We start from the raw sequence: 70925 nt of genomic DNA, 5'->3' as shown, positions 1-70925 counted from the left end.
TGCCATCTTATGGTGTTAAATCTTTTTCCTTCTTTGTGCTCGTGAATTCTAAAATGGATGCCTCAAAATGTGGGCTTTATTATAGGTGCTACTACTGAGACCAAATATATTGAAGTGTGTTGCTTTGAGCTTGAACTTTATCTCTTTGGATTGAATAATTAATCATATTCTAGATCGAAAACTTTGGATTGAACAAGTAATCATATTCTAGATCGAAAAAAGCGTTCTTCTTTAGTTTTCACATTCTTGTGTCTTAAGTGAGTTCTTTCATTGTGCGAGTATTTTGTAGCTCTTTATGATATTTACCTGTTTGTCTGATAGTATCTGCTTTGCCTTTAGGTCATCCGATGTACAATTCAGCTTAGAAATTTGCCAGCTTTACTCAAACTTTAAAACCAACTCTGCATTTCACAATAATTTCTATAATTCTTTATAGGTGATATTTTCCTTGTATGTAACTAAGCATGCTTTAACTGCATGTGCTTGTTTTTTTCTGACTGTTTATTATTGTCATACTGCACTGGAATGGAAGTCACTTCCAAATTAAAACAAATTTCAGAAATCACAAAAAATTGTGTTGCAAAACTAAATCAGGAAAGCAGCATACTTGTGAATGACTTGAGCTTAGTGTAAAATGCAGAGATTTCTCATTTTACATATTTCATGGTGTGCTACATTTTTGATGATTTGGTTGAGGGACATTGATTTTTCCTAAAGAAAAATTTGAACATTATCAAAATGCTTTTAAGCCCCATTTTTACCTCAGCATTAAGGCTCAGCCATGATATAATTTTTAATTTTTCAATAAATTTTAAAAATCACTTCTAACCGCCAATACTTGAGCGGTTTCATTTTCAATTTAAAGTTCCCAGATTTATTTTTCAATGTTCTTTTTCATAAAGTTGGTAACGCCAAAATTTCTGTGGTGTTCATGGTTTGAACATGCTTTAACCTTTTTATCATTCATCTCTTATTTCCTTTATTGCCTGAAAATAGAAATTGATATGTTATATGAAATTTGTGCAGAAGAATGGGCACTTGGGCATTCACAGTAGCGGGGAGTTTGATAGCCATTCCAATGGCGAGAAAATGGAAATCTTTTGGACCCCTTTACTTCTCTGCCACACCTGGTTCCATGCTCGATAGTATTACGGCCATTAATGCCGAAGAACGCCTACAGAAGATATTAGAATCTCAAAATTCTGCAGTCAACGCTTCGTTAACCGAAACTGGAGCAGAGTACTAATCTCAAGCACACGATGACATAATTCTCAAGCTCAGAAACTTAAATCCTCAATCTTGAAAAGCCCTTCTTTTGATTCTGTGTTCACTTTCTAGGCACAATCTTTCACACTAAATGATAACTAAAATGTTATATGTGTTATGCCCCAAAACTATTTCTTGTTGATTTTCTTCCCTTTGTTTGCCCTCTGGGAAGGGTCAATCCTGTTTGTTCAAGATGTATTTACTCAGGGTATTTATTATATTGGTTAGTCAAGGAACGGAGAGAAAAAGTATAGAATGTGGTAGCCTCTTCATTACAATGCCTCTCAGTATTTTTTTTATTTATTTTGTTATTATTATTATTATTTTAACTGGGGTTGTTAAACCTTGGAAGCGAATAGTAAACATGGGCGAAAAATGTGTTCAATATAATAAGGCAACTGATAGACTAAGAAATAATCTTTAATATATATTTCAACAGGAATTTCATGGCATCAGTTTTATGGAGCATAGCGACATTCACACAGAAACCATTGTTTAATTAACCTCCCATTTTAACTATCCAAGCTGGGATTTACTACTATAAAATTTCAGAGGATTGTTCTTTTCTTGTTTCAGCAAAATTTTAAAAGAATTAACCGGATATAAAAAGTTGATATCATTTACATTTTCCTTGAATTCTAAGCTCGTATTAGCATCTGATAAACAAGACATTAAACACAGCTTTTTCTCTTTTTTTTTTTTTTTTTTCTTTTTTTTTTTTTTTTTTTGACAACCCGATAGCTTGTAATTGATTTGAACTTCTTGAATTATGATATGATTTTCCTAGTGAACATTAATTCGGTATGGGTTTTGGTTATTTTGTGATGAAGTGAACATATGTAGTATATTTTTCAACAAAAATAATGTCAGATAATTTTTTTTAAAAAAATTGAACCAGTACTAATAATGGGCAAACCTTGTCCATTACCAACTACAAGCTTTTCTGATCCTCCATAATCTGGTATAAGGATTGGTTAAAATATCAGGAGAGGAATACGTGCAGAATTATTATTATTATTATTAGGTTGAAAATCTCTATCAAACCTATACCAACACTTGGCAGCTACATGTCCCCGCAGGCCACACAATTGACAGACGACACAACTTCCACCTATGTGGCCTCGACCTCTACCTCCATGATCAATGGTGCTTTGTCGAATTTTGATTTCTTGACTTACAAGCATTGCTAGGACCTCTTCTATTTCAACAGGTTGTCAGTTTGAATTTATGTTTGCTATCACAGCATCATATTCACTCGGTAATCCTCCAAGTAAATAAATTACAAAATCATCACCACTAACCGCGAATCCTGCCAAGGCTAGATTGTCAGAGATTCCTTTCATCTTATCAAAGTAAGCATTCATGGTGAGTGCTGCTTTCTTCGTAGATTGCAACTGAAGCTTTAGCTGCATCAACTTTTTCCTACATGTTTGGAGTTTTTGGTGGCTCTGAATGAAGTGGATAATAATTAAAAAAAAATGCATATTAATATATTTTCCCTAAGACATCAATGCACTCTATTTATACAAGTGATAATAGCTACAGGATGAAGTTGCAAAGCTAAATAACAAAGTTTATGTGAGTATTTTTATTTTATCTACATATAATTATTAGGATATAACAAATCTTATCAACATAAACTTTATCATAACAATTATGTCTGTTATGTATGCCATCATTTTTTCCAAATGAAGTTCTAGTGGACGAACATATCTGAATTTGGTTCAACCGACGTCGTTTAGCCCTCCTACAATTAGGCTTGGGCTTTTAGACAATGATAATAGGCAGATGATCCAGCCCAAAAGAATTAAGAGATTACACTCCAAGCAAGCAATAGGATCGGACCCAGTAAAAGAACAAAGACAAAAGTTCCAAGCGAAGCACCGCCGATCTAAGCGAACAGTGGTGCTCTGGTCTTCGCGGCTCGGTTACTCATTCAGGTTAGCTTCAAATCTTGCTTTGCCTCTCTGGATATCAAAGTTTTTGATAAAGCAATCGCTTTTTTTTTTTAATTTAATTTTTGTCTTCAATTTTAAAGCTTTAATTTTCGCGGTATAAAAAACAGCCAAGTTTCTCAAAGACAAAAGTGCTTCAGATAATTAAAATAATTTTTTCCTTAAAAAAAAAAAAAATTTCATAATAGAGATTGGTTTTCAACAATAAGAACCCACATAGAATTTCACTTTTTACAATACATTTTCGTAGTTGCTTACTATCTACATTAATATTGTTGACTGAAACGGGGCTGGCGTTTGCTTTTCAGGAACAGGTAGAAGCAGCTAAATAAACGAGTAATGGGAAGCAAAGAGAATGTTAAGCAGCTCGAGGACTGTTCAGTTTCCAAGTGAGTTTTTTTTTTCCCCCCTTCACATTGCTTTTGTGTGTATTTGCTTCCTTTTTAGCTGATGTTAGACTTTGCTATGCTATGCTATGGTGTTAAGCCTTTTCGTTTTTTGTGCTTTGTGACTTCTAAGATGGTGTGCCTCAAAATGTTTTCGGGTTAAAAGGCCAGTGAATATAGAAGGCACTTTAATTATTGACATGAATATAATCCAAGGAGCTTAGAAACCTTATGGCTCTTCCTCGTTTCTCTGTACATAAAGAGGAGCAAATTATGGCGAATAAAGATATTTGAGTGTTGTTTTGAACTTAACCTTACCGCTTTGGATTGAATAAGTAATCGTTTTCTAGATCGAAAACAGTAGATTGTTCTTCTTTAGTTTTCACATTCTTGTGTCTTAAATTTTATTGCTTTTTTTTTTAAGTGTGGGACTACTCTGTAGCTCTATATAATATTTGCCACTTTGTCATCTGGTTGCAATTCAGCTTAGAAATTCGACAGCATTTCTTTTCGAACTTCAATACCAAGTTTGCATTTCTCAAAAATTTGAATTTATTTTCGTATTGATGTTTTTGTTGCATGTTATTAAGATTGTTTTATCTGTGCTTATGTTTTAACGGTTCAATTATTACACTGCATTGGTATGGAACTCGCTTCCAATTTAAAACAAATTTAAAATATCACCCAAAAATAAAAAATTTGAAAGTGCAAACTAAATCAGGAAACTTATGAACAACTTAAGCTTATTGTAAAACGCAGAGATATGATGAAATTTACTTGCTGAGAAGGTTAACGAAACATAAAGCTGTAATATTGGTCCAGCCTAAGTCCAAGTTAGGACCTTTTTTGTTCCCAGTTTTATTTTCATCCTGTAATGCATTTCAATAATTTGGTTGAGGGACATTGATGCTTACTAGATAAAAGTTTGAACTTTATCAGAATGCTTTTAAACCTCACTTTACCCAAGTATTAAGCCTCAGTATTGAGCAGTTTCATTCTCAATTCAAAGTTGCTAGATTATCTATCATATGCCGTTCTTTTTTCATCAAGTTGCATCTCCAAATTTTTGTGGTGTTAAGGTTAACTTCTTTGCTTTTATATTTATCTCTAGTTTCCTTTATTGCCTGCAAAGAAAAGTTGATGTGTTACATGGAATTTGTGCAGTGCATTGGGCACTTGGGTATTCTCAGTAGCAGGGGCTTTGATAGCCATTCCAGTGGGTATAAAAAGGAAATCTTTCGGACCCCTTGTGTTCTTTGGCACAACTGGTACCATGCTCGACATTATTATGGGAATTAATGCCTGTGAAAAAGAACATGCAGAACGCCAAATGAAGCTATTAGAAGCTCAGAATTCTGCGGTTGATGCATCCTTAACCGAGACTAGAGCTGAGTCCTAATTTCAAGCACATAAAGACATAATTCTCATGTCTGGATCTCCTTTGCTCGACTTTTAAAAGCTTGAATAATCACTTTTTGAAAAGCTCTTTGTTTTGATTGTGTGTATACGTTCACGGCAAAATCTGTTGCTCCAGGATATAACTTCATGTGTTATGCCCCAAAACTCTTACCAGTTAAAAAAGAGCTTGTATCCAATCTTCTTCTCTTTGCTTGCCTCTGGGAAGGTCATCTTGTTTGTTCAATTCTATTTATTTCAGGTATTTATTATAGGTTAGTCAAGGATAGCCTCTCCGTTACTTTGCCTGTGTATTTATTTTCCCATTTGCTAAAATTCAAAATAGGCTCTTTTTGGGTTGCATTTAACCTTGGAACAGGATTTAAATTTTTCTTAGTGATGGTGCACAAAGAAAATAGTATATTGGCAAAAAACTTAACTACGGAAACTATTGGTCGTTTAATTTTGTTAAATGGACTGTCACATTATGTTTAACACAACAAGGCAACTGAGAGGCTAAGAAATAAATAATCTTCAATATTATGTTTCAAAAGGAATTTTCATGCATGAGTTCTATTTGAGTGAAGCTATATTTCAAATTGCGACATCAGTTTTATGATACAATCTTTTTGGTTCTGGAACATGGCATCCATACAGAAACCATTTCAAACCTCCCATTTTCACAATCCAGGCCGGGATTTACAATGATTTCAAATTTCAGTGGACTGTTCTTTCCTTGTTGCAGCAAGGATTTTAAAAGAATTAACCAGATAAGATAAAAGTTGATATCATTTACATTTGCCTTGAATCCCAAGCTCTTTTTAGCATCCAATGCACAAGAAACAACAGGTTCCGATACCCCAACAGCTTGTATTTGATTGGGACCTCTTGAATTGTGATGATTGTCCTTGTGATCATCTATTGGATCTGGGTTTTGGTCATTCTGTTGCTCTCTAAAGCATGAATATACTCTTTCAGCACTCAAGTTTCCAAACAATAGCTCTGCAGCCTTGTTTTTGACAAGGAGGGGTACATAGTCTGATTCATCCCATACATATAACTGCAGTACAATTTCAACATGCTCTTCCAGAATGTTAAAGGGAATAAAGGAGGTATGCATGAAGAAAACAAAACAATGTTCAACAATGGGTCCATACCATGAAGGGCCTGTATATGGAGCTTATTTTGTGAAGGCGATTTGAGGTCTTTGAGCAATAAAATGGTCCTGCATTCTGCTCAACCATGTTGTACCTGCTGCAATGGAGAAAAACAAAACACCTTTCAGTTTTCATATTGAGTGCTGTTATGGAAGTAAAGCATGACATTATATTAATACCTGTTCTCCATATCGAAAGGGGTACCACAAAACAGGCAGCCAGTACAAATGAGATCAGTTGCCAAAGGAGAGTCTTCTATTCCATACACTCTCCTACTGACAAACATCTTTTCCTTATCAGATTCATCGCCAAGAAGTCCGCTGATAAATGGAAGAAAAATCTCGCCAACAGACGCATAAAAGACCGCCTTACAAGAGCCAGTTAAACGTAATACTTCTGTGAGCGAAAAATAGTCCTTTGATTTTCTTTTTTCCTCAAGTTTCCAGTTTTTAGAGAAATGGGTGTTCTGCCATGCAAGTTTGTCTCCATAAGTATTAGTTCAAAAGCATCCAGGATAAGCCAGTCCAAGCAGCAGATGGAGACATGAGCTAAAAAGTACTGACAATGAATAGGTTCACATAAATAAAGTAATAATGTATGTTAGAGACGAGGAGAGAAGGAATACAAACAGGAAGGGCGTGGCGGTAGGGCTGAAAGTCGGAAAAGGTGGAAGCAGAAGCAGATCGGAGCAGCCATTCCATGAGCTTGGTAAGCTTTTCTTTAGCCGTTAACCCAATAACACGACACTCAGCTACTAAATCACCTACACCTACAAGGTTAACACCAAAAAAATTGGAAATAGGGCTCTGCTTACAATTGGGTTTTCTTGAGGTTTGCCTACCAAAGAAAGATTTACGAGGTGTATCCAATCTGAATTTTTTTTTTTAAAAAAAAATTATGGAATATGAAAAATAAAAAATCTGAATGTATTCCATCCATATTAGACTTTTTAAAACTATAAAATGCAGTGCTTATAAATAAGCATGGTGTATTTGAGTTGATTATTGACATGATTGATTTGATACATACCTTTGGAGATAAGTGATTGAAAAGGTTGGTGGATGAGAGAAAGCAAGGAAGAACAGTGGGTGGCTCTGCCTTCCACAATATCTCCGAATTTCGTAATCTTCACATCTGAACCAACCAACATTTAAAAAAAAAAAAAAAAAAAAAGAAAGGATACAAGAGAGTGGTTTGGTTAGTAAATTGAGAAGGAGGGAGAGATGAGAATAGAATACAGGAGGGGTAAGAACGAATGAATTACTTTGTAACAAAACGACGTCGCCGGCAACGACCATGGAAGCCAAATGTTTTTGCCAAATGGAAATGGAGAAGAAAGGCCTTGTATCGTCTCCTACCTGGATGTCCTTCCTCACTACCTCTCCTCCTTTCCATGATTTATACTGCAATCTCCTCCCCCAATTCAATTTCAATCCCACTATTTGTTTATTATTATTATAACTTTAAATAATATCTTTATAAAAAAAAAAAAAAAAAAAAAAAAAAAAAAAAAACACACACACACACAGAGATAGAGAGATAGAGAGACCTGAACGGGAGTGCATCGGTGGACGAAGACCAGGAGCTGAACAAAATGGCCGACGTGAAGAGCCGCTCTTGAGAGATCGATCAGCGGTCCATACCATCCCACCACTGACGTCATTGTCCCACTCTTCTCAATTTCTCTGCTTTTTTGGCGCGTAAATTCTCAGTTTAGGGCTTTTTTTTATTTTTTAAGTCGTATTGTATTCCCCCCGTAGCCCTGGCCTTGACATTACGTTGCCTAGAATCCCATTTTCTTTTTTATTTTTATTTTTTTAAATAATATATATTTTACCCATCATTTTTTTGCTTAAAAAAAAAAAAAATTTGCCTAATGTAATAGACATCGGTCATTTTAATTTTATAATATATTTTGAAACCCATTATACCTATTAATGATTTACAAATTTGGTCATGATTTGTTAAATATAGATGTAGTTTCACTCCCCACACATCCATCAGCCTGGAACATAACATATTATAAAAGCTATAAAACTCAATTTGATGACGATACATGCTAAATTTACATAACATTTGACTCCCTCACGTCTACCTGGTGCATTTATTTAGCCACAAATATCCTAGAAAGTACTCCCCACAAGATTATGAAAATCCAAAAAGAATTTGGTCAATTACTTCTCTGTCAAATACTTCTGCGTGCCTCACTGTTAGAGTTAAAGTAAATTTCTTTTTTATCTAAAAAAAAAAAAGGAAAAAAAAGAAAAAAGAAGCAGCGACAAAAATTGAACCAGGTAGTAGCCTCAGTAACATGTTATTACACTTTCAAATCACCCACTTTGAACAACAAAACAATAACATAAGCAAATGTCAAAAGGGAACATTACTACTTCATTGACGCTTTAAACAGAAAATGAAAAACTACGCCACCCAAAATCAAAAACTTTATTGGGCTGCTGCGGCCTAAGAGAAACAACGCCAAGAAACAAAAGAAAAAACCTACCTAAGAAACATGGTGTTAAAAAGTGCCAAGATGGGGGGCTCACACTAAAACAAAGTAACATTGGAAGGAATTGACATACAAAAACTAGGGCCAATTCCTGGGAAGCAGCTTTTGTTAAAAACCAACCGCCATAGCCATAGCCAATGCCACATGTAAACCAAACTCCCCCAGCCTTTTTCTTTATCTACACCTCCCACCACATGTTTCCCATGAAACAAGTTCGTTTTAGAAAAGCAACACCAGAAATCTAAACCATTATTTATTTCTGTTATCCTACTAATCTACTTTCAACTATACACCGACTTAGTGTATCTACAACAGAGCTTTTCCTCCTTAAAAAAAAAAAACAAACAAAGCGCTCTGCTCTCCACTCCCAAGTTCCACTCAGTTGCAATACATCAGATCCTTCCGTCCGATTTCAAACCCCCCCTACCAGCAGCTCAATAGAAATATGAGCTCGTGTACAGCCTCGCTCCAATATCAACTGGTCCATCATCCCCACCAACCGCATGAAGTGCTACAGGAATTGTTGAAAGGACATGCACCGTGAGGGGGAAAACCACAGGATCTATTTCTATTTCTGAAGAGCCAGAATTGGAGAGCTCTGAATTATAGGCAGCTGCACCATGCTCATCATTACTACTTCCAGACACATCCTGTTCAGATTTCAGGTCACATGGACTAACAATCAATGCAACATCTTCTAGCGCCCTCCATCTACCAGGGCTACCTCTTCTTAGACAGCGTCTGTTAGGACTCAAACTAAGCACCAATGTAGATGTAGCATCTAGCCATTCTACCATTAATCCTTCAACTTCATCATAATATATTCGCCGCTCAATCTGCAAGCAAGTTGGGGAATATGCATGAGCATGGACTAAAAAACAAAACGACGAAAAGAATAATAGAGTACACACATAGGTATAAAGCACTTACAGCTAGCTTGTGAATATATATGGACATGAATCTAGGTCCCAGGCCCAATACTCTTGCTTCTGATAGCAAAATCTGTGGGAGAAATCAGGGCAGGTTAAACATGAAACACGGACCATATATCCACGGAATGAATACACTAGATAAGAGCGCAACCTGAACTTCATCTAACTACCACAACTACATATCATTTTGTCTTAAAAAATCAGAAGTGATGTCAACAATGACTTTTCTTTTTATGTTCATAAACAATATAAAATATATATATATATATATATATATCATCGAAACAAGAAGTGTAAAATTTAAGAGTAAAACAGGAGAACTAAGACTAATTTGTACCTCTTTTTTCTTCAACAAAGCCCACATATAGAGCCTATCACAGGCATCCTTAACACGCCTACTGGCCAGCTTTCTGTCATTACAATAAATGGCAACATAAGCAAGTGATTCAATGCCAGGAACTCCATGCTTTAGTGCTGCAGCCAATAATGCTTCCTTGCCTTCCTTGGATTCAGCAGCGGGTTTTTCAAAATAAATACCAGTGAAACATCTTCTTATCAATTCTTCTCGCCTTTGAACTTTATTTCCCAACCTCTGATGTTTCAAATACAACTCTTCAGCCTCTAAAACTGCAGCCAGTGTCCTATGTACTAAAATATCAGGATACCGACGTAGAGGCGAAGTGAAATGAGTGTAGAGAGGAACAGCCAGAGAATAATGTCCCCAGTCTTTTAACTCCCCACTACAAAAATAAGTTGCCAATTGCATTGGCTTTGAAGCATTGTTCATAAGAATATCAAGGAAGATGGAATCATCCTTAAGCTTTGTCCTGATTCTCTCCAATGATTGATGGATCTGACCAGAAGAAGAAGTATCCAACTGAAAACCATGTTTCTTGCAAAATGCTTCAAACTCTCTGAGTTTCCGCATATTGGGTTCAGGGTGCCTCCGCAGTAAAGCACTATCAGGAAAAGCCCTGGATATGACTTCAGCAGCTGTCTTATTTGCCAAAAGCATGAACTCCTCAACAAGAAAGTTTGATTCACTCCGTTCACTAAGCTTAATGTCACATATTTCTCCATATCCATCAAATACAAAAGCAACCTTGGAACTTTCAAGGCGTAGAGCCCCATCCCTTAACCTCTTTTCCTTTAAAATTTTGGAAACTTCATGAAGGTTCTTAACAGAGCTAATAACATCATGCCATTCAAAATGGCCATGTATCTGGGGGCTACCATTGCCTACAATGTCAATATTTTCAACATCAATTAACCCATCAATAATGTCCTGAGCAAGTTCATACGAAAGCTTGCAACATGATCGTATCACAGTACGGCCAATCCATTGGTCAGTAATGTCCCCAGCTGGGTTAATATCCAAGAAAATAGAAAATGCAAGTCTATCAACTCCAGGGTTAAGTGAACCTATATTCTCTGAAAGCAATGGAGGAAGCATTGGTAATTTCTTTTGCAACATATGGACACTTGTAGAACGGATTTGAGCTTCCTTATCTAATTCTGTGTCAGGTAATACGAAATATGAGACATCCGCAATGTGGACACCTACCCTAAAAATACCATTGGATACTACTTCAATTGAAAGAGCATCATCCAAGTCAGTAGCAGTAGAAGGATCAATGGAAAATATGCACAATTTTCTAAGGTCCATTCTACTTCGGAATTCCTCTTGTGGCACCTCCCAAGGTAGAGAGGGAAGACAGGTGAGTGACTCAGAAGAAAAGTCAGATGTACAAATTGCATTTTCAAATAAAATAGCATCGAGTTGTGTCTCTAATTTCCCACCCTGTCCAAAAGTATGCAAAATGCAGGCTTGTGGAACAGCACTTGCTTCATCCCAACTGTCAATCCGAGCAGCAACCAACTCCATATCAAGAGTCGCATCACTATTCTCCAATCTTTTCTTTAAGCAATCAGGTAAGCCACTCACAAGGATCATCATTTTTGGAAATCTTGGGTCAATTGGTGTCAGCTGAATGTACCCATGCTCAGCAAATGAAAATCTAGTTTTACTCTTCTTTGCATCTTTTCTGCACAATTCCCTGTAATTTAACCATTGCTTAACATTGAGAAAACCGACAACAGCATCCCGACGAGGAGACCTTTCAATGACAGCTAAAACCCTGCCAGTTGGTTGCTTATTAGGGAATGAATTAAGCATGGCACACATCCTTCCAACTGCATTTTTGACATCATTTAGTCCACTAGAAGAACCTACATTTGAATAATCAGAAGTAGACTGCCTTCCATCAACATGACCATAATCTGAAGGTAAAACCAAGTCTGGTCGAGAAGTTTCACCTAGGGAAGCACTTTCCTCACAATGCAATTCCTTATCAGGGAATGAATAGCCAGTATGGTTGGCATCATCATGATCCAAACCTACCTTACCTTTACCTTTGTAATTATCACCAGTCACTTCTGTATCTTCTGGAAGTAAGCTAAGATCCTCCACCAACGCAGAATTGCTACACATTCCAGTTGACCCTTTCATCCTCGTCCAGAATGCCACAGAATCAACCTTAACTGCTACAATGTCTCCTTCTACCTACACAGAATATAATAAATTCAAATAATACTAATTTCCAGTTGAGAATTAATTTAAATTTAAACCATGTACATACAATGAAAAAGGGTTTGGGAGCAAAAACCAACAGAGCCATTAAATGGTTAGAACTAAGTGAAGGTATGGGAGCAAAAACCAACAGAGCCATTAAATGCTTAGAACTAAGTGAAGGTATGCACACCCAGAGAAAAGCATGCAGAATATTAGCTATGTGCATTATCATGACATTTACAGATGTGTCCAAATAAAGATGTATATGCATGCAATCATTGATGATGTGTGCCAATATATTCCAAAATGATTTTTTCATCAAGCTGAAATAAATCATGACTATAGAATTGAGGCAGACAGCAGGAATTAAATATAGAAAACAAATAAGACACATATGTTCTTTGGAAAAATACTAAATATGGACAAGGTATCTAAAAAAATTTACTCAATTGCTAACTTACAGCTCTATTCTGGGAAGCGATTCCACTAATGAAAACGTCAATTGGTACTCCATCAATTTTGCAATATGCCTACAACCAAATAAAAGGTAAGTTTTTTTTTTTTTTTTTTTTTCTTTGTATCTACCTGAGATAATGAATGAAAATTGAGAAACTGTTAACCCAAATTCCAACAAAGCATACATAACATAAAATATATTAGTCAAACTAAAGAAGCTCACCAACCTCAAGTCTATTATATGCATTCACATGGAATAAAGCTTTAAAAGCCTCGCCCCTCTGCAAAAGGATGAGAGAAATTAAAAAACATATCCGGCTTCCACTCTCCAGAAATCACATCCATAATTTTCGTACAGATTCAGGTAAAAGTTATAAGTAATTACATCATACATCAAAGGACTTGCGTCAGACTGACCTCGATAGCATCATTAACAGCATTTAAAGACCAGTGCGGAGCAAAATACTTCTTCTGGGCACAACTCTCCATCTGATGGGTAGAAAAATCCTTGTTCATGAATGACTCTGACGATTCTTCACAAGAAATTGGCTCAGGACAGGATTTTGAAAGGATTCTCCCACCAGGTTCAGATGATTGAGGATTCCGATTTTGTAAGATCTGCACATCCTCAGGACTGGCTTGTTCATTTATATGCATTGTTGGCAGAGATTTGAAAGCAACATTTGATGCGTTCATCAATATATTATCGTTTTGAGGATGTGCCTCTAATTTCTGTTGCTTCAGAGACGTGGTTGCATTATTGGTTGTTTTAGCACTTCCCACAGACTCCGCTGCTTCACCACGTATTTCATTTACTGCACTATATGATGCTACTAGACGAGGGAAAAATAAAATATCAGCATCAACAATTGACAGAAAACTGGTAGAAAATATAAGTAAAAAATTGAAGAAATAAACCAACTTGTTACATAGAAAATTTCGGACCAGAATCCAGGTAATATTCATTATGAGCTTTATATTCTGCTGAGGAAATATCCTCCAAACTCATAGCTACAATATCAAAGTGAAATCCTCCAATGAAATCTCTTTTCATTAGGATGTCTTCTGAATACATCATGTTTGTATCCCATAATTACGGAACAAGTCAAACAACTGAAAAGCTAAATGCTTATGAACATAATGAAATTGTCTGTCTGCGAAACTTGTAATAATCATAATAACATAACTAATCATGATAATACTTTTATATGTCCATTTTGCGCTGTATTTAAGAAACCAAGCTGAAAGCACTCTACACTGGAAAGCTATCTCCTTCCTAACTTTTGTCCCTCATTGGCTTCCTTCAATCTCTAAATCCATCTACCAGAATCATTTCTAAAGCATCCAGATCAAAATCAAAATGAAAATCCACAGCCCATGCCATTCACTGCCAAAACTGCTCCTGAAAGAGCTTAATAGGCTCATAATAATCTCATGCATAAATTAGAATATAAATTTTCCAGCACCCAAGCAGACCCAATAGGTTACTGACAAAAGTATATCCAGAAAAAGACAAGATTTTTAACTTCCAACTCCGGAAAAGACAGATTGTACTTCTTTTTCAAAACCAAAACTTTCCAAGCTAGATGCTCAATAAGAAAATTACTAACCAGAAGAACTAAGAGAACCACGACTGAAAACCCCAATTGTCAGTAGAAAAACCAATTGAAATATGCATACATACAGTGAATCTCTGTTTCATACTATGTGTAAACTCCTAATCTATGTTATAATCTCACCAAAATGCTTTTTATCTACACCCAAAAAAATTAAATTAAATTAAAAAACAAAAAACATTAAATTAAATAAACAAAACAAAAAACTGAAAAAAAAAAAAAAAACCAACAATAGAGCACCTGAAATGGAAGGGGGGTTCTGCTTTGATCGACGATTAGGTCTACGCTTTTTCTTCTTCTCCTTCTCGCCATCTTCAACCCTCTCAACCACGGCTGATTCAATAACAGTCCTCATGATAATTGTAAAGCTCTGAAACACAAATCCACAAAGAAATAACCCCCCAAAAAAAAAAAAAACAAAAAACAAAAAACAAAAACCAAGAAATTCCAACAACCCAAGAAAAAAAAAATAGAAAACAACAGGGATCGACGAAATATAAAATCCGGGTAATCTTCCGATTGATAAAAAAATAGACGGAAGAACCGTAAGGAGTAGAAAAAAAAAAATTAAAATAAAAACGAATGTAAAAAGAAAAAAAATAAATAAAAAAGGTGGGATATGAATAACGAACAGTATAAAGAAGAAAGAAGAAGAAGAAGAAGAAGAAAAAAAAAACAAAAAACAAAAAACAAAGAAAAGGCGACGAGATGGTTTGGGTTTTTATAAATTGAAGGGGGGGGAAAAAAAAAAAAAAGAAGAAGAAGAAAAGGGTTAGGAAGTGGTGGTGGTGTTGTTGGCGAAAGAAAGAAGACAAGGAGGGCGATTGGTCGGCCAAGACAAAGAGACGCCGACTCTCTATGATTCCTTTGTCTTTGCCTTGTAAATCTCTTCTCTTCCTCTCTCAATCCCAAACCCAATCCCCTCCCACTTTGCTTTTCTTTTTCCTTTTCCTTTTCTTTTCGTTTTCTTTTTTTTCTCTTTTTTTTTATTTAATATATATTTTTTACAGCTTTTTTCTTTTGTTTTTCAATTTCGTTGAGTGCGAGAGTGAGAGTGAGGATGGTAAAGTTGCTGGATCTTTGGACACGTGTTCTTTCTTCTTTGGAGTTTTGCAGTGGGTGGGCTAAAATGCCTATCAATCTAGATTTTTTTTTTTTCTATATGCATTATTTAAAATTATTTTAACAAACAAATATAATAGATTATTATATGATGTATTTAGTTATGATTCTTAACCAACTGTTTTTAAGTTTAATATCTGAAATTAATTTTTTTAACAAATTGTTAATTAGTTAAAAATAATTAAGTGATTATTTAAATAAGTTAAATCCAATTATTGTTTTTCATTTGTTTGGTAAAATGTAACAAAATAGAATTCAAAATAATAATATCTATAATTAACTAAAATTCAATTTATTTATAGAGAAAAAAAAAATGATTCCTTCTATTTATCTTGTAAAGTTAATATTATTAGTTACAGGTCAAAAGTAATGATGATAAGTCTTCAATAGACTTTCTTGCTTTTTTTTTTTTTTCTTTTTTTTTTTCGGTTGGCTCATCACAGTCGGTCCGCTTTTGGGAATGCTAGTAGCTTCCAACTAAGTATAGCATGCCTTTTTGATTTCAAGCATCAATTTGGTATCCAACCAACAAAAAAAAAGCATAGAGATAGCGTGATACATTAGTATTATAATTGTTTTTAAAACTTATTTTGTTAAAACTTTATGCCATCCAATAAATTTGAAGGAAACAAAACGTATTATGAATGAAACGTCTTTAAAAAGTGGCATCTACAAAAAATTTTAATTTATAAATTAAAAATATATAAGAAAAACATATAATAAATAAAGAAAATGGAGATCAAACTTTTAATGACCTAAAAAGCATTTAAAAAGGATAAGAAAATACTCCGTTTACAATCGAAGTAATATGTTATTCAATTCAACGCCCCAAAACAAGTTGAATACTCCAATTGATTGAAAAATACAATCAAGAATGTATTAAATAACAAATTAAAAACATCATAGTTGTGAAGTATAATATACTCAATACACTAGGGGAAAATTTCCCAATTACAGAAGAGATGTAGGATAGTTGACTACTATTCATTTTGTTCTAATTTTATAATCATTTGTATATGGAAAATAATATTTTTATTATAAGATTGTTGAAGAAAGAAAAACATTATTGTAAATTTTAGAAATTGAAATAAAGACTATTAAGTAAGTGATTAAGGAATGTAGGAGTTGAGAGTAGCACCATGATATGAGTGTTTCTTGCTTTGAAAATAAATCATGATAGCATGTTGATTTTGGGTGGGCTTAGTGGTTAAGCCATCTATTCAAATCCGAATGCCAAAGATGAGGGATAGATAGCATCATGTACATGATTGAAGAAGTCATTTGATAGAGGTGGAGAGTGCTCCTTTTGTAAGGAATATTCAAGACATAATGCCGCACGTCTTGGGGAGGTATTGCCTTCATCAATCACTATTACTTCAATTTTTTTTTTTTTTTTTTGCCTTTCTAAACTCTAATCATATAAATTTTTAACTTCTTCGTTGTAATCTTCATTAATTTTGACAATTATATATTTATATAGAGATATTGTTCATATAGAGAATGTTTCTTACCTATCATAATAACAATGGAAATAAGCCACTTTGTGTATGGTTGCCTGAAAAACATCTTTGAAAATTGAAAGATTAAGTATAAGTATCTTTGAAAATTGAAAGATTAAGTATAGGATGGGACAAAAATTTTATCTCACCATTGTGAATATGACTCTATTATCTAATTTAGGTTATTTTATTATTGATAGTATAGAAACACTCCCCATAATTTTAGCATGAATACCTATCATATAAAAATTATATATTATATAATAATCTATTTTGTACGGAAATTAACAATTAAGCTTTTAAATAATGCACAACTCCTGGTAAAGAAAAGAGAAAAAGAAAAAAAGAAAAAAAAAAAGAACAATGAATGGCTCTATAAAAGTTGAGGGTCTTATCCGAATAAAAAACCTTTTTAAAAAAATAAATAAATAAAATCATCCGAATACGAACCTCTAAGTAGGAAAACGCTTGCTGAATAAGCCAATAGGCAAACGTTAAATTAAAATTTGTTTGTTTTGGCTAATTTGGTATTTAAGATTGAAAGACGTGTCGATGAACAATGGCTTTGTACGATCGCTATCGTACGTAAATTAATGAACTATACAGCAACATTTCACTTGAGATGGACGTGTGTACATGGAAGTCGGCTACAACGTTGGAAGCAAATTCAGAGGTAGTACCGTTATCATATTAGACAATAATCCTAGTTCTAATCACTACCCCACCTACAATATCTTTTTTTTTTTTTTTCCTTTTTTTTTTTTTTAACTCAAATACCCCACCTACAATATCAGATATATATATATATATATATATATATCATGCATGTAATTAAGGTCATATGTTTATTTCGTTTCTAAATTTGTGTTGCTCAAAAACTATCACAAGTTAATATCTCATGTATTTATTTAAGGTCATGTGTTTATTTTGTCCCTAAATTTGTGTTACTCAAATAATAATAATAATAATAATAATAATAATAATATTATTATTATTATTATTTTTGTGAATTGTTACTTGAATATTATCATTTGTTAAATATAATTTTAGATAGATTATTCTATGTTAGCCTTTTTATTATTATTATTATTATTATTACTGTATATTGTTGTCAGAATCTGGCAAAATTGACAAACAATTATAAGGTAATTGGAAATCAATTTTGTTCTTTCTAAGGTAACTGTTTATTTTATTTTATTTTATTTTTATTATTATTATTTTTACAATAGTTTTAAATTTGAATTCTCATATAAATATTATTAATATCGTGCAATATATGGTATATATTAATATATAACACAATAAATAATTTTGAAAATAATTTGTAATAATTAATTATATCCAATTCAAATCAAATGAATTAATTAATTATGTTATTTTTTATGCGTAAAAACAAAAAATTATTGATAGTTAGTTATCAATTTTAAAATTTTTATTGATATTGTTTAGTAGTTTTGTAAAAACCAAATAATTTGGATGTCTCTTTTAATAAGTGCATGCATACCACTCCAAATTCAATTAGAGAAATAAAAAATATGATAATAAAATAATAAGAATTATGCAAAACAAATCTAATAATAATCAGGCAATTGTACTAATTTGTAAAGAACAAACAAATTATAGATTCTTAAATTATTTATAACAAAAAAAAAACTTTAAATATAAATATAATAATAAAATAATAAAAATTACACAAAATAAATCCAACAATAGTATTTAGAAACATTTCAAAACTTGATAAGAACACAAATATTGTTTTGAATGATGAATATAATTTTTCTTCATTTCCTTAAATCTAGCCACCATTCTAAATTAATAATTTTTTCTTTTTTATTTGAATCGATTTGATAAATGACCATGTATGATTTCCATCATTTTCAATCTAAATATTATGAACCTAATCTTATTTATATCTTTATTCATTAAAAAAAAATGTATTTATTCATTCAAGCTTCATTTGCTCCAAAGAGATAATTATTATTTTGAAAAGATATTATTTGTCATATTCATATTCTTTTATTATTTTCTAAAAAATAAAAATAGCTTTATTCCGTCTTCTTTAATTCCATAATCAATTCTCAAATTTATTGTTACTTTTTAAAATAGTAATTTGGTGGTTAGGAAGAAAAAAAAGAATGTAATTTGGATGTTTTGAACCATCATACCTTAAATAATTGGCTACCTTTATGTTATTTTTTTTTCCATATTTAAAAACTCAAATAAAATTAAATACAACATAATTACCAATCATAATATTAGCCTGTATATAAATGATATTTAATTAATATTTATAAATTAAATGGATTTTTTTAAATTTATTAATTGAAAAATGATTATTTATAAATTATAATTTACTATCCTAATTTTTACTTGATTAAAAAAATCGTTTTCAAAGTCCTGGAATTCATAATATTAGTTTTATGAGCGGAATTGTTTAAATTTTAAATTTTAACATCTTAATATCATATAATTGATATTTCTATTACTTATTGTAATAATATGTACATTTTGAAATTTGAATAAACTTATATTAAAATTATCCATTTTAAATTAATCAGCTATTTAATATTAACAAATAATATCCATAAATAATTTATGTGAGGCAAACTTTTAAATTTTAAATTTTCAAAATTTAATGTTTAAAGAATTTTAAAGTTCTAAATTAATGGACATTTAATATTTATAATTAATTTTATAATTTATGAAAATAAAAAAATTATATATGTCAAGAATTTTAAATTTTTAAATTAATAATTAACTGACTTGTATATATATAATGTCAATATTTATAAGGTAACTGTTTGGTGATTTGCATGATGGAGTTTTTCTTATTTGTTAAAGAATGGTATTTGGGTAGATTTTTTCTTAATTTATTAATATTTTATTTTCATATGGAATTTTTTTTTTTTTTTGTTATCATACTTTTCACTTGGTTAGAAAGCTATATTTTTGAAAGCAATAAAATATTTATATAAATGGTAATTAATTAATATTTTAAAAGTAATTGTACATAATATTAAACAAATAAACTTAAACAAATAAATTAACATTATATATATTTTTTATATTATAGGAGGCAAACCCTCTAAATCTACTGATGACATGCGAAATTCTTTTTTTCTTTTTTTTTTTTTTTTGATTAATGATATTTTGAAACATAATACTTCTTAAATTTACCTTTTTGTGGTCTTTCATTAGACATGTGACCTTATTAAGCTGAAATCAAATTTCAACTCGTTTTAATTGCCATGTTGATTTTTCACATCCTACATTCAAAGAAAAAAAGAAAGCTATTATTGTAGGGGCAAGCTGTACATATGTACAACAAAAATCAATAAATTAGTTCAGATCTAATATTTCCGGCATTGCTTTTCGTTGGGGTAGGCTGATTGGAATCAGAAAAGGATACAGCACGTTTCATAAAATAAATGCTTCACAAGATTTGAAATTTAAAACCCTTCAACGGCAAGCAAACGCCCTTTATCTCCCACACCATTAAATTCCAAATAAAGCAAACACACTAAAAATGTTTCCATTTTCTTTCCAAGTAAAGTAGTCTGGTAAAACCAAACCAACCCAACACACCCCCCCACCGCCCCCCCCCCCCCCAACCCAACCCCTAGTTTCTTTTTCCCTTTATTTTTTTATTTATTTATTTTTTGGTTGGAATAATTTTTTCCTGGGCCTTAGTTCATTTAATTTGTATGCAAATTGCAAAGTTGCAACCCCACCACTCCATGGCCAATTGCACTCTTTTCCATCGAGTCGAAATCAGCCATTAAATCTAGTAGTGTTCTAGGTTCAACTTTCATGGTTTTTTCATAATGGGCTTAGTTTTCCGACTAAGCCCTGTTGATATGTATGGACTAATATTTTATTTTATATTATTTACTCATTTTAAATACATAAAATATATTCATGCAATATAGTACTTTGTATGTTTGAAATATATTAATGGGTATGAATGCTGAATGATGAGAATTGAATTATATTTTAGTTGGCTCAGCATGTGAACCCGCATGTTAGTTGGGTGGGTACATTATGACTTAGGCCGGTAGAGGCCTCTAGACCATTCTTATAAAATCGCATTACATACATATATAATTTATAAGTACATTATATATATTACAATGATGTAAAAAGAGTCGCAATTGACCCTTTTTTTGTTTTTTTGATAGAGTTGCAAGTTTGAAAGCTTCTTCTATGAGACAGAGAAAGTTGCAACGATAGGCCAAGTCTCGGTATAAAAAATAATAAAAATCAACGGCGTGAGGTGTATAAAAAAAAATAATAATAAAAATCAAAAGGTGTATGCTTTTTACAATGCCAAAAGTCGTATGGTCGGCTGCTAATTAAAACTTTGTCCTCCAATAGTTTTTTCCATTCCTTGTCTGGTGCTTAACGTTTTACTAGCATCCCAATGACAATACATTTTCTTTATTGTAATATTAAAAGATTGTGTGTATATATATATATATTGTATATTTCAACAGGACTTTGCATAAAATATTAACTGCATTTTATGACAGTGAGCCCTTTACTATAATAAAATTTATGGGCCTACACTATTAAATAATAGAAATTTTAATTTTTTTAATTGTTAAAGTTAGAAAAGGAAGATCCATTCCAAACTTTAAATTTATATTTGTCAATATTATTTTTTGTCATATATCATTGGAGAAGCAATGTTAAAATTTGACATTCATATTTGTACTTACCATCGGAAAGGATATGCTAATATTAAAATTCGAAAATACTAATGATAAAATATAATTTGCCATTTGATATGTTCTTCAACCTACCATATATGTATAAAATATCTTTAATGGTAAATATTATTTTGGCATTATCTTTTTTATTTTTTTAAATTTAGCATTATTATAAGCTTTTTAATAGTAAATATAAATATCAAATTTTAGCATCATTACCCAAATGAAAAATGCTAAAATTAACAATCTCACATTTTAGATTATATTAAATTCCACTGTCCAAAAATTAAAAATCAATTACCAAAATTTTACCTATTTTCACATTTATTTTAACAAATAGGGTTCATTGCTATACTTTTCTTTTTCTCTTTTAGAGTTGTCCATCCTATAAAATTGCAATGGCAAATTTTTTTAAATTTGGCAATGGCTAAATCAAATGCAAATGTCAAATTTCAACACTGTCACCCAAATGACAAATTCTAAAAATTAGCAATTTTAAAATTTAAATTACATATAATTTTACTATCCAAAAAAAATCAATTACCAAATTTTTACCTACTTCTAGATTTATTTTAGCAAATACGGTCCACTGCTGTAATTTTTATTTATTTTTTTCTTTTAGCTAGTTGCCCACTACTATAAAATTGCAATAGCAAATTTTGTGCCAAATTTGGCAATTTGACAGTTTTCATTGGAGAAGCCAAAATGGAAAATATTGTCAAATTATAGCAGTGGCATAATGCCCAAATGATAGAAATCGGAGATGCTCTAATTTGCCTATTTGGCCAACACATGCATATATATATATATATATATTTTTTTTTTTCTTTTGTTTTCCAACTTCGCATTTTCAATGATGCTCAAGGCTATTAGGACTTGAGTTTATGTGATGATAATTATTTGATTTTGCATAAAATTAAAAGATAAATGAAAAATTAAACTCATTACAGATAATAGCCTATTAATTGACCATTTTAGCTGTAAGATTTATTGGTAATGGATCATCAATAATGATTAATAATAAATTAGTGTTTTTCTTTCTTTTTGGAGTCGTTTACACTTCTTCTTTTTTTTTTTTTCAATTAAAACATGTCAAACTTTGTTTCAAAAGCAACTTTTCAAAAGTTTTTACTGCATAATATATATATTTTATAATAATATAAAGCATGATATGGTTTAGTTGGTTTCTTTTGTTTTTTTGTTTTTTTTTTTTTTATATGGTGATATAGTTTAGTTTGACAAGTTAATCATATAGAGTAATAATCACTTAAAAGACGCTCACGGGTACATAATTCTTCATTAAATCTTACTTAGACGTCCAATCACTATTTAAAAAACAAATGTTTGGTTAATTGCATTCTATTTGACTTCCGTTCGTGGAGTTACCCTTTTATTGACTTTCGTCATGGTCTTTGAGCAAGAAAAAATGATCATGAATGGCAATTTGGAATAAAAGATTATTCCTTTTTACACCCCCGCCCTCTGTTTTTGACCGATACAAAGTACAGAAAATGATGTGTAAAAAGTACACTTCAGCTTATTTCAAATTAGTAATACAGATATCAGAAAAAGTCTTTAAAAGCTTTTTCCTTCTTCAATCTTTTTTTTTTTTTTTGTTTTGTTTTGTTGTTGTTGTTGTTAAAGTTGTTACTGCTACATCTTATTCTTATTATAATTATTTTTTTTTTTAAACAAAATAAGAAGTCTCTTGATGGTATTATCCATCTAAGACCAATGATCCTGACACCAAAACTCAAATCATAATTTTTGAACTGTGTAATGAATTAATCAATCTCCCTTCTATTAAACTATGACCTTAATGGTATATTTTGTTCTTATATAGTTGGATCAACCGAGCCCTATATCATGCATTTCTTTTCTTTCTTTCTTTCTTTCTTTTTTTTTTTTTTTTTTTTTTTTTGGGTACGTTTGTCATATGGTAGATATTCTAGATAAAACACAAAGTTTGTGAAGAAATGATAAGTTTTCAGAGAGCAAAACCACTCTTTTATCTTAAAGCAATTAAAAAAAAAAAAGAAAAAAAGAAAAAAACCACTCTTTTCTCAATCAATGGTTTTGTATCGAATCATCATATTTTAATATTAAAAATAATAGCAATTAAATAATATGATTTAATTAATTAACTAAAAGGTTGGGCGAAATTCAATTACTACTAATAATTGTGTTGCACCAAAGATAGGCAACCAATCAAGTGGCATGGATCAATGAATTGGTTGTCACCCGGATTTGCTGGACATCAGAACCATCAAAGGGCAATGAACCTCCAACATGCGTTGAATATGTATAAACTTTCATATTTACAAAAAAGATTTAAGAGCTTGGAAAGCTTGGACTTTAGCTGTATTGGTTGGGAAACTTTAATGTCATTAATGTCTTTTATTATATATATATATATATATATATATATATATTGATGAATACTGTCTTTTATTATGATATATAATGTGTTCTGGACAACAAATATCATTGTTTTTATATTGGTATTATTTGATTCCTCGTTGTCGTTGAAGGTTGGCAAACATCATTTGGCAACCATTAAATATAAATTTTTAGTATTAGAGAGGAAATGACTTGCGCAATGACACAGAGATTATAAGATAAACAATTAATAAAGAAAAGATAGGCATGCTCTAAATATATGCCATGATCAATTTGCATTTGGTGTGTTGGAGTTTTCACATTTGTTAAAAGTCACTTTATTGATTGCTCTTTTTTATTTATTTTTTTATTTTATCAAAGAGAGATGCCATATGTCTTCACTCGAATAGGGAAAAAAAAAAAAATCAATCCCATGTTTTTTTTTCTTTTTTGTTTTTTGTTTTTTTGAATCCCATGCTTTATCCTTTTAGAAAAAAATTTCTAAAGCTTTATCCTGCTATTCAAATATAAATTTGATTTAAAAACAAAAAAATATTATATTATATTAAGCAACTTATTTTTATTTTTATTTTCATTTCATATTTGTAAGTTACAAACTTCATATAAATATGTGGGGTTATTATTTTAATGGCTCTTTGCTTTAAAGTTTAATTAGAGAGAAAAAAAAAATTATTAAATTGCAAAAATAAAAGTTTATCAAAATGAAGAAAAGGTTATTCTAATTAACTGCAAAAATTTATTATAATGATCTTTGTAAGTTTACAAAACGTTTGCCAAATTAATAAGACTATGCAGCAAAAAATATATAGCCATGTTGAATAGATTTCATTTTGTTTTTGTTGGTTTAATCATTAATTAATTGTTTAGGTATTCAAATTCAGAATAGAAAATTGCTAAAAATTGTCCCTTATATATTTTCTATACAGCACCCAACCCAATGATGCATGGATTATATTGTATTTAATTAATGGAAGTCGTCTTCTATCACTGGTCCTTTTCTAACATAAACGGACAAAAATTAGAGATTTGGCTCCGACTTTTGAAATATTTCTTACACTGCTGCATGATTCTCATGGACATGTTGTTGCCAAAGTATTCAGTTGATGACTTCTCAATTCTCACTTTTATTTACAGCTATTGGAGACGAACAAATGTCAATACATTAATTTTATTTATTTATTTATTTTACTTTAGTTGCTTCTTCTATTCTTTTGGGTAATGGGAAAGTTTTTACTTTTCTTTTTAATTTGTTTCTTAATCTTATCCTTTCTCATAAAATATAGTTAGCAAGGGCCACCGTATTTTTGGAATAATGACCAAAGTTAAATCCTTATTTTTAATTTAAATATATATATATATATATATATAGAACTTTTATATTAGAGACGATATGAACTGCAATCAAAATTGATATTTTTTTTAAAAAAATATTAATTTTATTGTATGTACATACATAACATAATTAATAATTTTTTTTTTAAAAAAATATCAATTTTAAATGTAATCTTTTTACAATTCATCTGCACCTTAAAATTACCATATATATACATAGTTTTTTTTTTTTTGAAAGATATACATATATAATTAACTAAATTTTTGGGGAAATGTCATTGGTAATGGTGTTCTGTAAGGCAGACATAGTTTGAAAAGTTAATATCGATCTTAACTGTACATCCAAAAAAAATATTGAATTTAATTTTTATAATATGACAACTAATTTGAAAGTTTAACACCATATGAAGCTCTTTTTCTCCCTATTTGCCCACCCTTTTGTTTTTTTTTTGTTTTTGGGAAATTCCCAGTGTTTTTTTTTTTTTGTTTGTTTTTTTAAAATTCCAAGTATCAAATTTTTGATAAAGGGGAAAACTAAATCATAAAAAGGAATCTAAATTAAATTGAAAAAAATTTATTTTTTGCTGTAACAAATATTATTATTATTATTATTATTTTCCCAACTGATTAAAACGGTTGGTTTAAAACTTTTAACTTCCATTTTTAGCCGCTTTCAAATTGCCACCGATGGCCATGACGCACCGTCTTGTCTGCTCAGCTAAATCATTCCATTTGAGCGAAATCCAGCAATCGCCGAAGCATTTCCGCACAAACCCATTTCAATGTCCTCTTGCTTCACTCCCTTTCTTCACCCTTAAGCCTTTAACTGGTTCCAACTCTGCCTACTACAGTAGACTCCACTCAGTCTATCCACGCCCTCACAGTTCCTCCCGATGCTCATCCAAGAACCAATTTCTGATCGAAATTCTTATCTTTATTGCGTTCTCTGTTTTTCTTCTTTGTCTCCGTCTCTTTTCCAATGTTATTCTGCCCCATTTTCCCCATCGTTGGCTTGCTCTCGTGGCTTATTCTGAAGAAGCCGAAGCCAGAACAAGTGCTTATCCTTCCCATGTGTGGCAAGCCATTGTGGCTTATGAGGACAGACGGTTCTTTAGGCATTTCGGGATTGACCCAGTTGGGCTTGCTCGTGCGGTGCTGTCTTTTTCTGCTCGTGGTGGTGGTAGCACCATTACCCAGCACGTATATTTTTTCTCAACTGTTTATAGCTTTATGCAAAGCAGGTGTTTGATGATTTTACTGAATGAAAAAGGGTGGTTTGTTCTTATATTTGCTATTTCCTTTTTTTCTTTTTAATTGCTTTATTTATGTTTTAGTCTTAAGTGAAAATTATATTTTAATATTTGGGATTTTGATTGACTATATATAAATGTGAAAAAGAAAACAATAATTTATTAAGGGCTGCAATGAATGGACACAAATCGTGTTTATAATAAAATAACAACTTGTCCAGGTAGCACTGGCAGTCTGGCACTAAAATCTTTAGTTCTTCGAAAAGTGCCTCACATTCTTTTTGTTTTTCTCTTTTTTAATAGAAAGGGAATAAGATAAGGATAGTTGAGATAGTGATCGTGCATATGGCATTTAGGGAAATCAAGATGGTAAAGCCTGTGTAAAAGGTATATGGAAAATGCAACTTTCTTAGCTTACATAAGGAATTATTCAGGTTTGACCGGCACTGAAATTTTAAAATCTTACATCCCAAGCTGATGTTAGCACCAGATAAACGAAAGATTTCTTACACATTGGCCACCAATTAAAATCAAGTAGGTATGGAGAGAGAGAGAGAGGTCAACGCCAACGACAAAAACTCTGCATCAGAATTAGATTGAAGAAAATGGAAAAACCAGACCGTTTCTACCCTCACCAATATCCCTCTTCATCAAAACTTTGTTGTACTTTTCTCAGTCTCCATGCCACCAGACACCTGGATGGGATCCTTCTTCTTCTTTCCTATTCTTTTCTCCTTCTTTACTCTTGTTTCTGGTTTTTCTTTTACAGAGTTCATATACCCGAATTTCACCGCTTCACACTATCAATTTATTGATGGTGCTGGTGTATTCTTGTACTCTCGAAATAGAACATTTGAAACTGCAATCTACAATCCCAGCTTACAAAAATTCAACTTCTACTTGTGTGTTATTCATGTAGCAACCAACACCATCATTTGGTCTGCTAACCGTGATGCTCCGATCTCGAGTTCTGCCCAAATGACTCTTACAGCTAAAGGGATTAGCATTTCTGATGAAGATGGAAACCTGAAATGGTCAACTCCATCGTTAGACTCAGGAGTGGGTGCATTACAGCTGACTGAAATGGGTAATCTTGTTCTACTTGATCAATTCAATAATACCCTCTGGGAAAGTTTTCAGCATCCAACAGATACAATTGTGATTGGGCAACAGTTGAATGTTGGAACATTTCTCTATGGTGCTGCATCAGACAATGATTTTTCAACTGGTGACTACAGGCTTGCAATTAGTGGTTCTGATGCAATACTGCAATGGCATGGACAAACATATTGGAAATTGTCTATGGATACCAGTGCTTTCACAAATTCAAATTACATAGTGGAATATATGGCAATAAACAGAACAGGTCTTTATCTGTTTGGTCTTAATGGATCAGCTGTTGTGGTTCAGGTGGTCTTGTCACCATCAGACTTCCGAATTGCCAATCTGGGTTCCTCTGGCCAGTTTATTGTCCGTAGTTATTCTAGTACGGGTTGGAAGCAGGATTTTTTGGGGCCAGTTGACACTTGTCTAATACCATTAACTTGTGGCAAACTTGGGTTGTGTACTGATGATGCATCTAGCAATCCAGTATGTTCATGTCCATCAAATTTCCATGGAGGTTTACAAAATATGAGCGGTTGTTTGCCAAGTGATAGTTCTTTTTCTTTGCCAATTGCTTGTAACTCAACCAAAAATGGTCTTCAATCAAATTCATCCAGTGTTGCATATCTGAGACTTGGCTATGGTATGGATTACTTTGCCAATATATTCTCTGAGCCCGTGAAATTTGGTGTTAATTTGACAGTCTGTCAAGATCTCTGCTCAGGGAACTGTTCTTGCTTAGGAATTTTCTATGACAATTCAACTGGTTCTTGCTATGTGCTTGAAGATCAGTTGGGGTCCATTATCAGCAATACAGGTCAAAGTTCCCTTGTGGGTTATATAAAAGCTCTTGTCAGATCTACTCCACCAGATGGCAAAGGTGGCAACAACAGTAATGGAACACGTAAGTTTCCCACAGCTGCTTTGGTGCTTTTACCATGCACTGGCTTCTTTCTGCTGGTAGCTGTAGGTTTTCTCTTATGGGGAAGATGGAGGCTCTCCAAGAGAAGGGATATAAAGTTAGGCCATCCTAGCTCATTTTCTTCTGGAGATTTGGATGCCTTCTACATTCCAGGATTACCTAAAAGGTTTGACTATGAAGAGCTTGCAGTGGCTACAGATAACTTTAAGACCCAAATTGGTGCAGGTGGGTTTGGTTCTGTATACAGAGGTACACTACCTGATAAAACTGTTGTGGCTGTAAAGAAAATAACCAATTTAGGTGTTCAAGGCAAGAAAGATTTCTGCACTGAGATTGCAATTATTGGTAGTATCCATCATGCCAATTTGGTCAAATTGAAAGGATTTTGTGCCCAAGGGAGACAACGTCTATTGGTTTATGAGTATATGAATCGTGGGTCGCTGGACAGAACCCTTTTTGGTAGTGGACCGGTCTTAGAATGGCAAGAGAGGCTTGATATAGCACTTGGGACAGCACGTGGGCTTGCATACTTGCATAGTGGATGCGAACAAAAGATCATCCATTGTGATGTCAAGCCAGAGAACATTCTCTTGCATGATCAATGTCAGGCAAAGATCTCTGATTTTGGACTCTCAAAGCTTCTAAGCCCTGAGCAGTCCAGCCTTTTCACAACAATGAGAGGCACACGTGGCTATCTTGCACCAGAGTGGTTGACTAATGCTGCAATCTCAGAAAAAACAGATGTATATAGTTTTGGAATGGTTTTGCTCGAAGTTGTTAGTGGGAGGAAAAATTGTTTAACACGATCGCAAAGCCATAGTGTCGATGACAGCAACAGCGGTGGTGGCCACTCATCATCTTCTTCAGGATCAGGACTCATTTACTTTCCACTGCTTGCATTGGAGATGCATGAGCAAGGGAAGTACTTGGAGCTTGTTGACCCAAGACTGGAGGGACGTGTAACATATGAAGAGGTGGAGAAATTAGTGCGTGTGGCCTTGTGTTGTGTTCATGAGGAACCAGGACTGAGGCCAAATATGGTTACTGTTGTTAGCATGTTGGAAGGAGGGATGCCACTATGTCAGCCGAGATTGGAATCTTTAAATTTCTTGCGCTTTTATGGGCGTCGATTTTCTGAGGCTTCTATGATTGAAGAGGAAACTGAGCAAAATGATCTAGTGTTGTATCCACAAGCAAATGCTTCTACTAGTAGCACACCAAGTGACTCACGTATTTATTATTCTTATGTCTCCTCGCAGCAGATCTCGGGACCTAGATAACATTGGGTGGCCGAGTAGCTTTTGTATAGTTTGTTTTGAATGACCATTACGTGTATGTAATTTCAATATGAACATCTTGGTTTTCTCCACTAGAATCTACTTGTTATTCCTATATCTTATCATGAGGTTCAGAGTGGTCTCACTGGTTGTAATTTGTTCGGCTAATGTAAAGATTTCTTTGGAGTAAGTAATAAGATTATTATATGCAAATTGAAGATAGCCTCTGTTGTGTTTTCTTTTCTTAAACTTCCCGTCCTGGGTGCTGTTCTCATAATATCTCACAAGATGTCAAATCATAAGGAGATTTTTTGCCATCTCTAAGATTATTAACTAAGGTTTATGCTATTATATTTCATTGCCATTTAATATTTCATTGCCTTTATATACATATATGTATATATATATATATATACATATAAGTTTAATTTGGATTTCAGTTACACAATTTAGGCATTGAAATAAAAGCATTGGGTTAGGATTGCATATTGCACAATTTATTTATTTGGGATGGGGTTATTTGGTTCATCTTCTCTATTACTCTTTCCACTTATTTCTTCTTGTTTTAAATTTGATTTGGCAGCTTGTGAAAAATTCTTTCCTTAAGAATGATCGCACATTCACAAGAAAAGTGGTTGAGATGCTATTGGCTTTAGCTCTGGAGAGGACATTATCAAAAAGGAGAATTATGAGCTGCTATATAAGTAAGGTTAAGTGTACCTCTATTTTTTCTCAATTATCACTAAGTGATTGTTTCTATTGCTTTTGCGAGGGGAATTTTGTTGTTCAATCCTCTTCATGTTATGTTTCATGAGTGAAATTGGGCATTTCTATTGTAACTTGAAGTCCAACTGCCCAGCCTAGGGTAACAAAGAATCTTATTTATAGATAAAAATACATAATCTATAAAGGACTCTAGATCAAATTAAATCAACAAGTAATTCTAGTGTCAATTAAACTTTGAAAATCCCTAATAAAACTGATCTAATAAAACTCTAGTAAAACATAATTATTTAACAAGTAAACTACTGCCCTACATCAGTTTGAGTTGTTTTCAAATGGAAACAAAATGCTGTCTTCTTTATTTTAAATATTTTTAATACTTGGAGATCAGAAACTCAAAGATCCAAAGTTGTTCATGCTAGCTCTGTTCTGAATGTTTGAGCTCCTCCCTTTCCCTGCTTATTTTATTGCTTAATTAAGTTATTTCTTTGACATGCTATAGGCTTGTGTGCTGAAAATATTAACTGTAGACACAAAAATGATCATATGTCAGATGCTAGATGCAAAAATGATCATACGTCAGATGCTGTGCAATCTTTAGTAGTGTACCCACATTGCTACTCTACTAAACACGCTTAAATTTCAATGTGTTAATGTATAATACTGCAGTCACATAATCACATTTTGTAGTAAAAGAATGAAAGTGAAGGCTCAATGTCCTTAGCCTACAATTATACGGTGGTTGCCCAGAATCTTTCCCTAGGTGTAAATTATCTAAAAAAGATGAGGGTTTGCTGCAGATTTATTGGGGACATGGTATTTATGGTGTTGAATCAGCATCAAATTTTTATTTTGGGAAGCATCCATCTCTTTTAACCTTGGGGGAGTCAGCAATGCTTGCTGGGATTATACCTGCTCCCGAAGTTAGATCACCATTCAGGGATGGTAGCAGGTTTGTTAGTTCTACGTTGTTAGTTCTTTTTTTTTCTTTTTTTTTGGGGTGAATTTCTACTTCGTTAATTTGCTATAACATTGCCACTAACTTTGAGTTTGGATATTTTTGCATTTTTGCCTGATCCTCTTCCGTAAATTATTTATTGTGCATTTCAAAGAGAAAAAATAAAATAATTGCAAACACAAACTCAATGTCACAGAGGGAAAGCGTTCCAAGCCAGAGTTTTGAAGAGGATGGTGGATGTTGGCTTTCTTGATGTAGCGGCAGCACTATCAGTTCTGAAACAATCTCTTCCGCTGCATATCAATGGGCCAGTATATGCAGATGGACTCTTGCACCTATTGTCTTTGTACAGAGAGGTAAATGAAATATTTTTTATTTTATTTTTTTCTAATTTTGATTTTCCTCTGGTTTGTTTCCTTCTCCTAACAATTTACAAGTCCCAAACAATGTCTCTATGACTTATAATTATTCTAGAATTTCAATCCATGCTCCGATTATTATTTAATTTACCAATTTTAATACATTTTCCAGTTGCTCTTTAATTTACCAATTTTATTTTCTTTCCAAACTGATGTTTTTTCCCCCTCTTAGTTGTCTAAGAAGCATGTGGTCTGGGTGTAGCAAACCGAGGCTATGGCTACTCAGATCATCACTAGAGGACTTGTGAGTTTGTTTGATGCAGTAAAATGGGTCCTTCTTAAGAATTTAGGATAATCATTCAATAACTTTTTGAATTTTGCAATTGTTTATTTATTTTTACAATATTTGGAATTCAATGAAAGTCAAATATGTCAGGATTGCACTAAAACTCGAACAGGGGTTGACAAGCAAGAAAGAGATGTGGGAGGTGAGGCTCACAGAGCCTGTTTGATGTCCCATCAAATATTTTAACTGGTTCTATCTGTTTTATGTACAATATTTTTGTGAACATCCATCATTAAGAAGGGAACAAATCAATAATTCACAGCCATACTTACAAATGAGGTTGGAAAAAAAAAAAAAAAATACAGACGCATTTCTGGATTCTTAAAATTGATTCTATGCTTCAACTTCTTTTGTTGACATCCCATGAGATGCTGCACTCATGCTATACAAGTCATGGTACTAATAAACGGACATTTTTTTACTTTTAGTGATGATTTTTCAAGCATAATTGCATGTGTTCGCAGCCAAAATAAATTAATAAATAATCATGTTCATGCTGAATAAAAGTTTACCATGCTATATAATTAATTGTTGAAATTCTTATTTGCTCTTGCTCTGCAGGATCTTCAAAGGTCCAGTAAATTAGATGGAGGAGGTGGAGCTTCAACGTTCAATAATATATGGGATTGGAAAACAGAGAGCAAAATATGGGAAATATATGAAGATATGGAAAGATGGGCTATGAATAGTCAACATAAAACATCAAGAAAATCTTAAGGTTGTAGAGAGTCTAGAGACCAATGACAAAATCAATCATTTAACTGTATCAATTAAGATTGCCTTTCAATTGTTATCCGGGGGCTCTTGGAAACTTATCAAAGAAAGCAAAGTCTAACCAAACTGGAACTCTCTGTGATCAGTGTTTATTACCTTTTTCCATTCTTTTACAGGAAACTTGGTGCTCGAGTGATGGTAATCCCATTTGTTTGTCCATTTTCGGATTTATTTAAGGTGTCCTTTGACCAGTGGTTAGCTGCTTCGGTCAAAATTTGTTGAGGTAGAGAATTTTTTCCTTTTCTATTAGCTACTCAGGTTTCTTCTGCAGAAAGAATGGGATTGTTCTCAACGCCAAAAATGAAAGGGAATCAATGATTATTACAAAAACACTGCATAACATTGAAACTGAATGCAGACTGGTCAATAAAAACTGAACCTGGTTGTACCAAGAATAAGCCAAAATTCTAAATCAAAAGAAATGCATTTTCAAACCCAATTTGAAATTTTCAAACTTGTCGGAAGGTGTTTGAAAGGGGTTTTAAAAAGCCCATTAAGGGTTTTCAAACCCTATTTTGCAAAGGGTTCAAAAGTTTTGAAACTTTTTCAATTTTTGTTTTTGAAACTTTAACTTTGCTCTCTGTTTTATGCTTGAGATAATTTTGTTTTAAGTTTTTCCAAATATTCGATGGGTACCAAAACCCATTTAGAAGGGCATTTCAAGTTCTATTTTCAAATCTATTTCAAAAATTTTTAAAGGTCTAATTTCATTGTTTAGATATTCAACGTTACATAGAAGAACAAAAAAAAAAAAAAATATATATATATATATATATTGGGTCACATCTTCTAAAATTTTGATTTTCTTTAAAACTTTTGAAGTGGTTTTGGAATTTTTAAAAGATGTTAAGAAAACTCATTTAGAAGGGAAGTTCATTACAAAACCCATTTAGATATTATGGAGAAAATTTAGAAAATCTGCATAACTTTGTATTATTTTTATTTGTTTAAGTATTCATGTACCTTTTTAAGTTTGACAACGAAAAGTTATGGCATTTGATCATATTCTAGGGGAATATATATATAATTTTTTTAATTACAGTAAAATTGTTTTTATGAGAAAGGATTTTGCAGAAGCTATGTCAAATAGAACCTAAGTTGTTTGTTTCTTAATTATATATATTGATAATTTGTAATAATTTTCCCTTGTCCTTTCATAAATATGGGTATAATTGATATACTAATTGAATTGATTTTACTTGACATATATAGTTTATTTAATTAGATTATCTTTTATTTACAAATTTTTGTTTTTTGTTTTTTTTTTCCTTTAATTTTTTTTTAAATTTTTTTTTTCCTTTTTTAAACTTCATATAAGGCTTTTGGTTTCGTGCAAAACCAATTGGGAGGTTGAGTACCCTTTAATGATGATCTTATTCCATCTTTTTCTTAAAAAAAAGAAAAGAAAAATCTTTTGGACAAAATATACAAAATGCTTCTAAGCTTTTTATATTTTTGGAAAAAAAGATCCTTCTATATTATTGTATAGTTACAAATAACTCTTCAAACAACAATTAACACCCTAGACTATATGGTAAATTGTTGCAAATTAAACCTTGATATCAATTTTGTAATTAAAAATAATATTAAGGACAAAATATCATCATTATATTTATAATGTTGATTATTTTATACTAAGTAAATAACTTATATAAGTTAAATTGACAAATGATTTTTTTCTTTATAAAAAATACAAATAATATGTTATTAGAATTAACTAAAACTAATATAAAATTAGTATAAACGGGAATATAAATAAATTTTACAAACTTTTACCAGCATTATTATATCATCCAAGTAGCTAGAAAAAAAAAAAAAGAAACGAAATTTAAAAACTATGAAAATTAAAATAACTAATATAAAATTAACAAATTCAAAGTTTATATATATATATATATATATATATATTTCTGATAATCTTTAATCAATTTTTTTTATAAAAAATTATAGCTATATTTATGTTTTTAAAAATTTACTTATCCATAATTAAGTATGTTATACAATAAAATATAGCTATGTGACACTTGATATATATATATATATATATTGATAGACTTTTTTGCATTGATGGACCTACATAAGTTCCAATTTCTTTTTGCCTTTTATAATTCATTTATTTATTATATTACTTGCATATTACAAATTTAGCCACCAATGAATATTTATGTCCTTCCCTTTCTCTTTTATAGTATGTTTGGGTAAATATAAAGTTAGTGGAAATCTAATTCCTTTAGAAAAGTGATAATTTTATTTTGTTTGTATATTTATTGTGAGGTGAAAAAGTGTGTACCCAGAGAAATAGATTGTCACCAATGTAGAAAAATATATGAGAAAGTTGTTCCCACCTATATATATGTCATTTTGAGAATTTCAGAGAAAATAGTTTTAATTTTTTTTTAAATACATATTTGTCCTTAATTTATTATACAATATTAAATTTATTTACTTATAAATTCCAACTTTCTTATTACTCACCAAACAAATCAAGAGAAAAATTAATTCTCAGGAAACTAAATTCCGGAAATAAATTTCCCTCTCAATTTTAACAACTTTGAGTTTTGAAAATTAATCATAACTTTTGAATTTTGCTTTCGGCCAATTTTGTTATTATTTTTTCCCCTTTCCATTTTTTTTTCTCATTTCTTACTTATCTTCAATCAAAATTGTTTTTTTATTTCAACCAAAAAAAACTGTTTTATTTAATACAATACTTGTTTATAATTTCATTCATTACTATTTAATTGCTAATTTTAATATCAATATTTAATTACGATTATAGTAAGTTGACAACAAAAATTACCTACATCAAACAAAAAATAATAATATTATAATATTTATCTACACCATTTTGTTTTAATTAAAGAGTAATTGAGTTGTCAATTTATTTTGGGCCATTCTTTCTTTTTTTTTTTTTTTAAAAGAAGTAAAAGTATATGTTTATATTATATATATTCTCCCAATTTTTTTAAAAAAAAATAACAAACATTAAATAACAACTATATGCTATCTTATAAACATGCCCTTCCCCCCTGAAAAATTTTCCTGGTTCCACCAGAATTACTTTTCAATTTTAAAATTTTTACTTTTAAAAAATATTCATGTTTAATTTTGTGAGGGTAATATGGAGATTTAAATCATCATTATCCAGCTCATTTGTAACTTTCCACAGTTAAGGCTACTTGTACGATTATGAGTTTTTGTAAGTAGCTAATATATAGTTTAGAAAATTTTGTATAATTTACCCTTTTTGCTTTTAAATTACTAACGAATAAGTTGTCTTAACACAAATATTGAAACTGAATGGCAGTCTGGACAATAAAAACCGACTCTAATTAAGAATAGCCAGATTATAATCTATTCTTCGGATACATATTATTGACGACTACAAAAGCAAAACATAGTAATTAAACCCTGAAAAGAAATATGCATTTCCATTTATATATGGACTTTTATTGAGGAAGCTTGTTGAACTTGTGGTGTCTATACTCAGCATAAGTTTTGTTTGAATATTTGGCCGGATTCTGATCGTCAAAAAGCTCCGGTCGGGGCCGATATATAATAGCCTCGTGAGGAGGCACAGTGAACACAGCCCACACATCCGTGTACTTACACGTTACTTGTTCACCAAGCTTCTATGAAAGAACACTTTTGTACTTCCCATTGCTTAAAACCTACCCCAAAAAAAAAGAAAAAAAAAAAGCTTGATTCTAAAATATATATATATATATATATATATAGTTTTTGCCACACTTGAGTAAGGAACGTTTTTCTTTTCATTTCCTTTTGTTTCACTTTGAATATATATATATATATATATATATATGTGCATAACATGTGAAATTATAAAACTAAAATAAAATAATGAAGTTCGTCTTATAACGCATAACATGTGAAATTATAAAAATAAAATAAAACAATGAAGTTCGTCTTAAGTTATATGAATATATATATATATATATATTTTTTTTTTTTTTCATTTTTAACTTGAAAATAGTATTTTGAAGTTAGGCTAAGAATTAACGTACATGTATAGCTTAGGCAAACAGATACATGTTCAAATCTTTTTCATTTTGAGATCTCCAGGAACAAAAATGCATGCACTTATATTTAATGTATGTATAACAAAATCAAAACACAAATTTTAATTTAATATTAATATATTGCGAAAAAAAAGAAAAAAGAAAAAAGAAAAAAGAAAAAAGAAAAAAGAACGTGGCTAAGTATTGCTCACAGAAATTGGACGTTATCAATGGAGAATAGCGAAAACAGCGTAGACAATCCCAGGGATGTATCCAAACAGAGTCAGCAACAAACAGAGCCAGAATTGTACCTGCATGTATCATCATCAACAAATTTTTCTTAGACAATTTACAAATTATTATAATTTAAAAACCCTAGGAAATTAAGATTCAAAAGAGAAGAAGAAAATGATATATATATATATATATATATATATTTGAAGATGATCATATATATGCAGACCTTGCAGCCAAACTTGATGAAGACACCAAGAGGAGGCAAGAGGATGGCGAAAAGGATATCTATGCAGTTTACTATACCTTCCCTCGGCATTTTCTGTTACGTTTCTCGGGAAATTAATTTTCTCGGGGAAAAAAAGAGTGAGAGAGAGAGAAAAACAGGACAATTTTGAGAGTGATATATCTAAAATGGCTAGGCTGCTATATTTGTGTGAGGATGAAACTGCAAAGACAAGCGAGTTGCATGGCGGGTTTATGTATAGGGTGGTGAGAAACATGTGTTGGCTCTGTATTGGTTGTAATTCAAACACAGAGGCCACAAACAGCATCGTGTTCGCGGTTCCTTAGGCTACTATTATTATTATAATCATACTTTTATTATTTTTTTGAACACATGAGTTTTGATTAAAACCCACATCAGAACCCAACATCAAATTCTCACATTTTCCTTAATAACTTCTTCGCCAACAAATTCTCCATTTTTTTTTTTAATTTTTTCATCCAGTCATTGCCCACGTTCACAAGAACATCTAGAATGAAAAAATAAATAAAAGAAAATGACCACCCACCTCTGTATGTGTTTAACGGCGAGGAATTCTCAATTGCTTTCTCTTTCACCGCTCCGTCCCTCATTGATGATGAGAAATTATTAACACATACTGAGAAATTATTAACACAAAATATACATTGATGATGAGAAATCCAAGGTGGTGTACATTATCAATTAGATAGTAACTCTTGTCTTACTAATAACACATCATATTTTTGACATGTCAGCAAGTTTAATGCCATCAACGAGTGGTCATCAGTGTGTAAATAGAACGCTCTGGATGCCTACAGCACCTTAATCCTCTTTTCAACTATTATCTTTTGTGTTACTTTTTAGATCTTATCTTTGCAAGATCGAAAGCTCTCTCGTATATCTTCGTAATGCTCTTAATTCTAGATTTTGAAAAAGATTTTTCATATTATTTTTTTTTAAGATTATTTACAATAATTTTTCAAATTTCATTTGGTGTCTCACAAATTTATAAGTGTAAGTGTCTTTGTCTTCTGGGTTTGTTGTTAATCGTCTGTTTTTTTTTTTTTTCTCTGTCTTTTTCTTTGCCCTATAGTTCATTTTGTAGTTGCCCACCATTGTTGTTTTGCCAAAAATGGAAATAAATTTCTAACAATTTATTTTCAAAGTCAAACGTGGATGAAATACTTGTGAAAATTTGAAAGACAGTCTATGCAATTTTTTTTTTTTTTTTTTAGTTTGTTCATTTCTGTTTTTTTATTTCTTATTTTTATAAAAGTTACTTTTTTTTTGGTCGAATTAGAAACTATTCTTTGGAAAATTTATGATAAAATTCTATGAGAAATTATATTCCAATTTATAATTAGTAAGAGGTAGGGAAACAAATAATTTTTTTTTCTTTTATCTGGATAGAGAACAAGTAACTGACATCTATAGATTAGTTATAACAATTGAACTATTATTGACGGTAAGAGATCCTTTCAATTTTTACAACGGCGGTTAATTTACACGCGCTGGACCTTTTACATCAGCTTAAGAAGTCAAAAAGTCTTCCATCCAGTATCAATATGCCACGTGTAATGGACTTGAGTTGGCTTTTAGGCACCCAATCAAAACTGAGTGAACACGTCATCCCTGCCACAGAGAATACGGTAAAGCGAGTCCCCGTGGAAAAATTGCGCTAAATAAATAAATCTGTATACAATCTCAGAAACTCTGAGAAGACCCTGGAACGACTTTGGGAAATTCACCAATGGCTTACGTCGAGGGAGGTTCGTTCTCTCTCTCTCTCTCTCTCTCTCTCTCTCTCTCTCTCTCTTCTATTTGTAAATTAATTACCGTCTGCGTTGATATGGAGAATTGCTTTTAGAATTTTATGATTTCGATTTTTTATCGATTTGCAATTTCTGGTTTCTTAGCACTTGATGTTGTTGAATTACTCGATAGCTTCCCATTTGGGGATTAGGTTTTTGATTTATCGAATTTCTTCCATATTGACGTGATGATCTATGTATTTCTTCTTTTGTGAATTCTTTTTTTTGGTTTTTAAGAGTTTGGCTGAATTTTGAACTCCGATGTTGGACATGTTTGCTTTTGGTTCTTTTCGTGCCTTTAATTGGAAGATTCATCATGATCAAAAAACAGTTAAAATTGCTTGGCAGCTGAGAGCATTGAAGTTTTGATAAATGATAATTCAACATAGGGATTCCATACTTCGTAAAACCTTTCTTCTGTATTTTGTATCAGGGTGATAGGGTTGGCCGATTGGGTTTTTGGTTTGTTGTTTTTAGATAATCAAATACTAGGCCTGCTTATAGGCTTTTACACATTAGGCACGCTATAATTAATGATGCTTGGAAGAGGTTTCATAACATAATGGGCTTGTCCTGGGTTTGCTCACAAGAAAGCGCTCAAGGGTTTTTAATTTTTTTAAATTTTTTTCATGTTTTTGGTTGGGGATGCCAAGATACTGTGGCTGGCTAGCAACGTTGCTGCTATTGTTTTGATTTCTTGCTATGGTCCCCTAACAAAACCAATTAAAGATTTCTTTTCGATTGTGTTTATGTGAAAAAGGTTAGTTGCTCTTATGTTGAATTTATTTCTCCATATCTATCTATATGACTTATTGTTGTTTGTGTTAACTGGTTTTGTCTCTTCATTGCGGGTGGGAGAGGTTTCCCTCTTTTCTGCTATGTGTGCCTGTCTTTGAGAAGATTTCACTTTAACTGTAAGGTAGTACCTATACCTCCGTTTTTATAAAATCTAACGAGGTTCTTATCATTGATAAAGGCCAAGGAACCTCTGTTTTATTTTTAAGAAAAACATTTAAAATATTTGTTAGTTTTGTTTCTTGGGTTAGTGTGGAAAAAAATTCCACATGACTCCCTGAAATTTTGGTAAATTACACTGTTTTTTCTTTGATTGAAACTAATTGCATCATGTTCCCTTTAAATGGAAAATAATATATAATAACTCTCCTCTCCAAGTCAGCTGTTATGACAAGATCAAGCTAAGTTCCCCATCCTTATCTGAGTCATTCTTTATCTTAAGATCATATTAATTTATGTGGTACCATTTCCTGGGTTTCTTGTTGGAGAAATTTCCTTTAATGTTTAACTGAGTAGATGGTTATGTTTATGAAGTAAGTGAAGGTATGTTCACATTGTCATCATATGCCTCCTACTGTTGGAGAAACGCATAAAATGAAACACCTGAAGCAACCCCAGGCACTGGTTGTCAGAAGTGGCCTGTTGGCTTGGCGATACTAGCTTTCCTTTAAGTGGGGTCTTGGCCTCTAGCTCAGACCAAGAGCATGGAAAGCTTACACTTTCATGGAAATTCTCCCAACGTTCATCAATCCACCATTTGCATGTGGAACAATATGTTGAAAGCTTTCATAGTCAAAAGCAATAACATATATACTCTATGATGTTATGAATGGGCATGACACCTGATGACCATTCCCATCTTATATGTTAAAGAAATGTTTTTGGCTAAAGCTAGGAAAATTAGTGCACAGGTGTAGTGAATATTTGATAATTTCCTCAGTGCTACCTCTTAGAGCTAGGGGAACATGGGTTTCCATGGTTTCTGGATTTATGCAGAATATGTGTTTCAAGCAAGGTCTTTACATGTTTTGCTCGATGCAGTTGGCAAATATAGAGCCTGATGTGGCCATAGCTGTGAGCAATCTTTGTGCTTTTTTCATTAAGGAGCTCTTGATATTGGTATTTGGATTCACGGGCAATTTGGAATGCATAGGTTGCTGAGTGTTTGTGTAAGCACTGATCTTATGGAAATGATGTTACATTCGGAAATTTGCATTTAGCTGAGAGGATTAGCTGAGAGGATTTTTTACATAATGTCAGAAAGATACTAACTGATGCAAACTTTTGTCCCATTATATTACGTGATGGTTTGAGAATTAATTTTCTCCTGTTTGACCAGGAGGTCCTAGGTTCTCTACCTGGTTATGTTAAAAAAGAGAATTAAAAAATTAAAAAGATTTGAGAAATCCTGAGAATGTTTAAGCTGGAATCTTCTTTATTTCTTTTATGTACTGATGCTTCAAGATGATGTATGATCATCGTATGAGTTGGCATGCTATTTTTGACTCAAACCATTAAGTTCAAATCACGCCACTAGCCACATAAAGAGAGAGTTAATCATCTGAGGTATATTTAAGGAGCTTTATTTATGAATTTGTTACTGCATTCCTACTATAGCCTCCTATAACTGTGGTGTATTGTACGCATCTGTGTTTTTCTTTTTCATTTCTTTAAAACTATTGATTATAAATATATACATATGATGTGGCTTAGAGAAAAATGTTGTTTATCATTTTCCTTCCTCCTTCTTTAGCCTGATCTGAAATGACTTCTCTAGGTGTTGTCAAATCCAAGCGATCAATATGGCGATTCGGAACTATAACCGACTTTTTCTGGGCCATTATAAACTTTATAAGCGTATTTTTTGCGACCATGTTCTCGGTAAAGAAGACATTCACCTGTGTTCCTTTTCAAACAACAACATCCTAAGAAAATATTGATTTTTCTCTGTGTGCAACGTGAAACTTATGTTCTCTGTATTTCTGTGGTAGATGGAAAAATCGGATGCTTACAGGAAGGGCTCTGGTGCTAGTAAGAAATGGGATGGTGGTGGTCCAGGAGGTCCTGGAGGAGGGCCATATGGGGGTGGTCCACGTGGCCCACGTCGTGGACTTGACAATGTCCGTGGATTGGACAGTATTAGAGGGGCTGACCATAGTAAGTTGACTTCGTACCACTTTATGAATTTAAAATCTTCAAATATTTTCTTAAATCTCTGTGTCTGAAATCGCTTCTGCTGAATTCCCAGGTTCCCTACCTGCCTGTGGTTCCTGCTGTGGTTAAATGTGGAGGTATTCAAAGTGAAGTCGTAATTTTTCACTTTGTTTATTTGGACATTTATTAGGAATTGCAAATATGTGAATGTCAAACACCTTTTAGGAGATAAAGTGCTTATATAACTGTAGAGGATAATTGTGGTCTTCTACATAAGTGACTATGCCTGTCAACCTCTTTAAGTTTCAAATATTATGTGTGGATGTTTTATATAATGTTAATTGTTGTAAAATCTCGCAATCTTTTTAAGCTTAATGCATCTGGTATGCTGTTTTTTCTGGGTGGCCAATATTCTTGCAAGCGTCTGCTCATCTTTTTACGCCAACATTATTTTGCATGTTGATGTGAAAGCCGTTTTAACTTTTTTAGGAGCTTAACTTACCGGACCGTAATAACCTTTGCCCCTCGGCGGTTCTTTTCTTCTTGTTAGTCACAGGCAATGTTTGAAAAATCAAAATTTTTATGGAAGTTTTGATTAAATTTCCATATTTTCATAGATGAATAGAAAATTTTGATCCCAAATACAAACGTATTAAACTTTTAAATTTTTTTCGATATTTTCATAAAATTTTTATTGAAATTTTGTAAAATATCCTTATTAATTCTTTTAAAATTTATAATCTCAATTGATATTTTTGAAATTTATAGGAAGTTTTTATTAAATTTATTTTTTTAAACAATTTTTTATCAAAAAATTAATAAATATTCTTTAATGATCAACTGTTTACCTATCTTTTTTTTTTTTTAGTATAATAAATTTAATATTTTTATAAATATTATAAAGTAAATATAAATTATAATACAAACAAAAATACAAATATATGTACAAAATAAATGATAAATATTAAAAAACAGATAAATTATTATAAAACGGAATATATTTTCTAGAAATGCAGTTAAATGAATTGACAAAATGTTTATAGAATATTTTAAGTAGTTTTGTGTGGATAACATTTCAAACTTAACTATTCCAGATAATAATTTTGTATATAATCAATCAATATTATATAATAATTATTAACAATATAGTTATTTTTAATATAAAATATATATAATTGACATATTAAAAATAATAAAGAAAATAATAAAAAAATACAATTTTAATAATTATTTTTTATAAATTATTAAAAGAATATATATTTTTAAATTTCACATAATATGAAGATGAAAAAAATAATAATTTAAAATTTTTATTCAGTATTAAAATGATATTTTGTAACAAACAATAACATTATAATAATTATTTTGTAATCTTAATTAGTAAATATCGTTATCTCATATATATGTTTAACATTATTTTTCGTTGATAATAATATATTATGATTATTGATTTTTACCATATATTATTAAAAAAATATATAAAATTCATTTAATATTATTTAATTTTATAATAATTTGATAATTAATTAATTAAATAAAATAATTTTAAAATTGTAATAAAAAATTATATTTTTAAAAATAAATTTCAATCAATTTTTATTATTTTATATGAATTTTTATTAATATTTAATAATTTTTAATATTTTTATATTTTAAACCTCGGTTATACTGATTGTTTGAACTTGATTGCAAATATTGAAAAAAACCCTTTTTTTTTTTTTTTTTTTTAAATCATCAGTATTTTCTCTATACCCATTGGCCACAGAAACAAAGCAAACCCCACTTTTGCCTTTCCAATAATGAAAGATTTAATGAGTGGGGCAGTCCCAGTGTAAACCGAGTGGGTGATATTGAATGGAATATATATATATATATATATATATATTTTGAATAAATTATCTAAATACAAACTATCTATTTTCTGTTTTCTATATGACTCGAATTTGTATTCTCATAAATACAAATAGAAATATTTTACCACTAAACTAATCCACTTTATCATATTGAATCAAATATTGTGGTCTGAAAGTCATTAAAATATTGCCTATAAAGGTCTAAGGAGGGACTGACCTTTGCAAATGTAAAGGCCTAATGGCAGCCGTGTGTTGCCGTGTGTTAAATTTTTTAAAGCATGGTTGGGTTAAATTCAGAGGTGGGACTGTGCTTTCAAACAAACACAAAACACCCCCCCCCCCCGCCCCCCCCCCCCCAAAAAAAAAAAAAAAAAAAAAGGTGGGACTGTGCTTCATTTCAGTTTGCGCTTTTGTTGTTGTTATTGTGGTTGTTTTATTTTTTTATTTTTATTTTTTATTTTTAGATCTGATTAAAAAAAATATGGGCTTCAATTTAGTTTCAGATCCGTTTGATATTAAAAAAAATAAAAATAAAAAAATTCCAAAAATGCTGCAAATGCGTGTTTTGCAGGGGAAAAGATGTGCATGCTATGAAATTCCTTAATTTGGTATTTCTTTTAGTAAATATTTCATTTACCAAAATATCTATCAGGTTCTGAAAAGATTATTTACATCCTAGAATAGTTTTTTAAATTGCTTTTGTTTCTTTTTATTTTTTAATAATTAATTTGAAAAAGTTTAAATTTTTTCTTTATTTTTAATTAAATTTTATCTAAACCATAGGATAATTTAAAAAAAAAAAATATATATATATATATGATAATTTTAGTTACATAAGTTTTTCTAAGTAAATTATATATTTGAGAAATACATTTAATTAAATATATTGATAACATTATAAAATATTTGGTTAACTATATTGGATAATTAAAATAAATTTAGTTAAATATATTTAACAAATTATTATTTAGTCAAAAAAGTTTATCTGAATAAAATAATAACATATTTTTTTTAAAAAAATATCACATAGTTTAAATAAAATTAATTAAAAATATAAATTAATAAGACTTTTAACTCTTTAAATTAATTTTTGCATAATTATTAAAAAATTAATTTTGGGAAAAGATTTTAAAAAGAAAAGTGACATTTAAAAGTATAAAGGTAATTTAATTTTCCATTGGGGATGAATGATTTATAAGTTTTTTGAATTAATATCAAGCCTCATATCTTTTATACCAAAAATAAGCTTGGAAACTATATTAATCTTGACATGAAGACATGAGTTAGCCTTGTCTTTTTTTTCTTTTTTCCTTTTTTTCCCTTTTTTTTTATCACTTATTTGTATCTTTAACAAAAGTTAGAATGGATTATAAAATATAAATTTTTAAATTTTGAATAATTTGTCATATAAAAATAATATAAAACTAATAAAAATCATTCTCAGAATTGCCAAACATCGCAAACAACCAGATTGACACATAAAGTGGAAGCCTAACCAATTAGCCAAAGTGTGCGGTGATCGTCGACAAATCAATGCCTGAGATCCTCTATATATATATATATATATATAAAGATTAAAAGGCAAACAACAAAAAAATTGATAAAGAGAAGATCTCTGGATATTGATACTGAGAAACCTCTACTAGTAGGTTATTTTCTTGAAAGATTAGAAGGCAAAGATCTCTGGATTCAATTTAAATATGAAAGATGGGGGGATTTTTGTTACAAGTGTGGCATTCTAGCTCATGTAACAAGGAAGTGCTCCTATGAAAGACCGGCGACCATAACTACCAGTGTTGGAGTGGAAGCCCGATTATACGGTCCATGGCTAAGATCGGAGGTTCCAGTGTCCATTCTTTTTGTTAACCCATTGAAGAGTGTCAGAGATTAGCTCCAGATCAGCAAAGCAGATGAAATTCATGATTCTCTAAGCACTGACCACTCTTGGCTCAATAATACACTCTTTAAAGACCTTACAAAGCTCGAGTAAAAAAAACCAAAGCAATAGCAGCCAATTTCAGAGGATGTTGGAAGAAGAATACAAAAATGCTAGAGAAATGTGCCCCGAATTGGAAGCCCTCAACCTCACGCTTAAGAGACATGATTTGGATTTCTAGGAGGAGTTAAAGCAAGCTATTTTACAGAAACTAAAAAATCCTTTATTTAATTTGATGGGCCTTGCGAGTTGGCCTCAAACATTATTCACTCTTTTGCAACCACAAAAGCAGAAGAAAAGAAGTAACTCAACAATATTCACCTAGACTTTCTTAGTGTTATTGGACTGGGTCAACCAAGGGTTTTAAGGGCCTTGGGAAGTAGGATTTCAAGTGGTGAAAAGGATAGGCCCTTAGCAAATCGTAAGTGCCCAGCTTTAATAGATTTTAAATGACCTTCCAAAGGACCTCTCAGATTTAGGAAAACCCAAGAAAAAGAAGTCGAAGAGGAAGTGGGCCATTTGGTTTCAGCACCAGCTCAGGAGAGTAACAATAATGATTTGAAAGACAAGCCTTCAGATACTCAGAGAATAGAAACAGATTTTCATCAAGAGGAACCATCTAGTGGTCTTGAAGAACGACCCATACAAGTGATATTGGAGGAAAATAGACAGAGAGGAGGAGAGACAACTGAAGAGCTTACTTCTTTAACACCCTTAGATAGAAGAGTAAACAATGAACATATTGGAAGGTAGAGAAGGACTTGGTCTTGGAAACAAGAAGCGAGAAGAAGAGCAAACAGGGAAAGAGAAAGGGAAACTAGCTCGTTTTCTAGAAGACAACTGAATTTTCACTAAGCCGAGGAGGGGGACCTACTCATGCACCCCCCCCCCCCCCCTCTCTCCCCCCACTCAGCCATGACAATTTTGTCATGAAATTGTAGGGGTTTGGGCAATCCTAAAGTTCCAAAATTTCTTTTGAAGCTTATTAATAAACACAACCCTGCCTATGTTTTCCTTTGTGAAACCAAGGGAAATTGTTGTCGTTTGGAAAAGATTTGTAGAAAATTGGGTTTTTATAATACGGAGATAATTGAAGCTAAAGGGCACGCTAGAGGTATCTGCACGCTAGAGGTATCTGTCTCTTATGGATAGATGAAGTCAAGTTGAATATTTCTTGGAACTCTGATTGTATCATCTGTGGAGATGTTATTGGAGAAGATGGGACTCCCATTTGGAGTCTGTTGGCTTGTTATGGCTCCCCATATATGAGTGAGAAGAAGGACTTTTGGAACCAATTAACTAATTTTGTTGGAAATCTAAACAGGCCTTGGATGATGTGTGGAGACCTCAACGAGATCATGGACAATTTAGAGAAATTTGGAGGGCGCCAAAGCTGGAAAAGAAAATCCTTTCTGAAGCAATTTATGCAGGATGTGGCGGGTATTGATCTTGGTTTTATGGGAGGTCTATTCACTTGGGACAACCTTCAAGGGGGACAGGCTTCAATCAGAGAGAGACTAGATATTGCAGTTGCAGATAGGAGATGGTTGGAGAGCAACCCACATGCCACAGTGGAACATCTTAATTTTGAGGCTTCTGACCACTGCCCCATTCTTATTCAATCCGATGGAGAAATCAAAAATAGGATGCAGCCTTTTAGATTTTTTAAAACCTGGACCTCGGATAAATCAAGTTCTTATGTTGTGGAGAAAGCTTGGAATGCTAATTGGGGAATTGAGTGGTACAAGCTAAAGAGAAGCTTAACGGAGACAACCAAAGCTTTGAGAATTTGGAATAGGACGATTTTTGGCTTCGCAAATAAACAAATTCAAGATTTGGAAGCAGAATTAAGATCAATTCAGCAGCAAAGCAAGAGAGACTTCTCAAAAGACAACTTTATTATGGACAGACTGAATGTTTATGGATATCGGTGGGAATCAATTGTTAGAAAAAAATCCAGAGAAACTTGGTTAAAGGAAGGAGATAGGAACACGAATTTTTTCCACACTAGCCTTCTAATAAGGAGAAGAAGAAATAACATTCAAGCTATTAAAGAAAATCAAGATTGGATTACTGGATTTGAACAGATAGGCCAATATTTTATTCAGCAATTTAAAGATTCTTTTAAGTCTGACCACCCTGGTATACATGAATCACTTTAAGATATGGGAGATGTTTGTATTACAAGAGAAGAAAATGAAGAGCTGATGAGAATCCCTTCAGTTGAGGAAGTTAAGAAGTCATTTGGAATCTTCACCCCCTAAAAAGCCCCAGACCTGATGGCTTTCTAGGAATTTTCTTCCGAAGTTATTGGGGAATTGTCCATGAAAGAGTTGTGAAGTTTACGTAGGAGTGTTTTAGGATGAAGAAAATTTCTCAAATTATTAATGAAACTTTCATTGTCCTTATCCCAAAAGTGAACCAACCCCAAAATTTCAATCATTTCATACCTATAAGCCTTTGCAACTTTGCTTACAAGATTGTGGCGAAGATTTTAGCAGGAAAACTTAGCAAGGTTTTGGACAAGATTATCTCACTGAATCAATGCGTTTTTGTTAAAGGAAGTTGGATTGCAGAAAACATAGCATTTGCTCAAGAGATTGTCCACAAGGTTCGAAACCACAAAGGAAAAAAAGGCCTTATGATTATTAAGATGGATCTTAAAAAAGCCTGTGACTGACTGGAATGGAATTTCCTTGACAAGACTTTGGAAGTCTGGGATTTTTTGAAGGACTTTCGATGGATGATTCGTAGTTGTGTGAGTTTAGTGAGGTTTTTCCTTTTATTGAATGGAAGTATTTATGGATCTTTTCATCTGGAAAGAAGCCTCTGCCGAGGTGATCCGTTATCACCCCTCCTTTTTATTCTCTGTTCCGAAATTTTTCTTAAATGTTATTGATGGAAGAAGAAAAAGGAAGAATTCATGGAATAAAAGTATCTCGAAATGCCCCTGCTATTTCTCATCTTATGTATGCCGATGATTTGCTCATCATGTGCCAAGTGGATCCTCGGAAAGCAAGTGCGATTCATGAATGTTTCAATGATTACTGTAGCTGGTTGGGTCAACAAGCCAATAGAGAAAAGTCCAACATATTTTTCTCTACTTCTACCTCTCGGAAAGACAAAAAGGCTATCAAGGAAACTCTAGGTTTTAAAGACATGGGTTCAAAGGTAATGTATCTGGGAAACACCTTTATCTTTGGGAAAAGCAAATCAAAAGAGTTTCAATTCCTTAAGGACAGAATTAAACAGAGATTGGAAGGTTGGAGCAAACAGCTTCTTTCCAAAGCAGGTAAGGCTACTTTAATAAAATCAGTGATCCAGGGTATGCCTACCTACACGATGGCCACCTTTAATATACCTCAAAGGACCTGTGAGGATTTAGATGCTTCTGTTTGTAAATTTTGGTGGTAGACGAAGCATAATGCTTTAGGTTTCTTGGCCCTGAAGGCCTGGAAAGAGATCTGCAAACCCAAAGATTTGGGTGGTCTAGGTTTTAGAAGGTTTAAGGATATGAACTTAGCCATGTTATCCAAATTAGGATGGAAGTTGGCTAGTGGAGAAGATTGCTTGTGAACGAAGGTGTTCCAATCAAGATATCTCAAAAGTGATACCTTTTTCAGCTATAAACTGAAAAGAGGAGATTCTTGGATTTGGAAGGGAATAATGTAGACTAGACACCTCATTCGGGAAGGAGCCTGTTTTCAGATTGGAGATGGATCATCAATTCACCTTTGGAAGGACCTTTACATTCTTGGAATTGTAAACAATAGCCCAGAAGCGAAAGAAGGAGTTAATATTCCAGCTTGGAGAAGAGTTTTTGAATTAAAGGACCTTAACTCTCAGAAATGGAATGAGAATCTTATTTAAGAGATATGATGTGACAGCCCAGACCACCCACATGCGATATTGTCCTCTTTAGGTCTGGGGAATCCTCTTACAACCTAGCCCTTAAGGTTTTAAAAGGCCTCGCAAGGGAAAGGTATCCTCACGCTTATAAGCCATGCTTCGTTCCCATTTTCAACCGATGTGGGACTTCACAATCCTCCCCCCCGGGGGTCCAGCGTCCTCGCTGGCATACCGATCCGGGTCCAGCTTTGATACCATCTATGACAGCCCAGACCACCCGCATGCGATATTGTCCTCTTTGGGCCTGGTGAATTTTCTTGCAACTCAACCCTCAAGGTTTTAAAAGGCCTCGCAAGGGAAAGGTATCCACACGCTTATAAACCATGCTTCATTCCCCTTTCCAACCGATATGGGACTTCACATATGCATTGTAGATTCGGCCGAGGCTATTCTCCACATTTAATGGCCTCGTATCCTTTGTAGAGACAAACTCATCTGGATTGGGAATAAGGAAGGTCAATTCTTGGTTAGAAGCTGTTATGAAATGAAGTTCAGGAATGGACGGGCAAACGAAGACTGTGATATTTGGAAAAACTCTGGAAGTTAAAAATTCATGAGCGTTTAAAGATGTTTTTATGGCGTATTCGATCAAATGTCATTCTTATTCGGTCGTTGATTGCTAGCAGAATTGGTTGAGGGGACAGAAATTGCTTACTTTTGATGCAGAGGAGGAATCGGTTTTACACATTTTTAAGGATTGTCACAATATTCGGAGACTTGCTTTTGTTAGCAAATGGGGGGTGTGAGCTCAACAATTGGAGGATTTCTAGCATTAAAGAGTTAGTGGATTTTTGCATAAATCCTAAAAAAGAGGCTTTCTTCAAAGATATGGAGAGTAGACAAATAACCATTTTTCTTTCAACTTTAATGTACTCGGCTTGGAATTGTAGAAATGCAAGACTTTTTAAGGGCGCTGGTCTCTTTACAGAAGAAGTCTCTCGATTTAATCGTTTGGTTGAGGAGTTTCTTTCAATGCCAGAGGATTCTAAAAAACCCACCCTCAATTTACAATCTTTTTGGAAGCCACCCCCTAAAGGATGGTGAAAAATTAATACGGATGCAGCTTTTATTAATAATCAGGCAGGAATTGCTTTTGCTGTTAGGGACTGGAGAGGGGAGATTCTCTTTATGGCTTCAAAATGTATATCTTATGACTCCCTTTTAGAAGCAGAGCTTGAGGCCATCAGTTGGGTGGCAAAAGAGGCAAATCGTCGTAAGTGGGACAACCTTATTTGGTCTCCGGATTCTTCAGAAGTGGCTAAAGGCATTATAAGTTTTGAAGACCCCAAAAGATGGAACACCAGATATGGGATCATTTACCTTAATACTTATTTTAGATTAACAACTGGAAGATGGAATGGAGTTCAAGAGACACCAACAAATTAGCTAATTACTTGGCTAAGAAAGCTCTTCACGCAAACATCCTTTTTGATTTTGATGATTGTAATATTAGTTCCCTGCCTAGGGATATTTTAGACTTGATGACTGTTGAGATGCTCAGCGTGGTTTTTGTTTTGTAATCCTCCCTTGTGGAGGCTTTTGTGCTTTCTACAATGATATTTCCTTTTCATCAAAAAAAAAATTTGATGAAAAGAGCAAAATTAAATGCATATATGATGGTAAAAATTAATAAACAAAAAAGAGAGGAAGAAAATTTATAAAAAAAGAAAAGAAAAAAAGAAAAAAGGTAAAGGATATGAAGGAGAGAAGATAAATAAATATAATAAATTATATCTGTAACTTTTATTTATTTTAAAATTTGACTTTTAAGAGTATAATAAGACATTAAACAACCATATAGGAGAGATAGTGGCAATGTTATAAGGTATGGGGTGTGGTTAACTTTTATAAACCTCTCAAAGTGAAATTATTAAAATAACCTTTTTTCGTTAGTTACAATGGCAACGTACTTAAAGCATGGAGATATTTAAATATTTCTGAAATATCGGGAATCTATTTGATATATTACAAAACCTTGAAGGTGTATGAAATTAACCATATTTCAAAATAGGCATCTAAATTTTTTTACTCAAGTTTTCGCTTTAATTTTTGCTATGCATACTATATTTCATATATTATTTTCATGTTGTATCAAATAAATATTTAAAACCATTATGTATTCAAAGTTTGAAAAAAAAAAAATTGGATAAAGCATAACTGTCATCTAGATTATTATAATAGGTGCATATATTCAATGTATACCTTGAATAATTTCTTTATCTATAAACAATTCTGTTACTGTTTTCACTAGCATAATTTAAAAGGTGCATAAGTTATTTCGTAAAACGAAAAATACACATGTAACTAGTAAATTGTTTTTTTTAAATATTATAAAATTATTTTTAAATTAATAAATATGCATTTATCAATAAACTAATAAATTATTAATTTATTTATAAATCAACAACCCTTTTAAATTAATAAAATATCCTAATCTCCTACGTTTGGTATATAGAATAACCATTCCTTTAAAAATAGAAATAACTATTCATAAGAATAGAAAATAGAAAAATGAATGATAATTGTTATTTATATGTTTGGTAAAAATATTGACTTAAAGTTAAGATTTAGCCTTTCTAAATATATATATATATATATTCTTAAATGTTCAAATTTGAAAAAAATTAGTTAAAAATTAAATTTTATATTTATTTATATATTTTTAGCATGTGATAATCAATGTAAATTTAAATATGATAAAAATATTTCAAAATTTATCTATATTAAAATATAGAAATATGAATTTTGAAGTTTTAAAAATAAATAGCTATTCTTTCAAATGGATGCATAATCTATTGTTAAATTTAAAAACTTATCAAATATAGAAAAAACTAAATCTATAAAATATATATTCTATTTCTATATTTATTTCTTAAACTAAACATGTTCTAAATTTTCATTTATAGAATTTATGATAGTTCTCGATATAAAAACCATATTTAACATCAATAAATGGCTTTTTTCATTCCGCCACACTAGCTAGCTATAATTAAGTCTTTAGATATGAATTCGTGCGTGTGAATCGGGCTATAATTAAGTCTTTAGATATGAATTCGTGGTGGATTCCCACGCCAGTTATAATACTCATCGAAAATGAACTCATTTCAGAAACTTTACCTACCTCTGCATATTTGTCATATGAAACTCATTAATTGTTTCATTAATGGTTTGCTGAATTTCCTGCTCAACCTTCGCCACAATTAATGTTGCCATACACAACTACTATTCTAAAAGAGAGTATTTTTTGAGATTTTAAAAATAAATTCAAAAATATTCTTTAAGATTCTAATAATTTCATTCACACCTTTGAAAAAAAAATTAATTGTCCTTATTTTTTTTATTTATGTTAAATTATTTTAAAATTTCTTTTATTTATTTATTTTTACAATAATTAATTTGAAATTTTCAATTTTTTAAATATTTTTAAATAATTTTTATTTAAATTATGTGAGATATTTCCTTTTTATAGAAAAAAAAAACTATATTATAATTTTAATTATATAAGTTTTTTTTTATAGTAAGCTATATATTTAATAAATATAGCTAGTTAAATATATTTGAAAAATTATAATATCTTGCACTGAATTTATTTGACAAATTATAATATATTTATTAAAATATATTTGACAAATGATGCCTCGGTTAAAAAAGCTTATCTTATTAAAATTACCACATAGTTTTATTATTATTCTTTTCAAATTGAAAATTTATTATTTAAGGGCTATATTCAATTCAGAGTTTAATAAATTTAAAATGAATTATAAAGTTTAAAGGATTTGATGGATTGTTATGAAATTTCATAGATTCTATAAAAAATTTATAAAAATCCAACGAAATTTTTGGATTTAAAGTTTGATTTCATATTAACAATTTTTATCACAATTTCACTGTTAAAATCCTTTCAAATCCATTAAAATCTATCATTTTTTAAAATCTTTTAAAATCAATAACTTTTTGAATATCACTGGATTTTAAAAAAATTCTATAAAGTCCTAATTGAATACACCTGAATTTTAATGGACTTTTATAAAATCCAGTAAAATCTGAATTGAATATCGTTGGATTTGTAGAAATATTTAAAATTTAAATCGAATATCCCTAAATTTTTAAACACTTTTAAAATTCTTTTGAATTCTAAATTGAATACATCCCTTTTAGGTTAAATAAATAAAAGTGATTTTGGACCCCTTTAGTTTAAATAAATAAAAGTAATTTTGGAAAGTAATGTAAATTAAATAAAGGTATAAAGATAATTTAGACTCATCAAGGAGATGCGGTTGATATTATTAAAAGTCTGAGAAATGTTTTACATTTACCCAAAACCTCAAAGAATTCAAATAAAGTATTTCCATTCTAAAATTTCCAACTTTTTATTTATTTAGGCCTTTTTGGCATACAAAATTAATGACTTTCCCTAAAATAGGAATATATATTCATGAGAATTAAAAATTTAAAAAAAAAATCATTCCTATTTGTATGTTTAGTAAAAGTATTAACTTAAAATCAATGTTTAGCTTTTATAAATAATATTTTTAAAAAAATGTTCAAATTTGATAAAAATTAATTAAAAGTTAAATTTTATATATTTTTAATATCTAATAATCAATCTAAATCTAAATTTATCAAAATATAGTAAAGATAGTTTAAAATTTATTCAAATTACAATATAATATATATATATATATATTTGTCAGTACTGAGTGAGACCTGTATATTTTATTAATGAAATTTACGATGATATTTTAAGTGGTTATCATCAAATGTTCATTTTAAAAATTTTATAATAAAAAATAATAGAATTAAATATCCCAATTAAAAAAAAAAAACTTTATACAATCTCATAAATTTTAAATTTCTATAATACCCTTGTCTAATTTTTCTCATTTTAGCTTTTAAAAATTTCAAATTTTTTTTGTAATTTTATTTTCTTGGATTTGATTTGCATTTAATCACCGATCTCTAGCCAGGTTTGGTCCTGGTTTATGTTTATCTTCCTCTCACTGATCTAGTCCTTCTCAAAGTTTGGACTCAAATGAAGGAACATAACTTATGTCTCAGTGAGATCCAAGCTTCCAAATCCTAGAAGAGCAACTACTGGTTCTAGTTTAGAATTTTATTTATTTATTTTTTTTGCTTTTTGGAATAAATTCATTATTAAATGAGTTCTGGATACAACTCTAATAATCTGGATTCTATGCCATTTGGAAGTACATGAAAATTACATATTTATTTATTATGAACTCATGAATTGAAATAATTTGTATAACAAGATATGTAATATGGAAATTTCTTTTCGAGAAGCATTTGTAGTTGATAACCTGTATAAGATGATAAATCTGCTGCAAACAAATGCTCTGTCAAATTTGTCAAGCAAAAACAACATCTTGTATGGCTTAGTCCTTAATCCTTTTCTTCTTCGAGGCAAATATGGCAGAGCTTTGGAGCATTTGGCATCATGGTACATAAGATGTTGACCTCGCAATTCTCATCTTCGATTGGCCCAGGTGAAGTAGACGAGGTGCCTGACTTCAATCGATTAGGACAGCTTCTTGTTGATGTCGTCGGCATCGGTGATGTCGCCTCGAATGTATTCGACAACATGGTCGGTGTTCAGTTAATTCCTTCTTTGAAAAATAAAAGAACAAAAAATAATTAAAAAAACTTAAATTTAAATATAATTCAATTTTGAAAATAAAAAAATAAAAAAATAAAAAATAAATATGGACATTTTGGTAATTTAAATGTTTATGAAACTGTATAAAGATATTTTTGCATTGTAAAAAAAAGTTCTTTTAAAATTTATCTAATCATTATTAATGATAAAAAAATAATAAAATTTATATAGAAATAAAAAATTCTTTGATTTTTTTTTAAAAAGAATTGCTTTTGTTTCAAATAGAGACAAAGCTATTTCTATTAAATAACTAAGTTATTCTAAATTTCAAAAACTAGCAAATATAAGAAAAATTAAATCTATAGAATATGTGTTCTTGCATCTACTCCACATACTAAATGTATCATTATTTATTTATTTTTTCCATTTACAGGATTTCTCTTATCAAGTCTTCTCTTAGTTCTTTGTCCAGCGCGATATTTTATTGAACAGTTAGTGTTATGTAGCAACCATAGTTGGTGAATCCATTACAAAAGTGTCAAGTGATGCTGGCTGAATTTTTCCCTTTGATTATTTGGATTTGAAAAACCTAATATGAAAAACTTATTTTTGATTATAGATTCAACACTTCCAATTTTTTAAATAGGTATGCATTCATGAGGCTGGTGGTAAGTTCTTTTCCATCGTTGAGTTCCTATTAATTATATATATATATATAGTTCATTTATGATGCAAACGATCTTCCTGCGTACCATAGTATTAATTATTGGATTCCCACCGTCCCCTCAGAAAACTTACCAATCTTGATTTGTACAGGAAAATATATATATATATATATTCAACGTACAGAATGAAACCACGTCACCTTGATTTATCTGAAAATATTTCTGTCGTCTCATTTTCAATTAACGCTCCATACATTCACATCAACTATGAGTATGACAAACACTATAAAGGCCCCCTCTACCATTGAAGAAGCTAGAGAAATCTCAAAAAATTAAAAAAAAAAAATCTATCACCGTTTCTGTGTCTAATAACAAATTTTTTATTTTTTTTCAAAAAAAAAAAAAGATGGAGGTAGAATCTCGAGTCCATGACATTGCTTTACTTTCAAAAGAAACCATCCCAGAAGAATACATTCGGTTAAAAGATGAGCAACCAGGAATCACAACCGTCCAAGGGAAAACCCTGGAGGTACCAGTCATTGATTTCGGGGACCCGGATCACGAAAATGTGATCCGGCAAGTCGTGGAGGCGAGCCGGGAATGGGGAATGTTCCAAATTGTGAACCATGAAATTCCATACGACATCATCAGAAAACTGCAGCAAGTTGGCAAAGAATTTTTCGAGCTACCAAGTGAAGAGAAAGAGGTGTATGCCAAGCCACCAGATTCTAACTCCGTGGAAGGTTATGGTACAAAGCTTCAAAAAGAGGTTGAGGGAAAGAAAGGATGGGTTGACCATCTTTTTCATAGGATTTGGCCTCCTTCTGCTATTAATTACAAGTTCTGGCCCAAAAATCCACCTTCTTACAGGTTATTAAATATTATTATTACATTGCAAACTTTATTCATTTTTTTTTTGTTTTATTATTATTATTATCATTATCATTATTATTATTTTGTTATTCTAACTTTTGCTTTGGTACATTTTTCTTTTTTCTTTTTTTGTTTTTTTAAAGAGATTGATATCGCGGTTTTACTGTTGTTTTTTATAGATTGAGTTTTTACCCATTCATCTACCTACTTTCACTATCAACATTTTGATAAAACGTACAATTATAGGAAGCTTACAATAATGTACATAAAAGACCATAACCCCCAAAAAAACAAAATGGCTTTTGGTTCCTTGCATGATGTGGTTTCTTTTTGACCTGTAACTCGTAAAATTTTTTGTCATGAAACCGGATTTGAAAATATAGGAGTCATGATGATGACCTCAAATTTTTTTATTTTTTTTATTTTTTTTATTTTTATAATTATCTGCCAAATGTGAGTAGCTCTTGGCTTTTCAAAATATAACTAATCATGATTCTATACTTTTTTTTTTTCCTTCTTTAAATGCGCTTGATTTTTTATTCTAATTATTGTTCGTCGTCAACCTAATAAATAATATAACACTATCTTATAATAAAGAAAATTAAAAAGAATTACTAACTCAAATTAAACATGTGCTAAGTTATACTTTATTATTTATTTTACAAAAAAAAAAAAAAAGTGTTGAGAAGGACAAGCACTGAAAAAAAAAAGATTGAAAAATAAAATAGAGGATCAAAATCCAAAAAGTTTTATGACGTAATGAATTAAAATAAAGCCTTATCGAGTTTTTTTTTTTTTTTTTTTTTTTGGGAGGGGGTTGGGGATGGAAGGTAGGGCATGGGAAAAAGAATAAAAGTACATTTTTTTTTTTTTTATTTGGCTGAAGGAATAAAAGTACATCTCAGTTATATTTTTTTGACGATGGAGAAAATATTTGTAAAAATTAATATTTTAACTACCTGAAGTATTTTTTTTCGTTGTCAAATATTTTTAGTAAAAAATTTTGTCTTGACAGGCTCTTTTTTTTTTGTCCTTTTTTCGGTTTTACTGTGAAGACAGGCTCAATGGTCAACAAAGAACACTATTTGTCTGGAGTTTTCTCTTTTTTCTTTTTTTCTTCTTTTTTGGTGCTGAAACATGAGGTTGTGATAAGAAAATTTATAATTGATTCATTCGTGATAATTAGAATTTTTAAATTTTTAATATATGTTCAAATATTTTTTGAACCACTTAAAAATTTATTTTTTGCCAAGATATTTTAATAATAAAAAATATGACTATTATATATAGGATTTTTTTTTAAAAAAAAAAAGGCTTAATTATAAGTGTTTAAAACATTTACACGCATATCTTTTAAAATATGCATGTAAATTTTTGTGGAGCAAAACCGTATACATATATATACATATTTTCTCCCTCTCAATGCATTTTTGTGAATTTTGGAATAAATCCAAAAAATTAAAGTTGATGTTTACAGTTGATGTTGCAACAATAAATAAAGAAAAAAGGCATAACGGTCACGTTACAGAATGAAAAATAGAAGAAGTTTTTATTAGAAAAGTATTTTCTAAAAAAAATAAAAGTTTTTACAATAAATTAATATCTCATTTTCATTTTCAATATCTTTTTATTATGTTGGGATAATTTACAATTACAGCATTTTTATGCAATACATTTTTACAATTTTTACCATTTATCAACTGACTAAGAACACATTAGAACTTTTAACTGAAAACATAACCTGAACTTCCTTCAATTGCAAATTCTTCAATAAGTTCTACAAAATATAATGTTGAATACATTAATTAAGTAAGAATAACATTAATGAGAAATTTACAGATTTATACAAATTACAAATATGCTAATATTAATTAATTGATCAATATATAGTTATTTATTGTTATATTGTACAAATTAATATTTGAAATTGGTCTATCTGAATTTTTTTTTATGAGATAGGAAACATGGACTAGAAGATCTCAAATTTTTGATCTTCTTGTGATGATATCATTTTCAGGGAGACGAACGAGGAGTATGCAAAGCACATGCATGGGGTTGTAGAGAAATTGTTCAAAAGCCTATCGGTGGGAGTAGGGCTTGAAAAAGACGAGCTGAGGAAGGCAGCTGGAGGAGATGAGCTTGTATACCTCTTGAAGATCAATTACTATCCGCCATGTCCACGTCCTAATCTTGCTCTCGGGGTTGTGGCTCACACTGATATGAGCTTTATCACCATTCTTGTCCCCAATGATGTTCAAGGCCTCCAAGCCTTTAGAGATGGCCATTGGTATGATGTTAAATACATTCCTAATGCCCTCGTCATTCATATTGGTGACCAAATGGAGGTAAAATATTTATAGTCTTTTGCTTATCATAGAAATCCTGAATGAATTTAGTTGAGGATTTTTTCTATCACCGATAATAAAGTGTTTTCACAATCCTATTATCAGTAACAGGGAAATATTCATTTTTTGCTTTAGAAAATTTTTTACATATCTATACTTGAAAGTCATATAAAAATGTATACTAAATTAAATAGTAGCTATTCAAATCTAAGATTGCAGTTTAAAAATGTTAGATATACCAAGGTAGGTACAATTGTACCTTGGTAAATTTATGAGTACCCTTTATCGAATTCTTATATATGTAGTGACATTTTAAAGCGAAAGAGGACAAAAAAACACTTCTTGATGTGTTAGATGGTATATATTGAAATAAAACAATTCTTTGTTCTGGAATAGAAAATTAATTTTTTGGATGAAAGGATGCACTTTTCTTTGACGACATCTCGTATTTAATTTATATTTAATCAATTATATTAATTTTTTATTTAATTAATCAATCCCTGTTTGAAAGAGATAGTTGGATTTTGTTTTTTATTTAATCAATTTGAAAGTAATTAAAAAATGGGGAAGCTAATTAATTAATAAAAATAAATAATCATTGACTGGGTTTTTCCATTAATATATGCAGATAATTAGCAACGGGAAGTACAAGAGTGTGCTGCACAGGACCACCGTGAACAAAGAGCAGACAAGAATGTCATGGCCAGTTTTCTTGGAGCCTCCGGCGGATTTCGAAGTCGGACCTCATCCCAAGCTCGTTAATGACCAAAACCCACCCAAATTCAAGACCAAGAAGTACTCTGATTTTGTTTATTGCAAGCTCAACAAGATTCCCCAGTGATATATATATATATCCGTTTTACTGCGCAATGTAGCTGCAATAGCCTAGAGTGGTTTAATGAACTAGATACGAGAATTAATAAGATTCTCTAGTAATCTAGAGAGGTTTCCACTCCAAAGATTCTTTTGGAATTCTGTGTTTTCTACAAGTGTTTTTTTTTTTTTTTTTTTTTTTTTTTTTTTGGTTGTTGTTGGTATTGTATTATCTTTGGCACATGTTTCATGTTAGGTCACTTCACATGTGGAGTTGCCACCCGTATTTTACCATATTCCAATAATAAGAAAAAATGACCATGATTTGGATTTGTGTCTGTCATGCCCTATATTTTGTGATGCATATTGAAGCATAGTATATCAATAATTGCATTTTCTTACAAATTATAAATATGCTATGGAAGCCTTTTTCTTTGGTAGGTAGAAAAAGAGAGAGAATAAGGAGGATGGATATAAGAGAAAAAATTTGGTTGTTTGGTATGAATAGGAAAGAGAAAAAGAAAGAAAAATATTTTAATTGCTAATTCTTTTTTTAACCAAGAAAATTGCTAAATTACTATTGTACATATTAGTATTAGTTATAATTTAATCATACTTAAAATTTTTAAAAGGGTTTTAATGATAATTAATACTTATTTTGTTAATGGCTAAATGTTAATTTTCACCTTCCAAATCCTTCAAATGGATGGTTTTGAATGGATTTACCATTTATCCCTTTTCCACCGGTTTTCTATCTCGTTCCTGTCAACCAAACATTGACTATACCGTTCAAAAAAAATAAAAATAAAAAATAAAATAAAACATTGACTATAAGATTTGCGAAACCATCATAAGTTTTCTATGTGGATATGGTGGAGAAACAATATCATATGTAGCTTTTCCAAAGGAAATTGAGAGTATAATATTTTGCACTTGTTGATTAATCCAATTATTATTATTAAAACAAAAAAAAAAAGAGCTAAAAGGGTATCTTTGTGATATCCATTTACTAAAAATGTCAATTTCTGATCAAGCTGGCTAATAACATTCTTATGGATCACGTCAATCATTATCATATATATAATTTAAAGGGGTAAAAAAGAAAAAGAAAAAAGAAAAAGCCAAAATACAATAAGTATGTTGATATTTCTATGTTTCAATAGACCCTCTTCTATTTAACCGGCCCGTTTGGGATCTGAATATGTCGCCGCTGGCAGGGACACTTTAACCACTGCATCTTTTGTAACCACGTAGCCAAAAATAGGACAGTGACATATTTTGGGGAACTCTAGATGGATGCAAGAATCTTTCACTGATCCTTCACTTAGAATTAGAAAGAAAAATTCTTTTTTCAGCACACACAAATTCTTAAATTTCATAAGTTAAATAACCCTTTTGTAATATGTATATTTTTGATAAATATATTAATAGACTATATGGTAGTATCTGGACGAGTTAAAAAAGTGTTCTTTGTACAATTATTAACTATATATTAGAACATGTAATAATGAAATTGCAATGTAAGAATTTCAGTGCATTAGTTAACATATGAGTTTTCATTCGATAAATTCAATTTTAATTTCATTCAGAAGAGGTGCATTGTCGGTGAAATGTTAGGTGTCACAACATTTTTGGACCCTCCACTGAAATGAAAAGTACAGAACCTCCAAATAAGTGTCGCAGCATTTTGGAGGACCCTCCATTGAAAAATACAATTGCAACCGTCATTCATTTTAAATCATTGTCTCTCTTATTCATTGACTACTGGTGGTTGCCACCTAACTGGCATTTGAAAGGGGGTTTAAGCTTCAAGATTAATAAGAGACTTTAGGGTTCCAACCTGCAGCTGGTACTTTTTTATTATTATTTTATTTTCCTTTTTAGGAAATATTTTTGGACCCTCTACTTTATGAGGGATGGGGTAAATTTATAAAACCATACATCCGCTGACGTTGCTAGCTATCTAACTTTCATTTGAAAGGGGGTTCCAGTTTCAAGACTAATACGAGACTTTGGGGGGCTCCAACCAGATGTTTTATTATTATTATTATTATTTTTATTTTTTTTTGTGTAGTTTTTATTTTTTATTTTTTGCTTTTCTTTTATTTTTTGAGAATATTTGATATACATTTGTAAGGCTTGGATAAATATAAAAAGCATGTGCCCACTGGCTTTCACTCTTTCTCTTATGTAGTAATCTAAATTATTCTTGTACATTTATAAAAGTTAAATTATTTTTAAATCCTTTTATTTATTATTTTTTGCAATAATTAATTTGAAGATTTAAAAAAATATATAATATGTTTAGTTAAATATATTTGACAAATTATAATACATTTATGTTCTATTTGGTAAAATAGAAAGTATTTGGGGTTCAAATTTTCAAAAAAAAATTTTAGGATTCTTTTTATAATGTTTTTTAATAATGAAAATCCTAATACAATTCTCACATCTTTTCTTTAACATTGTTTGGATAATATAAGGACGATAAGAAGAAAAATAATATAAATTATTAAAACACCTCCAAAGTTATGTATATATAAGATCATATTATTCTTTTTCATTGTAAGTATATTTTAAAGTATATAATTTCTTTCAACTATAATATATAAATAATATTTTTATAGTTAATCTTCGTTACGACCCATAATATTACACCTTATAAATTATATTTCAAAATAAAAAATAATAAATAAAAAATTTATTTTTTTAAATTTATTAAAAGATAAAATTGTATTTAAAAAAGTACGTAAAATCAAATTTTCAAGAAATTTTATAATAACATATTTATGAAAGGAATCATTTTCCATTTTAGTTTTCCACATTATAAGATTTATTTTTTATTGGGATTTACAAATTTCTCTTTTTAAAAATTATCCAAATAAAAGAAAAAAAATTTTTTTAGAGAATTTTAGATTCACATTAATTCTAAACATTAATAACTTTATTATTATTCAAATACTCTGTTAATTAAATATATTTAACAAATTATCACTTAATTAAAAAAGCTTGTCTAAATAAAATCATCACATAATTTTTTTAAACTAAAAAACATCGAATAATTTAAACAAAATTAAAAATATAGATTAACAAAACTTTCAAATCTTCAAATTAGTTTTTGAAAAATCATTAAAAAAATTAATTTTTGCAATAAGAAAAAGAAGCGTAAAACATGTAAAAGTAATTTAAATTTACTAAAAAGTATAAGGGTATTTTAAATTGTCATATAAAAGAGAGAGCGAAGGCTGGGAAGCGTGGATGATTGGAAACCTAAGAAATGCTTCTTATTTAACTCAAATCATCGTTTATGGCTTATTTATATGATATGTCCTGGCTCTGATATTTTTCATAAACCTCTATTACTTTGTAATATTTGATTGAAAAACAAAATATACTCTAAATCAAGATCTCTTTTTACATTGAGAAAAAAAAAAAAATTGAAAGATCTCTGATATGAAATGTGGTGGTTTTGATATTTTTAATAAACTTCCATCAGTTGGGTTACTTGGAGGCTATGCCATACTATCTGATTCCCCAATTTTTAAAGTTTAGTCCAATCTATTTGGGCTACATCTAAAATAGCCCACATTTTAATTTTTAGCGCCCTCCAACATAATTGGCAATACCAAAACTTCCGATACATGTGCTACTGTACAGAACAGAAGTAATATTATCTTCTTCTTCTTCTTCTGCTTCTTATTTTGCATGGTAAATTTACGATATACAAATTAATTTCCAAAACTACTTTATCATTAAGGTAATTTGATGAATCCTTAGAATCCTAGAATTTTTCCTCATTACAAAATGGCACCAAATATACAATGGGTCAGGACTTTGGTCGTGGTTTCAAGTGAAAGCAACATAGATTTGGAGCGATTCTTTGAGAGGTTCTCTGCAATTCGTATACACAATCTCGCAAATGAAGGATGTTTCTATACTCCAGTCAAATGAAGCTCCACTTCATGTTCACATGACAACGGGGAAAGCAACCGATAGAACCCAAAAAATTGGACCCAAATGTGCTAATTGTATCCTTCTGTCCAAACAGGTACAGAATATATCAGGGTTCCCAAGCCGAATGAGATGCAAACGGTGATCATGGCATACGCATATGCTCTCCAGGGGTGCTTACTTTCTCTCATTGCATTGAATTCCGCAATGAACGTAGAAACAGTACTCAAACATCCCAAAAATCCAAACTGTATCCCCGTTGCAATCGTGTCGCAGTTCTTGGTATTTACCTGCACCAAATATAGCAAATTTTAGGTTGAGTGCTTTGCAGGTATGATGGCAGTAATAAGATGGATCGAAAGAACATGCATCAATTCATCATGGCACAAGAAAATGAATGAATTATAAAATGAATCGGACAGAAAATGAGCCAAAGCGAAAAACAGTTTGGAATTATGGCCTACTCTAATTGTAAGAACTATCAAGATAGACCTCAAAGTTAGTGTTGGACAAAGCTAAAATGTTTTACATGCAGAGAAATAAGGTAGTTTTAAGGTCAAGGAAATAAGGCCCTGGCAAGATGCATATCATAAGATCATACCGCTTTCTTAATAGTAGCAAGTGCTGCCATAACACAAGCTGCAGAGACATTAGCAATAAGTGTACCAAATGGAATCCATTTCAACAACCCAGTCTTTCCTAAACCACGACCATTAAGCCGAGCTAAGAACCATCTCATCCACACACCTAGAGGTCCAACTATGCAACCTAACCATAGTTCAGCCTCACTGCTGCCGCTGCTAAACTCCTTTTTCTCCAATATTACACTCACAGACCATAGCAAACCTAGCGTCAGGATAAACACCGCCATAACCACCAAATGACGCCTGCAACTATCCACTCTCCAGCTGCTGTTAGAGACTGGGATACCACCTTCCAAATGTTTTATTCTCTTTTCAAGCAGGTACCTGAAACCTTTAGCTGTCTCAACTCCAAAAATTATAGAGTAGGCAGCCAGAAACAAACCTGTGAAGAACTATAAACAATTAGCTTTTCTCAGTTTAAACGAATACAGAAAGGTTGAGGATTTTCTCGCATAAGTTAGAAATATGCAATCAGCATAGACCAGCGAGGTATAAATGAAATTCATTTTAGTCGCTTGTCATGTCATCTAATCCTTGTTGTAACACGATGTGAACAACATTGATATTTTACCGATGAGAAAACCAAGTACAGCTTCAACCCACTGGCCTTCAACACTGAGTTCAATCATTTTCTGGTTCCAACCACTGAAAGTTGTAAGGCTTCCCAGATAACCGGTTGTCAAACCAATTGCCAGAAAATCTGAAACACGGGATATGTCTCCTTTGAAAACAACACCAAACCACCCCATCAAGAAAGAACCAACCTAGAATGGGAGGAAAAAAAGAAAAAAAGAAAAGAAATTGAGAATAGAATCTACATAGATTTGCTTATTAACTACAATGTCAGATGTGGGAAAAGTCACAGGACAGACGATAGAGATAGAGAAACCATATTAGAAGGAAGGTCAAGATACAAAATGCTTTCATTGCTTGTCACTTTGGCGACGCCAGGGCCAAATAGCTTTTGTAGCAAATGCCTTGTTAAGACCTGCATGAGGTAACATGTTATATCATCTTCCTGATAAAACATCCTAACTCATATTGTATAATCAAGAGAAATGTAATAATAAAAACCAAGATACAGTAAAACGTTACAACGAATAAAATCATTCTCAAATGCATTACCTAACACAAAGAAAGTTAACGAGCATAATATGATTCCTTTACATCTATTTTAGCATATCGTGGTAGAAAAAGTCCAACATGACAAAAGCTTGAACCTGAGGGAGGGGGAAGAGATTCCATTTCAACCAAACTAAGTCCTATGCATATCCATATACATTTGCACTGACATTGTGCTCAAGGAGCCTAATCCCTAGTGATTTTTGGAGATCATGTGTCCTCATATTCCTTCTCTCCACATTCTCTTTAGCCTCACCCTTTTGTTTATAGTGGCTTTCAGTTATGTACAACCACCCCCTCATAAATCTGCTTTGGTTTAGTAACTCTTACTTCAAAAATATGCAAGGAAAACCAGCGATGGGAAAAGTGAGGATATCACGCCGTCAAATGATGAAGGGTCATGCTTTGACAATTTTCATTTTTTTGACCAATACATACTGACATGTCAATTTGTTGGCAGCAGCATACATGTTTTAAGGTATCATACAGAAAAGAGATGTAATTGCCTTCATAAGTTCAGCAATAGTTAGAAAGCTTAAGCTTCCCACTTCATAAGTGACCTAAACATACTCTCATAATGCCTTAAGAATCATGCTGTTATACACAATTCTCAGACTGCACATTATTAACCACAATTTTTATTATTCCACCAGCACAGTTTCTACGCTGACAAGTCACCTGATACTGATAAGGGCTGTTATTGACTCCTCGAGTTAAGTGATAGTTGAAAGCTAAAGTTTTCTGATTCAAAAGTGACTTATGCTTATTAACATCTTCCATGAGAGACCACGCTGTAATTCCCAATTCTCAGACTGCATACTCTGATGGAAAAAGAGTTATGTTATGCTGTCTGTTAATGTGTATAACGTATGTCTACCTGATTTTCAGAAGGTGCTTCAAACTTTTCATATTGATATAAATTACTTACATATTCTCCATATAGATTTTTCAATAAATTATGCCTATGAAATGCATACTTATGAACTAAACAAAAATAACCATTCAAAAACTAAAAATTTAAGTTTCTTAAGACTCCCAATTGTATAGCCGTCTATTGTTGCTATAAAAATCAAAATAGCAAGCATGGGTCATATTTTCTGTACAAAACCTATGACAAAAAAGTTTTCAAAATTTTCTGCTTCTTGCCTTTTCTGGAGTAAGCATAAGTCATATGGCACAATTGTTGTTTTCTCTACACAAAGTCATTCATGTCACAGTGTATGGTATCAGGCAGTGAAGAAATTATAATTTAAAACAATGCTGCACCATAGAGAGTACCAGTTTCCTCGATTATAAAGACAAAAAATTGCATATAAAAAGCATAATATAATGACTTTCAGTATTCAAAAGACAATACAGAAGAATGTTACCCCCAAAATCCCAAAAACAGCTAAATGAGTGAGACATGAACCGTATTCCAACAGTTTTGGCAATTGTTTTTTATTATCCTGCCAAAAAAAGGAAAACATGAGAGATGTTCGACTTCAAAATAGCATCATCAACAAAGCACAGAGAAAAAATTACCAAAAAGAAAGCACAAAGCTTATTTATCAATTATATAAACAGTGACATTATCAACTGCAAGCTCACTTGTATTTTGTCTTCAGATTGCACCATTGCATCGGTTGAAAGAGGAGAAATGATTTCGTTTGGCAATGGCGATACAGGGGAGACTGCATTTGATCCTGCAGGGTCACCGCCACGAGATTGCAATTGACCATGTTCTGGAATGGTAACAACAACTCCATTCTCCGGTGCATGATCAAAAGAGAAGCCGAAGCTGCCACTCTCACTATACCTGTTGCTCTGAAGAGCACGATCCCCAATATCTCCTGCTTCTGACACAGTCTCACTTTCAACATCATCATCTCTTTGAGACGGTAGAGCACCTGATAAACTGAAAGAACGCCTTCTTATAGAAGATGCAGTACTGCTTGTCCTACTAAATGATCCACTTCGTGACCCTCCCACCAGAAGAGCAGGGCTACTTTTGTCTTGGGATGACTTCAAAAGTACCGAAAACAGAATTAGGATCTTAACACAGAAACTGAAAAGGGAGAATAAAAGAAAGGATGGCCCATAGCAATGCCACTATGGCAAACATTCACATGTATGTTTACAAACAAATAATGCCACCCAATAAAGTTGACATATACATTTATGAGTTGTACTCATTGACAACAGTTTGTCTCCAAGGTATGCCATCCAACCATTACATGAAAGAAAGACATGAAACTAATTTTACACAATCTCAAAGCTTTGATAGAATATAAAAATTCACATATCCAATATCCAAACAAACTCTTTCAATACTAAATATAATTTAATAATTCTAAATATTTTATGTATTAAATTAGAGGATTACTCACTGATGTCACTGATTTTAACAATATGGAAGATTTATATTATCTTGTCTGACACCTGAAGTTTTCACTCTAGGAGTTGATATTTTGTCCTTTGCCATAAAGAAGGCAAGATACTAAGGTTTAAAGTTACTTATATGCACTGAAGCATAAAGATAAACATACCAATTAACCACACAGCAAACAATTATTTCCCCACCTTCTACGCATGAGATTCAAAGATTGCCAATAAAATAGTAACAGAGCAATGATAAAATGAAATACATACTACAGCAACAACAAACCCACCACAAGATAAAGATGATCCCAAGCATTGATACATCAAGTTTAGGTACTATGTTAGATCAAATTCAAACTTTCACTCCCATAACAGCATTAATATAACATGAACAAACTAAGAGAGTTTTCAGACCCCTTAATAACCGAAGAACGAACAAAGAAGTGGAAAATAAGCTGCTGCCTACACATAATAATATAATATATCTACAAGAATCCAGGAATTGGGGCTGGCACATCCAAAGCATCACCAATTCTAATTTAATGAAACAGAATTGCAACTTAAACTACAATTTCATTTCATTGATTATATTATATGAGAAAGATGGTGAATAGGACGAGGAGCTGAGGTTTTGAGCTAGCTATAAGTTACTGCTGAGATAAGGGTAATCTAATTTGCTTCACAATTTTGCAAATGAAAACGCTTTTATTTCGTTCCATACAACTTTTGGACATGGAAGTTTTAGAATTGCAATATGATACCAATAAAACATAGTAGCTAGCAATGTCACATCTGATGCAACCACCATAATCTTATATAAATTTGTGTTTAGAAAACAAAAGAAATAAGCATAAAAATACCATTTGGAGATGATGATGATGATAATAATAATAAATCCACTTCTATCTCATTTTGAAAGAAAGACACGAAAATGGGTTCCCAAAATTCCCAAAGAATAATTATACCAGATATGGTAGCGAACCATATTCAGTCTATCAAACTTGACAAATTATCTCCTTGCATGAAAAATAAAATAAACAAATATAAATTAATAAAAATAAAATTTGCCCACTTGATAGTCATTAGCTGACGGCCCAAAATGAATAGGGGCCCAACATTATAAAAGTGAATACAATGTCAAAGCAAAAAACAGTACAGTTTTCAGAAAAAGAATCAAAAACTGTTCATGGCCGAAAACAAAAGGCGTACTGCTACTTTTTAAGCTCAAAGATGTGTCCTCCACTAACGAAGCAGCCCCAAAACCCAAATCCAGCCCTCACAAACTAATAATAAAAAATAAATAAATAAATAAAAATGCAGTAATATTAATTAACCCCAAATCCTATATGATAATTTGATTGGGTGTGAAATCAATCTCTGATTATTGAGCTAAAGCTACTTGAAAAGTGAAACTTTTTCAACACCCAATAAATTATTAAACAATGCTGCGATCCCCAATAAACTACCTAAGAATACAGGATGAACAAAGGTAACCCAAAATTGAAAACAAAAAATTTAGCAAAGCCAAAATAGTAGTCAAATCGCACAGCTTTCCAACACAGAAATAGTGTTTTTTTTTTTTTTTTTTTTTGGGTTTTGCGCATAGAAACATAGAGAAACGAATGAAAAACAAAAAAAAAAAAAAAGAAATACCATGATTTTATAAGCTCAGAAAAAAAAAACCTCCGAAAGGATTCGACCCGGTTAAGAACTCCGACTAAGTTGCTTCTTCTTCTTCAATGGGTCATAGAGAGATGAAGAAAGAAGCAAAGACGAAGTTTGACCGGTAAACGATCATAAAAGCAATTGATATTGCTGAAAAAAGAGCAGTGGAAGAAGCAAGCGTTTTGGATAGAAAGAAGAAGAAGAAGAAAAGCGATTAGGGAAGGGAATAAAATGGAATCGCCGGGGATTTCCGGGTAGACTCAGTAGCCGATGAACTCGGCAGAGGACACGGGCATAGCTGGCTTTTTATTTTCTACGGCTTCCTACGTAACTCTCCCCTGCCATTTTTATGGACAACACAGACGCTGACGTCATATTCTTGGGGCTTTTCTTTTTTTTTTTTTCCTTGGCCCATTGTTTTAAATAAATAATAATAATGATAGTTTGTTAAAAATAATTTTAATTATTTTAGTTGTTTATTTCAAATTTTATAGTGGTTTGATATATATTTTACCCTATTCGAATATGTATGTCAAACAGGATTTTTTTTTTTTAATAAACAAAGTATTCGTCGTTTGTTTTCTTTGTTTGTTTTGTTAATTAAAATATTTATTTAAATTATAAAGCATGATTACGGAACACAAAAGATAATTTTTTGTAATAAAAATAATATTTTTGAAATAAAAGTTGACTAAAATAGTTCAATGTATATATATTTATTCTTTTGTTTCTTTTTCCAAATAGTTTTATGCTTGCTAAAGTTACTAATAATAAAAACACTACCTCTACATGTATAAAAATAAATAAAAATTATTAAATAATTTATCAAATCATGTGATAAAGATATATATTATTATCTTATTGATAAATATATATAACTTATATATATTTAACT

The 70925-nt window shown here is 31.4% G+C and overlaps 7 protein-coding genes across 14 annotated transcripts; 4 read left to right on the top strand and 3 right to left on the bottom strand.

Annotated features, from left to right (window-relative positions):
- The first annotated feature begins 3066 nt into the window (after window positions 1-3066).
- LOC107406803 (uncharacterized) lies at window positions 3067-5222 on the top strand. The gene is made up of 3 exons (XM_048476505.2): window positions 3067-3206; window positions 3530-3610; window positions 4772-5222. The coding sequence occupies exons 2-3, from the start codon at window positions 3561-3563 to the stop codon at window positions 5004-5006; spliced, it is 285 nt and encodes a 94-aa protein (XP_048332462.1). The 5' UTR covers window positions 3067-3206; window positions 3530-3560; the 3' UTR covers window positions 5007-5222.
- A 330-nt stretch (window positions 5223-5552) lies between these two features.
- On the bottom strand, window positions 5553-8307 carry LOC107406804 (uncharacterized). 3 transcript variants are annotated; one of them, XM_048476500.2, is made up of 7 exons: window positions 7709-8307; window positions 7424-7597; window positions 7189-7293; window positions 6789-6928; window positions 6339-6625; window positions 6160-6256; window positions 5553-6062 (listed from the first exon to the last, which is right to left on the bottom strand). In XM_048476500.2, the coding sequence occupies exons 1-7, from the start codon at window positions 7803-7805 to the stop codon at window positions 5616-5618; spliced, it is 1347 nt and encodes a 448-aa protein (XP_048332457.2). In that variant the 5' UTR covers window positions 7806-8307; the 3' UTR covers window positions 5553-5615. The 3 variants fall into 3 exon arrangements, with proteins under 3 accessions (XP_048332457.2, XP_048332459.2, XP_048332461.2); XM_048476502.2 differs by having other exon boundaries at window positions 7424-7562; window positions 7709-8233; XM_048476504.2 differs by having other exon boundaries at window positions 7424-7569; window positions 7709-7846.
- A 133-nt stretch (window positions 8308-8440) lies between these two features.
- Window positions 8441-15201, bottom strand: LOC107406620 (DIS3-like exonuclease 2). 3 transcript variants are annotated; one of them, XM_048476498.2, is made up of 7 exons: window positions 14485-15201; window positions 13046-13458; window positions 12856-12909; window positions 12634-12702; window positions 9938-12163; window positions 9599-9670; window positions 8441-9504 (listed from the first exon to the last, which is right to left on the bottom strand). In XM_048476498.2, the coding sequence occupies exons 1-7, from the start codon at window positions 14597-14599 to the stop codon at window positions 9103-9105; spliced, it is 3351 nt and encodes a 1116-aa protein (XP_048332455.2). In that variant the 5' UTR covers window positions 14600-15201; the 3' UTR covers window positions 8441-9102. The 3 variants fall into 3 exon arrangements, with proteins under 3 accessions (XP_048332455.2, XP_048332454.2, XP_048332456.2); XM_048476497.2 differs by having other exon boundaries at window positions 13046-13461; window positions 14485-15200; XM_048476499.2 differs by lacking the exon at window positions 14485-15201 and having other exon boundaries at window positions 13014-13119.
- An 11163-nt stretch (window positions 15202-26364) lies between these two features.
- On the top strand, window positions 26365-30084 carry LOC107421003 (G-type lectin S-receptor-like serine/threonine-protein kinase At5g35370). Of its 2 annotated transcripts, none has more exons than XM_048476230.2 (2): window positions 26365-26506; window positions 27476-30084. In XM_048476230.2, the coding sequence occupies exon 2, from the start codon at window positions 27535-27537 to the stop codon at window positions 29860-29862; it is 2328 nt and encodes a 775-aa protein (XP_048332187.2). In that variant the 5' UTR covers window positions 26365-26506; window positions 27476-27534; the 3' UTR covers window positions 29863-30084. The 2 variants fall into 2 exon arrangements, with proteins under 2 accessions (XP_048332187.2, XP_048332186.2); XM_048476229.2 differs by having other exon boundaries at window positions 27326-30084.
- A 9050-nt stretch (window positions 30085-39134) lies between these two features.
- Window positions 39135-42688, top strand: LOC107421008 (uncharacterized). 2 transcript variants are annotated; one of them, XM_016030123.4, is made up of 4 exons: window positions 39135-39288; window positions 41903-42006; window positions 42117-42282; window positions 42374-42688. In XM_016030123.4, the coding sequence occupies exons 1-4, from the start codon at window positions 39270-39272 to the stop codon at window positions 42406-42408; spliced, it is 324 nt and encodes a 107-aa protein (XP_015885609.2). In that variant the 5' UTR covers window positions 39135-39269; the 3' UTR covers window positions 42409-42688. The 2 variants fall into 2 exon arrangements, with proteins under 2 accessions (XP_015885609.2, XP_015885610.2); XM_016030124.4 differs by lacking the exon at window positions 41903-42006 and having other exon boundaries at window positions 39169-39288.
- A 13860-nt stretch (window positions 42689-56548) lies between these two features.
- On the top strand, window positions 56549-60625 carry LOC107421006 (flavonol synthase/flavanone 3-hydroxylase-like). The gene is made up of 3 exons (XM_048475203.2): window positions 56549-57126; window positions 59147-59474; window positions 60103-60625. Exons 1-3 carry the CDS (start codon window positions 56663-56665, stop codon window positions 60313-60315), a joined length of 1005 nt encoding a protein of 334 aa, XP_048331160.2. The 5' UTR covers window positions 56549-56662; the 3' UTR covers window positions 60316-60625.
- Window positions 60626-63937: 3312 nt separating this feature from the next.
- Window positions 63938-70412, bottom strand: LOC107421017 (uncharacterized). Of its 2 annotated transcripts, none has more exons than XM_016030134.4 (7): window positions 70019-70412; window positions 67595-68008; window positions 67375-67452; window positions 65772-65870; window positions 65454-65646; window positions 64840-65264; window positions 63938-64528 (listed from the first exon to the last, which is right to left on the bottom strand). In XM_016030134.4, exons 1-7 carry the CDS (start codon window positions 70019-70021, stop codon window positions 64310-64312), a joined length of 1431 nt encoding a protein of 476 aa, XP_015885620.3. In that variant the 5' UTR covers window positions 70022-70412; the 3' UTR covers window positions 63938-64309. The 2 variants fall into 2 exon arrangements, with proteins under 2 accessions (XP_015885620.3, XP_024930548.3); XM_025074780.3 differs by lacking the exon at window positions 70019-70412 and adding an exon at window positions 69226-69939.
- Window positions 70413-70925: the final 513 nt, after the last annotated feature.

Source organism: Ziziphus jujuba, chromosome 5, assembly GCF_031755915.1.
Source record: "Ziziphus jujuba cultivar Dongzao chromosome 5, ASM3175591v1".
Taxonomy (NCBI): domain Eukaryota; kingdom Viridiplantae; phylum Streptophyta; class Magnoliopsida; order Rosales; family Rhamnaceae; genus Ziziphus; species Ziziphus jujuba.
The sequence above is the reverse complement of the archived record's forward strand: the minus strand, read 5'-3'. Positions and strand labels throughout refer to the sequence as shown.

Excerpts from the sequence above, each read along its gene's own strand:
- LOC107421017 (XM_016030134.4), bottom strand. Across the intron at positions 67,453-67,594 it reads AATCTGAAGACAAAATACAA|GATAATAAAAAACAATTGCC; the intron begins GTGAGCTTGCAG and ends TTTTTTTGGCAG. Across the intron at positions 65,647-65,771 it reads TTGACCTTCCTTCTAATATG|GTTGGTTCTTTCTTGATGGG; the intron begins GTTTCTCTATCT and ends CTCCCATTCTAG.
- LOC107421006 (XM_048475203.2), top strand. The coding sequence starts at position 56,663 with ATGGAGGTAGAATCTCGAGTCCATGACATTGCTTTACTTTCAAAAGAA. Across the intron at positions 57,127-59,146 it reads AAAAATCCACCTTCTTACAG|GGAGACGAACGAGGAGTATG; the intron begins GTTATTAAATAT and ends TATCATTTTCAG. Across the intron at positions 59,475-60,102 it reads ATATTGGTGACCAAATGGAG|ATAATTAGCAACGGGAAGTA; the intron begins GTAAAATATTTA and ends TAATATATGCAG.
- LOC107421008 (XM_016030123.4), top strand. Across the intron at positions 42,007-42,116 it reads TTTTTGCGACCATGTTCTCG|ATGGAAAAATCGGATGCTTA; the intron begins GTAAAGAAGACA and ends TTTCTGTGGTAG. Across the intron at positions 42,283-42,373 it reads TATTAGAGGGGCTGACCATA|GTTCCCTACCTGCCTGTGGT; the intron begins GTAAGTTGACTT and ends CTGAATTCCCAG.
- LOC107406804 (XM_048476500.2), bottom strand. The coding sequence starts at position 7,805 with ATGGTATGGACCGCTGATCGATCTCTCAAGAGCGGCTCTTCACGTCGG. Across the intron at positions 7,294-7,423 it reads CGACGTCGTTTTGTTACAAA|ATGTGAAGATTACGAAATTC; the intron begins GTAATTCATTCG and ends TGGTTGGTTCAG. Across the intron at positions 6,257-6,338 it reads CCTTTCGATATGGAGAACAG|CAGGTACAACATGGTTGAGC; the intron begins GTATTAATATAA and ends TCTCCATTGCAG.
- LOC107421003 (XM_048476230.2), top strand. The coding sequence starts at position 27,535 with ATGACTCTTACAGCTAAAGGGATTAGCATTTCTGATGAAGATGGAAAC.
- LOC107406620 (XM_048476497.2), bottom strand. The coding sequence starts at position 14,599 with ATGAGGACTGTTATTGAATCAGCCGTGGTTGAGAGGGTTGAAGATGGC. Across the intron at positions 12,703-12,855 it reads ATGCATATAATAGACTTGAG|GCATATTGCAAAATTGATGG; the intron begins GTTGGTGAGCTT and ends ATTTGGTTGTAG. Across the intron at positions 9,505-9,598 it reads TATATATTCACAAGCTAGCT|ATTGAGCGGCGAATATATTA; the intron begins GTAAGTGCTTTA and ends ACTTGCTTGCAG.
- LOC107406803 (XM_048476505.2), top strand. The coding sequence starts at position 3,561 with ATGGGAAGCAAAGAGAATGTTAAGCAGCTCGAGGACTGTTCAGTTTCC. Across the intron at positions 3,611-4,771 it reads GAGGACTGTTCAGTTTCCAA|TGCATTGGGCACTTGGGTAT; the intron begins GTGAGTTTTTTT and ends GAATTTGTGCAG.